Here is a 72,089-nt window from a genome sequence, read left to right as displayed (position 1 = left end):
AAGAAAGGCATATATTGATGTAAAAAAAAATATGCCCTGAGACATTTTTCAGTTTAACTCAAAAACAAACAACTCCTTTCTTGGTTTAGGGAATGGTTACCTGGCAAAATAAAATCAAGTAAAATGGATGTGAGAGACATAAAAAGATTAGTGGAGATATATATATATAAGACTTGTCTCTTTACTATAAAATAACTTCATGTGGTGAAATGACAAGTTCACAGCTGAAGTGTTCCACCAGTTATGACATCTACTATAAAGTTAATGAATGATCCTTAGGTGATGAGAAATATCACAGAAGTGTACCCATGAGAGGAAAGATGATCTTGTGATTAAGGTATTGGATTAAGAATTAGAAAACCTTGATTTGATCCTTCACAGCCTCTCAGTGCTTCACATCCCTACCTCTGAAATGAGGATAATAGTATCTCCTTACTTCACAGAGGTATTTTGAGGGAAACTCATTTGTGATTGTGATAGATTACATTTTTCAATGTGGGGTTTGTTATATTTCCTAATCAAAATAAACCAATCATTGTAAGTTTAAATAAGAACAGTGACTTTAACTGCTGGAGAGTAAGAAGAAAAAAATTAAGCTGGTACAGTAAGTAGTTCCTTCTTTATACTTTAAATCCACTCCTTTCCATTCCCATGTAATCTCTAACTCTGCACTTCCCTTGAGTTCAATTAATATTGGATCAGATCCCTAAATTCTGCCTCAGAAGTTTAAAACAGATATTGTCTTTGTGCCACCAGAAAAAAAAAGTTTATTGCCACCCAAATCACAGGCAAACAGATGTCAATACCCTTTGTACCACATATGTAGTGCAGATATAGTTAGGGATCTTCTGGAAGGGCTGGACATTTTTAAATCTGCAGGTCCAGATGCCCTCCACCCAAGGGTGTTGAGGGAGCTGGCAGGGGTCATCGCGGAGCCCTTGGCCTGGCTGTATGAGCATTCATGGTCATCTGGCCAGGTGCCAAGGGATTGGAAACTAACTAATGTGGTCCCCATTTTTAAGAAAGGGAGGAAGAAGGACCCAAGTAACTATAGGCCCATAAGCCTCACCTCAGTCCTCGGGAAGATCTTGGAGAAAATCATCAAGGAGCACATCTGTGGGGAGCCAGCAGGGGAGATCATGCTCAAGGGCAAACAGCATGGGTACATCAAAGACAGCTCCTGCCTGACCATCCTGGTTGCCTTTTATGACCAAGTAACTCAATCCTTGGATGATGGTGTCACCACGGACATAGTTTTTATAGACTTTAGGAAGGCCTTTGACATTGTCTCTCACCCCATTCTCGTTAATAAATTAAGTGACTGGCATTGATGCCTACACAGTTGGATGGGTAAAATGCTGGCTGATGGGGCTCACCCAGAGAGTAGTGGTGGATGGGTCATACTCAACCTGGTGAGATGTGAGCAGTGGGGTCCCCCAGGGCTCAGTCCTTGGGCCTGCACTGTTTAACATCTGCATCAGCGACCTGGATGAGGGGATGGAAAGCACATTGTCCAAGTTTGCTGATGACACTAAGATGTGGAGTGAGGTGGGCACACTTGAAGGGAGAGAGAGGCTGCAAGTAGATTTAGGCAGACTACAAAAGTGGGAAGATGAAAATAGGATGGGGTTCAATGTAGACAAATGCAGGGTGCTGTACCTTGGGAGAAGGAATCCATAGCATACATACAGGATGGGGAGTTCCCCCCTTGAAAGCACAGAGGCAGAAAGGGATCTTAGAGTCATTATTGACTCCAAGATGAACATGAGCCACCAATGCCAGCCCGCAGCCCGCAAGGCCAGCCATACCTTGTCATGCATCCAAAGATGCCTCACAAGCTGGTCCAGAGAGGTGATACTCCCCCTCTGTGTGACTTTGGTTAGGCTGCAATTGGAGTACTGTGTCCAGTACTGGGCACCACACTTTAAAAAGGATGGGCCAGCCTGAAGAGAGTTCAGAGGATGGCTCCCCATTTGGTGAGAAGGCAGCAGGACAGGCCCTATGAGGAAAGACTGAGGGATCTAAGCCTGTTCAGCCTCGGCAAGAGGAGGCTGAATGGGGACCTGGTGGCTGTCTACAAACTCATAAGGGGGATCAACAACAAATAGGAAGAGTCTTATTCTCCCCAGCACCACCTGGGATGACAAAGAACAATGGTAATAAGCTGATGGAGAATAGGTTTAGGTTAGAGATAAGGAGGCAACATTTTACAGTTAGGGAGGCTAGAATCTGAAACCAACTTCAGGGAAGCCGTCCTCGCCCCTACCTTGGGTAAATTAAAAAAGAGGTTAGATGATCACCTGTCGGGGGCTTGTGAATCCAGCATTCATTCCTGCCTGTGGCAGGGAGTCAGGCTAGGCGATCTGTTTGGGTACCTCCTGGCCCTAGCTACTAGAAAACTATGAAACACTAGGTGGTATAAACTTGTGCCATTTTTTTGCTACTGACATTTGTTTTCTTTATGGTGGGAGAGCACAGAGAGCCCAGAGCTGCCAGCACTTCCCAACCACCCCAGGGGGTTGCTTCTGGGGCTTCAAGAGACTAATCCAGCATGCCTCAGGAGTTCCCCTGCAAGTTCAAGTTCCTGAAGCCCCAGGATTACCTGCCTGGTAGGCCTGTATGAAGCAGCTAGTATTCACTTTGGATTTGGTTTCGGCTGATGCAGAGGACAGTGATTCAATTCAGTCATTTGAATAGATTCAGCTGTATCTCCAAATCACAAAGGCCCATCCCCCACCTGCTCTCCCAGCTCTGGCAATGGTTGCCCCTCCTATCCCAGCTCCCGGCACTTTGAAAAAAAAAGCCCCAACTCACTGGATGCTGCTGGGCAGGGGGTGATCCCTGCTTCCCCTTCCACCTTTTCTGTCTGGGAGGATCCCTCTGGCCCCCCCGTTCTGTCCCAGCCCCCTGCTCATGGCTGCCTCAGCTCCGGCCCTTTAAGAAAACAAACCCTGAACTCACCAGTTCTTGCCCAGGGGCCAATTACTGCTGCCGCCCATGGCCCTGCGTCATGTGGGGGGCTCTTCCACAAGCCCCCCAAAGCCCAGAGGCTGCTGCAGGACCTAGTGAGTCCAGGGGTTTTGAGGGAGGGGTTCTTAAAGGGCCAGAGCTGGGGTGGGTGGGGCAGTCATGGGGGGAGCTGGGGGGGTTGGGGAGCTCATGGCAGAGCCCCCTCATGCAGCATGGGGTAGTGGGGGGCAGCAGGGATCACCCCCTGCCAGGCAGAGGCTGGTGAGTTGTGGCTTTTTTTAAAGCACCGGGAGCTGGGGCAGTCAGGGTAACCATGGGCAGGGGTCAGAGGGAGATGGGGTGTGACGGGGACCATGGTCCCCTCCCCCTCCTTCAGCCCCCCTTCCCCTGGCCCCTATGTACCAGCTCTGAGTCCAACTCTAGCTCCCTGGTGCAGTGAGCAGGGACTGCCTGGATCATTGAAGCTTTCCAAATTTTTTCCGAATCAATTCGGAGAGCTTCAAATCAATTCAGACCTTTCTATTGGTCCCCTGATTTGATTCAGATTTGGAGATTTGACCACCAAATTGGGCCGAATCTACTCCAAATCTAATCAGCACCCAAAGCTTTGCACTGCCTGGGTTACCCTGCTTGCTGAGTCGAATCTCATGGGATTTCCTCAGTGCTTTTAACTGTGCTGCCATGCCCCAACTCCGGACACATCAGTAAATGGGTGAACCCTGGAGAACCACATTAACAGGTGCTCCCATAGTCTTCAGGGGCCCAGTTCTACATGTCCTGGGGAGATTCGCAGGACACATGAATTATACTGCTATATTCCGACTCAGGATGTGGTCTCAAGTACAGACAGAGGAATCCTCATGAGAGTTTCCCCTCCATGTTTGTCAATATGCACTGAGGGAATCCTGCAAGGGGATTCCTGGGATATGTATTTCCCACTGCTATACTCCATGTTGGGGGGTTCCTCTCTCCACGCTTGCAGACATGCACTTTGGGTTGGGACACATCAATGGGATAGACAAGCTCCAGGAATCTCTTGCAGGGGATTCCCAGGTCACAGCATGCACGATCAGGCCATGAAGCTGCAGGACTGGCAGGGGCCTGACCCTGCAGAACAACAGTGACTCCTGTTTTTTTAATCAGTTGGATTACCTGTACTATGCATGTAAAATGCATCCCAGGACAGATGTAAAATGCATCCCAGAGCAGCTGATGCTGCAACAAAAATGACATCTGGTTTTAGCCAGAGAATGTTCTTGAACGTCTGTGTGGTATAAACAAGCATATATTATCTGGAGAATACATTAGAGTAACAATAAATGGCAGTGTATAAACTATATCAGTGTTAGTGCATTGTAGATTGATTCCAAGGTCTACCAAAGTTAATAGCTTCTCCAAAACTGCTCACTCACGAATCATAATTATTCCCAAGTTGAACATAAGATACCTTTGTAAGGAAGCCATAACTGGAAGGAAAATTTCAACCTAGAATTCCATTTCTCCAGGAAATGAGGAAATAACATGCATGCATATATATATGTATAGCGAGGAAGCCTGATGGATATTTACTGAACCCTTGTGGTGGTATTCTGTGACTATAAACAATATTTGTTTTCCTTGAATTGTCATGTCTAGTTATTGCTCCTATTCTACTTCAAATCATTTTTTACCCACAGTTCCTTATGACAATCTTGAATTTACTAAACAAATATTCAGGACTGAGCTTATTTTATGAGCAAGATAAACAATAAGAAAAAATAATACTTCCCACCATTCTTCAGATTTTTATACTCAGGCATTGACCGAAATAAAACACACAATCCAGCTACACAGTGGGTGAATTTGGCCAAGAATTAATATATCCGTATGTTTTCTAATTTCTTATCTCCTCCATTTCTCTCATACTTTAATTATAAAATATCAATGTATACATTTTTCATGAAATACAAAGCGAAGAGATGTAGAAGACAGACCACATATAGTTATAACAGTTGGTATGCTCCCTCAGTGAAGAGAATCAAATTAATTGCACACTTACTACTTGGGGGCTGGGAAAACACAGAGCTATTAGAATATGATACTAATACTTATATTGCAGTTTGTTCAACTTTCACCAGTATTCATTTTACAAACATAAATATATTTTGAGCTCTTTGATAGATATGTGAATGAAGAATTCATAAGAAATGTTCTTATCCACAGTTACCCATAAATGGAGGAACTCCTATTCCTATGTAGTGTCTTGCTGATGGCAGTAGAGTCTTTGAAATATTCCTTTGAATTCACTGGGACACCATGAAGACACAAGTGTTTGCTTCTGCAGAGCCCACTGCAGATTTGGGATCTTCTGTGTTGAACATAGACTATAAAAAGAGGCATAGTTGTCATGACCTAAGCAGGCTTAGTACAGATGCAGAGTTTCACTCAAATAGTCACTAGAGGTATTTGGACCTATGTACTTTCGTTCTACAGTCCAAAAAATGGATTTAAAAAGAACCCACATAAGACCATTCATAGTTACAAAGTTACACCTCACTAGGAAAAAATATGTTTGAGCAGTCTTTCAGAGTGAGGAATACTTTTTTTTATTATGTAATATTTCAAAGACCTTTCAAGGCCAGAAAAAATTTGTTTTTATAGCCATTGTAGATCTGAGTGAACAAAGAAGAAAATAATACTTTAAAATCTTTTGAAAGAACTGGAAAAGAAACCATTTTTTTCATATTAATGTTTTACATTCATATAAAAAGATTAATGCTACCTGAACCCATGCCATACTTCCAGTAACAACAACAAAACATGGTCTTTGTGGTATTTCAAAATTTTGTAGCAGGACACTCAAAACGTGTATTATGCGCATATCTATGGTAGAGGAACTTTATATATAATTTACAATGCAGACACGCTATGTTCTATCTATACTAAAGCATACATTAGAGGAATTTTATATATATTTCCTTTACTGTATGAGACACACACACACACATGCACACACGTGGGTGTATATAAAATGACTCTAAGGTATGCAGTAGACCTACTCTGTTTGCTATGTTTTAATCAGCATATGCATACCAATACACATGCCCCTCTACCTTACAGATTCATATCAATATTAATCCCTTAAAGGGAAAAGAAATAACAAAAGAAAAACATATGTCATTATAATAAATAACTATAAAAAAAATATTTTGTGGAGTCACATATAAATTAATTCCCCACTTGTAAGCTGTAGCAGGATCAGAGGAAAAGTCCTCTCCCTGGCTGAAAGTGGATGAATTTATAGTAAACAGGGTAGGACTAAGTTCATTTTTAAAACTTGAAGAAGGTAAACAGTGATCTATTTGGGGACCTGTGTTCTTCAACGTCTTAATAAATGATATGGAAACAAAGTAAGTAAAATTATGAAGCAGCACATTTTGTAGATGATACAAGTTTATTTCTGGTAATCAAATCCAAAGTTGATTATAAAGAGTTTTGTAAGAAAGATTTCATAAAACTGAATAAGAGGACAACAAACTGGGTGATTAAATCTAATGTTTAACCATATCATGCACATAGGAAAACATAATCTAACTATAGATATTCCATTTGAGGCTCTGAATTAGCCATTAACACTCAGGAAAAGTTTTCAGGCATTGTGGAAAGTTTGCCAAAAAATGTAGCTCAATATTCAGCAGCGGCCAAAAAAAAAGTGAATTAAATAGTAAGAATCATTAGGAAGGGAAACATAAATAAAACAGAAAGACATAATTATGCCATTAAATATATCCATACTGTTTCTGCATTTTGAGTACTATGAGATGTGGTCACCCAAAAAAAGGATATACTAGAACTAGGAAAGAGACAGAGAAGGGCAAAGATAATCAATAGCATGAAATGATCAGAGGCTGGAAGGAGTGGGACTCTTTATCTTGGAAAAGAGACAGATGACAGGACAGATACAAAAGAGGTCTATAAAATCCAGAAAGGTATGGAAGATAAAAGAATCCTGAATAATCCTGAAAAAATAATCCAGAGAAAAGAGACATGGCAGCTTATGCTATAGCTCTTCCCAATTCACCCCTTTAACTGGGCCCACACCCCCATCCTCCACCCCCTTCCTGGAAACAGAGCCACACAGGGCAGTTCCATCTGATGCCTTGCAGGATAGGACCATCCAGGAGATGCCATGCAGGATAGGACCAGAAAGGGCAAGCTTTCAGGCATTGCCCAACTGAGAACTACTGAGGTAAACTGAGTGCTGGTTTCGAACGGGGGCTGCCACCACATTCATAATAGTTGTGGAAGGGTGTCCCTACTCTGAAGAGGTTAAGAGTCACTGTTCTAAACCACTATCAAAGCTGAGATGCTAAACTAAATAGCCCTTTGATCTGAACCAATACATCAATTCTTATGTCTGTATTTTTATTTTCAATATCTTGCTAATGCCTTCCTAGAACCTGAGCGTTTGCAGCATAAGCCACTTAGGTATCCTTATGCCTATGTTAAGTCTCATCAGCATCCCATAAACCAGACTACGGAATCAGGACTGTGACAGGCTTAGGCAATCTTCCTGGCATCTGATGCCCCATAGTGGTCAGACCTGCCTACCCACAATCCCTGGCCTCCCGTTACCTCCTATCTCTCACCTGCCACAATTTGATTTTAGGGTCTTTTAACTGGGCAGACTACCTCCAGAGGATGCGGTAGCTTCTTCCCTGGTGCCTTTTGTCAGTGTAGAGTCCTCAGGGCCTCTGCTCCAAACCTCAGGACTACTCTGCCCCAAACTCTAAGGAGTGGATTTCCTTTTTAAGACAACTCCACTTGTGTCTTAGGGGTAATAATCATGACTGCTAGCCACCCCCAGAGTCACACTCATGCCTTGCAGATGTCAGTCACTGTTTGGGGAGGTGGGGCTTGGCCCTGACTCCAGACTTGGTCCCTCAAGTCTCAAACGTTTGTTGGCCTCAGCCCCCTTCCTCTAGCAGGGGCCCCTAGTCCAAGGTCCAGTGTCCCTCCCCTCACCCTCCTTAGGGAGCTCTCTACTGGTTCTCTCTCTTTGACCTCCAAACACTACTGGCTGCATCTACATAAGATGTTGACTATGCAGTAGCTCGTTACTACTGCAGAATAGCATTGCATGGCATGAAGCATGATGCAACACTACACTGCAGTAGTAATGAGCTGTTGCGCACTCAGCTTCACCTGAAAGCTGTTCAGTGATGCTACTGCACGGTAACTCTCATTATTACGCATTTTAGTACTTGTGTATACAAGTACTTCTGCGAAGTCAACGCAGTCAGTGACTCATGTAGACAGAGCCACTGTAGCCAAAATCTGGTCCTCTGGTTCCTATACAAACATAAGCACAAGCATAATTGAAACATAAGCAAACTGCATCCACAAAAGTCCTTCCCTGCTCTGGGTCAATACCCTACAATAAGCTATAGTTCCCCTTAGCTGTCCCAATTCCAGTCTCATAGCTTGAGTGGCTGTGGGCCTGTTTCTTGCAACTAGCCTCCCTGGGAGTTCCTCTCCCTCCAGCATGCAGGGCCATACTGCCCCCTCTGACTCAGGCCCTGGGCTTATATCCCCCTGAAGCTCCACCCTCTTCCTATTGTGTGGCTCCCCAGCCACACACAGGAGTTTCCCCTTTAATTAAGGAGTAGCCTTTACTCCTCAGGTGCAGCCCCCTTAAACAGCTCAGCCTGCTCCCCTATCTTAAAGCGACAGGAGCCCCTGGCTCTCTGTTATATATTTCCCCTCCTTCTTCCAGGACTCCCAGTTGCCCTGTGGGGAAGGGGTAAGGAATGGTGCCCCACCACTTTCAGTCCCTCTCATCTCCCATACCAACATGCCCAGCAGGAGCTGTCATACTTTGAGCCCTGGTAGAATTGATTCCTACCTGGTCTGTCCAGCTCCTTATGGAAATACCTGATATTCAGTCTTCAGCTGAATGCCACCAGTGTTCATTGTATTCTCCTCTCTTTTGTTACCATCTGTCGGGTCTTCTGCCTTCATGTGGACTGCTTAGGTACAGGCCTGGGATATGCCAGTTGGGTTTTCCCCCATCCCAGCCCTACCTCAGTAGTTCTTAAATCATGGGCCCCTTGTACATCTGGGTGGGTTGCCACATGGAATTGCTCATGAGAAGTGGGTCTACCATGTATCCTTGTTGTCCTGCAGGGTCAGGTCAACTCCCAGGATCTCAAAATTGCACTGTTAGATGGGAGTGTGACACAATTGCACATGCACACACTCAAAAATAAATTAAGTGCATACACACACACACAGACTACCAACTCAGGCACATACACATCCAAGATTACTAGCCTAGGCACATGCATACCTATCACCAATTCAAGTACATACACACATCAAAAATTAGACAACAATCAGTACACACTCAGTACACATACATGGATCACTGATTCATATATCACACATGCAATGACATATATATATAAAATTCAGCAGTTCACACACATAACTCCCACTTACACACAGGTGAGTTCCTAACTTAGATGGTACAGTGTGTGTATGTGGGATACCTGGGTGGGGGGGAGGAAGATGGTGAGAGAGTGAAAGCTGCTGGGACTGGGATTAGAACCAGTAGACTAGAGAGAAGCTGGGCTGAGGAACTGAGGCTTGGGGTTACTTACAGTCAAGTGGCTCCAGGGTTACTCAAGGTCACTGGTGCTGGGGTGGAAGCAAGGAAAAAAGCCTGGTGGAAAGGAGGAGACAGCCAAGAAAGAAAGAGGCAGAAGGCTGGGAGATTGGGGCTGGAAACTGAGGCTGAAAGCTGGGAAATCAGGGGTCAGATAAGTTGTGGCAAGGAGGAAACAGTCAGGAAACTGACAAAAACCCAACTCAGGGTTTCACAATAACAGGTTAACACACACACACACACAGAGGCACTCACAATGGTAGCAGGATAAAGAGACTCAGTGGAAGGGTTGGAGTCCAGGTAGGGAACAGAAACAGAGTCCAAGTCCTTTGCTTAGGGAAGGAAGGTGGGTGATAGCTACCTATCCTGGGCTGTGAGGTGATCCTTGATGGCCAGTCGGGGTCTTCTCCAGCAAGGTGTTGTCCAGAGGGGGGTCACCAGCAGGGCCTCTTAGTGGATAGGTGGTGTGGCATGGTGCTGATCCATATGGAGAGGGTGTCCCACTGGGTTTGTCTTCACTGCCCCCTCTTATAGGGGCAGAATTCGTATGACCCTAGTGGCAGGCAAGAGTCAGCCCCTGGTGTACTGAGCATGTGCACTCCTAGGTAAGTACAGGCAGTTTCAGGTGTCTGTAATGGTGGGCTGACTGATTTCCACAGCAGTCTTTGTCTTCTAAATCTTGAGCCATGGAGGGTCAATGCCGGGTGATGGTTGGGTCATCAAGTTGATGGTTTGGTCATTCAGAGGGAGCTATTTTTAGACCTACTACCATTGTCTCTCAAACACCCTCTTTCATCCCCATTCATTCAGGAACCAATTTATGTAGAAGGGCTAGGTGTGAGTCACACAGTTACAACTGAGTTACAATAGGGTATGCCCAGGCAGAGGACACAAGATAGAGCCTTGTCAAACAAAATGGAAACTTGACATGACTTATGCTACCTTACATATGTAGGCCTAAATCATATAGCATTAGTAAAACAGTAATATAGAACAGTAAAAATCAATGTAAACATAATAATTATACAATATAAAACAGTGGATATCCATAACAGGGCACTTATTTGAAAAGAAGGAAAAAAAATAAAACAAAAACAACTTGCTACCAAAATAAAATACTGAAGCTTATCCTAGGTCTTATTTCACTTATACTTATTTATAGGGAATAGAGAAGAAGTGAAAAAGTCAGAAATGGTTAGGGGAAGGGGAGGGAATGTATTTTTAAATAATAAAAAAAGAGAACAACTGGGAGTTTTGCTACATCCTGATGTGTATCCATCTTCCAAATAGATATTGTCCATTATACACTGAAGCTGCCGGATGACCTCTATTAGTTACTCAAACATAACCAGGCCTCAACCTTGGGTCTTGCCAACTTTATCCACTTGGATATCTGCCACCTTCACCACTTCCACCATACTGAATAACTCCTTGAGCTCTTCCTTGCTGACCTTCGGGCTCAGATTATCAACCAATATTATAATCCAGCTCCAGCCTACTTTTGGGTTTCTTTTACCTTGGGATAGACTGTTTTACTCTGAAACAATTCATGGTAACTCTGGTAATCCTGGCAGCACCCTAAGTTGCCTGGTCCTCAGAGCTTGTTCCTGGATTAACCAAGATCCCCTTCTAACCCACTGTCCCCTTGGGCCAGCCTTAAGGCTCAAAGTTCTGACCCCAAGATCATATTGATGTGACAGGCTAGCTGCTAGTGACTTAGCCCAAGGGTTTTGAAAGGGCAAAAGATGATTGGAGGACTTGGGATTCCCTTTCCTCACCAATCAGGCCCCAGAGACTCACACTTCCTGTCTCCTGATCGGTCCCTTGGGTCACCTGGGGGGAGATAAAAGGGGCAGCGTGGCTGACTCAGGAGAGACCAGTAAGGGACCACAAGGAAGGAGCTTCAAAGAGCTGGCAAGAGCTGCCAGCTAGCAGGGTGGGAGCAGTTGCCCCAGAAAAGCCTGAAGGAGCAGGACCTGCAGGCAGCAGTGGGACCCTCAGTAGCGCAGCATGTGGCTGTCAGGAGAGGCTCCCCACTGGGCTCCACAATCCCCTATGAGAGGCTGTAGTCAGCAGGAGAGACTCCCCAGCTCCAGCAAGGAGCTGAGCAGCAACTGAGAGGTTCCCAGCTCTGCTTCCAGCTCCTCCAATCAGAGGCCAGGCAGCTCAACATGAGGCTAGGGATCCAGGAAGGCTAGAGCAGTGCCACTAGTGGTGGTTGGGTTGGCATGTTCCTGCCTACCGTGTGGGAGACCTGAGTTCAAGTCCCAGCTGATGTAACTTGGAGTGAGTGAACAAACAAGAAGCCAATCTTCTTGCAGTGAAAAGAGGTCATTGTGCTTTCTCCCCCTACAGGTAGGTACCTAGGCCCTATATTTCCTTGACATTTTGTATTTTGTGCCTTTTATATTTCACCAGTATTGTTTGCTTTGCTGTTTGTGTTTTATATTTTGTTAACCCTGTCTTTTGTCAATGATTGTAACTGTCTAACCTTTGTTGAATCCTGCCCCCTTGGGGCATTGTAGTGTCCACTATACCCTCTGATTTAGGCCTGTTATGTTCCCAGTATTGTTCCCTCATTAAAAGACATATGGTTAAGTCCCCATTGGTAGTCTGGCTCTGCTCTATAGAGGGAGGAGAGTCCCTACACCTCCCACAGTGCTTGTGCACCTGCTTTGATCCCTTCATTTGGAGAGGGGGTACCTCTTGGAGCAACACCCAAGTTACATTGGTTCAGAGTCTCTAGCACTTTTTGTTCATAGTCTTTATTCCTAAACTTGACTATACCACAGTCATTGGGCTTTCCTTCTGCATTTCTGAAAAGTTTCACAAATGTAACTCCTCCAATTTCCTTTCTTAACAGTCTTTTTACAGTCTACCAATTCACATTATATGGGAGGTTACATATAAATGCTGTTTCCCTGCTCTCTGTCTTCTTAATTCCAGCTCCTGCCTACCAAACTTGTGACTCAACATGGGATTCCATTAACTCAGAGGCAGGCAATTATTTCAGGAGGAGGGCCACTTACCAGGTTTTGGCAAGCTATCAAGGGCTGCATTGGTATCCCCACCCATTGACAGGTCACCATCTTGTGATCGCAAGTCCTCTCTCCTAACCCCCAACCTTTGCCAGCAGAAGTTCCTCCCCTTACCCCTAGAAATACTCCTTTAAGCAAGGGGTTTTGCCATCTCAGAACCAGAAAAATACCAAATTATATTCTAAAAATGGAACATCTACAACATTCATTAATTTGATTTCAAAAAATATTTTTGTCCTGATTTACATGTGTTTGTATAGTGTACACAAAGTGATAGCACATTGAACCAGAGATGAGAATGCCCATATGGTCTTCCTCCTGCAAGGAGTTCTCTATACAAGAGATCCTTGGGTATATGACCAAGGAGTGATATTAAATATGCCATAATTTATAGCAGAATCAGTGCTATAGTCAGGTCAACCTGGAGAGTCTAAAATGTTAACATTATCATTTTAAAGGACTAAGTAGAAAAAACTACAACTAAAAAAAATTACACATAGGAATCAGCTAATTTTTTTTCTCATTGGAATCCATTTGAAAAAGAACTTTCACAAAGGGGCAGACTTTTAGATTTTAAAAAAAGCTATTTTAAAAAGCCTTACATTAACAGTGAATTTTCACATACTCTAGATTCTACTCAAAGTAATTTCAACTTCACAGCATGATTTTTATTTTTCTCTTGGTTTATCATGTAATTATATCATTATCCTATGTTACTAGAAATAAACCTTGTTTCCATGAAAGTACAATATAACCTCATAAATCTGGCATGCTCAGGACTGAGCACATGCCAGAAATGTGAAAATTCTGGATTTTTTAAACTGAAGCAGTGGCCAATCATGAAGCTGGGTTTGGAGAAGTAGTAGTGGCCAGTCCTGGAGCAGCAGTGACACAGGATGGTGGATGGTGGCAGCAGTTACCATGTGCAAGCTTCCCCCTCTGCTGCTTTGGGACTAGCCACCACTACTCCCCAATCTAATGTATTTCTAAAAAGTGCTGGATTTTTGAGAATACCACATCTTTGATATCTGGATTTATAAGGTTATACTGTATTCTGATGTTCCTAGCATACTTAGAGATCAATACTTCAATGGGCTCTGTGGAGCCAGGGTCATTTGTTTGTGCCAGATAATAATGAATTGATTTCATATTTACAATTTTCCAAGATAGTTAAAAATATATTGTCCATGATATTTACAATAAATAATGTTGTTGATTAAACCAGAGTGACAGCAGCAAACATCAAAGTAATTTCATAATTTTATTTCTGTTCTGTGTTTTGGGTGGATTTACTTGGGGAAGGTAAAAGCTAAATGGGAAAAAACGAAGATAACAAATGTGAGGATTGGAATAAAGAAACAATCAGCACAGGGCAGAGAAATTCTAGTCAAAACCATAGGGTTGCTGGTTGTAGCCATGTTGGTCTAAGGACATAGGCAGACAAGATTCTTTGAGTAGATGTCAAAACCGTAGAAAATTTCCTACTCTAACTACTTCTGCAGCTGCTCCTTTGGGCTGGAGCTTCTGCCTGGTCCCTTTGAATTTTTTCAGGTATGGAGAGAAGAAGCCCTTACTTCCAAGTTGTTTATGCATTTAATATTATATAGTCAATGGAAAATCTATAAAGCAATAGCAGCACAGAGTAAGCTTCCTTACATAGTGCTTCAGCTACTTAAAACTCCCTCCTAGTGTGGCTGGAATAGATGACGGTCCTTATACTATTTGAAATTCTTTCCAGGGGGAGTTCATTTAAATGCTTACTCATTAAAAGAATGGGAGACATTTGTAATGCTTCAGGGCAAAGCAGAATGCATCTTCAGGAACACAACAGGTCCTCACTGAAAATATAGGAAAAGTATACCTCCACAGGGTAAACTGCTTTCTTGTGCCTGGTTGCATTAGGTTCGATGAAGTAAAGATGACACAGAGATGTTTTAGCAGCAATATAGAATTTAGCTTTAAATCTTCAGAGGGCATCTAGTCCAAATCTATGCCAGAGGCAGGATCATTCCCATCTATATACAATTCACATACAATCTATTGTCTAGCCTATTAGTAAAACTACACAGTCAATCCTGACACAATCATAAGGCATAACACCCTAGGCTGCCATAGTGGACAGATGGACAATGGCAGCCAATGTTCTGCTGCTGTGAGTATTGTTATTATTTCACTCTTCTCAGGTCCTTAAGAAACTCTTCACTTCTTCGGGGGAAGGAGAGAGGGGGGGATACACCTTATTTACGTGCCCCAGCCACAAAAACTGAGGAATTAGATGACCCACCCTGCTCTTGCCCAATAAATTAGTGGTTAGCCCAGTGACACTTGGCCTTCCTAGGAAAATGCTCTGACTACAGAACTTCAGCTGGTGGTTTATAATTTATACTCATCATATAAAATGCATAAACAGCACTGGAAGAGGGGCCTCTCACTAGGCTACTGGCTTGTTCTCCCTCTTTTTCTGGCCCTTAAATTCCTTTTTTGCCCAGTGGCTCAGCTTTAACAGAATAGATAGGGGATGATTTCAGCAATGCCTAGGACACAGATGGGTGGTTGGGTAAGCTAAGCAGGACCTAAAAATCAGATGTCCTACTTCCTGGATCCTCCTCCTGGATGCATATAAAAAAACTCCCTGTTCACTGCTCATGTGTTCTGGAGGCACATAAAGCTGACTGCTGAGAAATTGGAGAAAAGATCAGCACCTCTACAGTGGAAAAAGATTACTCCCCTAGGGCAAGAAGCATATTTTTTTCTCAGTAAGTGGCTTTGAGGTGTAGGAGCTTGTCTATACCACTGCAATAGTGGCAACAATGAAGCTGATGCATTCCAAACATAGATGACTGATAGGGGGTGCACGTGCCCCCCTGATGGGGCTGGTGCACCCCTGATGGCTGACACTGATGCTGTTGGTAGGGCTGGTGCCCTCCTCCCGACAGGGCCATCACTAGCAGTGGCTTCTGCAGGTGTCATCCCCCCCCCGCCCTGACTCAGGAGGCACTAGTCACTCATGATTCCAAACCTTGAAGTACACTACAAAGGTTGATGAAGCGCCATCCCTGCAGCCATTTGGGGCAGACTGAGGCTAAATACAGACATTCAAAAACCCAGAGCCTGAATTAGTTCAATTGTTGCAGGTTAGTCTAACCTGCATAGATAAAACTGAGAAGCAAGTGAATAGACATTCACTTTTGATTCTGGAAATGCAGGCACGTGTCTGCAGTGGCTCGGGCTAGAAGCTGGAAGGTGCTAAAAAGATTCCTCCCTTTCCTTCAGCAGTGATGGAAGGCTAGAGGAAAGCTAAGCTGGGGGGAAGGGGGGCATGGCCAGGCTCTGGCAGGCTGCTGAGTATGATTGGAGAGGGGTTAAAAACCTCATCCTGGCCTGTAGGAATCCCAGCTGGGCTGTGTCTGGAGAGGGAGGGGGGGAAGCAGCCCTTTCCAGGTTTGTCCCTGAGCAGTGGAGGCACAGCTAGTCAGTGTCCTGGGCAGTGCCTCAGGTGAAGGGGAGGAACGACAGGGATTAAACCCCCATGCTTCCTCTCTCCCACCAGCATGGGACCCCAACCAGGGTCATCCCCAGCTTTTTCTCCCTGCTCACCACTTTCCCCCCACCCATGCTCACACCCCCAGTCAGGTTTCCAGCCCCCACCCTCTTGTCAGCCAGCCCTCACTGCTCCAGCTAGAAAGCAGAGGGGTGAAGCCAGCCCTACTCTGCTCAGGCAGACAGCAAAGCCCAGCCAAGGTGTGGAAAGCATGTTGGGATGCTGGGGGACTGTGATATAACTTGAACCAGGAAAGGGTCTGGGACAGAAGTTCCATAAACCAGTTTGACCCAAATCACTTAAGTCTGATAGTACATTCAACCAGGTTTATCTTAAACTCATTTCATCCATTTTCTAATTGGTTTATGTGCACTGAACTTCTGTTCTGCTATAGGTTTAAACCAGTTTCTGATCACTTAAACTGGTTGATGTGTAATTTCTGTCCTTAGTCCAAGGGTTTAAGAGCTGGTGCTGGGGATGAGGTCAGAGTGTACTTTTAAGTCTGAAGCATGTCTGAAAACCAAGGTGGGTGGAGTGTCCTCTCTCTGTCCTTACTGGAAACCACCTTATTCAGCAGTGTAGACTATCCCCAGTGTGCAGAATAGGATCAGGGCTCATCTGCAGTTATGCATCTTTGTTGAATTTCAGGGGGAAAAATACTGTGGGGAAGTCGCATTTTCTTTTTGTGAAATCATAGTTGGGAAAAAAATCACAAAAATAAGGTTTCAAAAATATATTTTCAGTCAAACAAGCAACAAAAGCAACCCCCTTAAAAATAGGGAAGTAAAATTCATAGATATATTTCAGGTTAGGCAGAGGTGTTTTTAAAGACTGGTCTTGCTCACCTGAGCTATGTGCTATAGTCATTTTAAACTATTATCTCTTCCTAACAAGTGCTTTCTTTCATTCTAATGATTTTTTATTGAATGGTTAGATTGATAAAAAAGTTTCTTCTCACCCTCTTCAACACATCAGCATATTCCAATATAAAAACAAAATAAAACATTTTTAAAAAAAGTCTCAGCTGTCTCTGGCTCCAGCTTGGCATGTTCAGTTTTATTTTTTTATTTTATTTCTTCCCTACCATCTTTTTCATTGGGAAGGGGCAGGTATTCCTTGGAAAGCCTATTATATTACAGCGGTAAAACTCTGTAGGACCATTTCCCTCTTTTTATCTACTTCAAAAAAGAAGCACCCTGAATAGTATTAGACAGTATCAGGTATAAGCAAAGGAATCTATTGTAAGGACTATTAATGGAACATAATTATTTTTGACCTATTGTTATAGAATGCACTCTATTCATTTATGGAAGACAGAGGAACAATTTATAAAGTACAGTTTGCTGAAGCTGCCAAATGGTCTGTCTGCAGAGGGAAATGTGTCTTATTTTATAGTGATAGATTAAGATTTGAGAAGAAACATTTTGGATAGGCTGCTTTACATAATTCTAATATTAGGCCCTTGCATTTACTAATAATACTACATGTTTTAAATCACCCTATCAATGCTTTAGACACCCAGTTAATCGTGGATTGCAAGCCTTATGTTTCACCATTTTTACTGGGTTTTCTTTAAATGTTTGGCTATATTTAGAAGTTATATTAATGTCCATCTTTCCTACCCAACATGCTGATATTTCTCCTGTGTTTCATGCTAGGATATTGATAATGTTTTCTCATTACTGCCTTTGTGAGATTCATGTGTAGTGAACACAATCCATCCTGAGCTATGAATGCTTGAAAGAGATGTTGTTTTTTCTCTTTTTTAAGTCTACTGAATTTTGTACTCTTTTGATTGGTATTTCCAGCATTCTGACTCTCCCCACATATGTGGAGATGTTTTATTTGCTGTATATAAGAGCTGAATGTAGAAACTGGAATATCAAATAACTCAGTTTATGAGGACATATGGTTCTGTTTCCAAACAACAACAACACAAAATCAGCGCTATTTAAAGAGGGGAAAAAGTGTTTTGTTCTCTTTTTTTTGCCTGCTGTGTGATGTCATTTCCATTAAAAAGAAGGGTCCAAAAAATAAAGAGTAATAGATGCCAGAGATTCAGGAAGGTTTAGGAAATAATCTTCCTGGGAATCCTCCTGCAGGATAAATTATGGAAGAATAATATATCCTGAAGGAGAAATCCATAACACAAGCCATATGTCTAGAACGATATTATCTAGCTTAGAGCTATATTATAACCAAAGCTACAATACACAATTCAGAAACTACCATGCATATGGTTATTGTAGTTTATATTCTTGGGAGAGAACTATACACCAGTAACTTAGGGAATATACATGCTGTAATGTATAGCTTCTTTATCTGATATTACTGCTTTTAAATATTAAGCAGATTTGAAAGATATTTCAGCCAAGAAACAATTTATATTTACATAACACCTGTCATTCAGAAGGACCCTTAAATATTTTTATAAACCATCAGTGAAATGGTATGTTTATTCATAAATTAAAGGGTGTTTTGCTATTAACTACAATGGGTCTAAGATTTTTATAAAAATCACTTGCCTATCATTGAAATATAGGTAGGTACTTCTGCCTGAAATGCAGCCATTATCCTGTGTCAGGATAAAAAGTGAGAGAGAGAGAGAGAGAGAGAGAGAAGGCAAATTTTAAATAGGACCACCTATGGAGGAATTAGCTCAAGACATTAGCATTAAAAGGATTATTTTTATAACAGATAATTTTTCAAACTTTAAATTGGTATTAGCAGTCACAGTATGAAAGATACTCCTACCAGATGGACTCCTGTAACCATTTTGGAACTCTAAACATGGGTAAATCAGGAAAAAAACAATAATCACCACTATCAAAACTACTTCCTGAAGCACATATGTTTGACTTGGCAAATATTAGTTCCAGTCACTGAAGACATTTTACTTATTACTATGTACAAATAAGAGTGTTTATGAACATGAAGCAATGTCCTGTAATTCTTTCTAATTCCATGGGGAAAAATACATTAGCAGGATGCTTTAGGCCATGTTACACAGTCATTTTTGGCAACTCCTGGAGCTCTTAACACAAAGATGAGCAAAGTCTGGCCCATGGGCTGGATTGGGTCCACAGCATACTCCATTTCCCAGCAGCCCAGCAGCAGCAGCTCTTTCTGGCTGCCACTACCAGCCCCAGCCCCTCTGCCTGATAACCCCAGCCCATCTGCCCCACACCTATCATGGGGGACAGGCCCCATGTGTGCAGGGTGCATGGTGGGAGGCTGGGATGAGGCTGAGGGTGGGAGCTGCATGGGTGAGGCGGGCCACGGACACCCTGAGATCTTGGGGCAGTGATGGTGCAGGGCCGGGGCAGAGCTGCGATCCACTGCCTGCATGCCTCTATGATGAGTTCCACAGACAAGGGTGTGCAAGGAGCAGGTCACGGGTCTGCCACAGCCCAGCTCTGTCACTGACCCAAGATCTTGGGCACAGAGTATCTCCCTGCGTAGCTGTGTGCCCTGCCTTCAGGGTTCCTGGCCAGTGTGTGTCTGCGTTCATAGGGTGCATCCACATACACCCCCCACCACCATACACATGCATCCACACCCCCCTCACACTGCCATACATGCAGACCCCCACACCCACACCCCCTCACATACCTCAGCCACCCTTCCCACACACAACCCCCCACCAACCTACCCACACCGCACACACACACCCACATACAGAGATGCCCCAAGCAGTGTGCTGAGCCTGAGGCAAATCAGCCTGTGTGGGGCCCTGCCCCTGCATGTCCTGGATGCAAAGAAGCCAGAAGCAGCTTTGGTGGCTGGGAGGGGTGTGGGGGTGGTGAGCGACTGAATGTGAAGCTGATGGTGGTGGTGGTGCTAAGTCACTGCAGCTGCTCCACCTGGCTCCACGGGACCCTGCAAAGTGCAGGGCCCAGGGTGGTTGCCCCAATTCATGCCCCCTAAGGATGGCCCTGCCCACATGCTCCCTCACCCCACATACCCACACACCCACAGCCCCCCCAAAAACATATACCTACCCCACCACAATATACAAGTGTTAGACTTCATTTAAAGCTATTGGGCAATCACCTCTATGTATACTACACAAACACATGAAACCAGGGCAAAAAATATTTTTTGAAATCAAATTAATGAATGTTTTAGATGTTCAATTTTTAGAATACAATTTACTATTTTTCTGGTTCAGAAATGCCAAACCCCTTGCTGAAAGAAGTACTTCTGGGGACAAGGGGAGGGACTTCTGGTGGCAAAGGTCAGGAGTTAGGGGGCGGGACATCTGGTACTAAGATGGCAACCAGGGGGCGGGGCACCTGTTATGGGGCAGGGCTACCCATGCAGCCCTTAACAGCTTGCCAAAACTTGGTAAGCGGCCCTGCTCCGGAAATAATTGTCCGCTTCTGCCATATTGCCAGCCCATCCTCCATTCATTGTTATGTATTTGTGAATATGCATATACATTTACACATATGTACAAATGAATACATTTTAGCTGGTCAAAAATGAATGCTTTATGTTAAAGAAATTAACTTATCCATTAATGTTTTTAATGTAGTTCTCAGTTCATTGATCCTAATTAGCTTATTTAAATAGATTTTCTGAAACAAAAAAATAACTTAGCTGCACATGTGTTTTAGATGGTAAAAAGTTGATTAGCCACACATATCTTCATCATATGATTAATGTGATATTCCTTTGTTCTCCATGTTTTCTATGCTTTTATACCACAAAATATTTTTTTTCCTAAGTGAAGTACATGAAGATTATCTGCACCCTCACACATAAAGAGTTATGGCATCCTAGATATTCAAATGGCAAAATAATTCACTCTTTTTAGAATAAAAAAAAATAGAAGTTAAATTATTACATGGGTCAGGATTTTGCAATAATAAACTGAAAAATATAGGTAATACGTTGGAATCAATGAACTAAATATCACAGGCCACTTCTTCATGTTTCTTAGGAGGTTTATTGTAAGAAATCCTTCTTTTATTCATATTCTCTTTGCAGCTCCTGGCATATTTCTGAGCCAAACTGTCATTTGTGAATCTTAGGGCAGGAATACACGTTACAGTTAGCTATTGTTAAGGGTGCTTTAAACATGAACACTCACAGCTTAAGCTCATTAACAAGTGCTATGTGCCTCTAGATATCTCAAAATTATGTGACCTGTGGTAGGCAGCTCATTTTAGTTCTTCTAAACGTTCCACAGAGATAAAACAACCAATTCGTGGTCTTCTATCATACCAGGAGGCACCAGTCCCAGGGGGATTAGCTGTCCTCCTGGACACATGTCCTCATAATGACGGTGCACATCAGAGCACTGGCTGGTGAGTAAGGAAAGATCGGAGAGGAAGAAAGGCAGGGTGGGGGGGTTGAATTCCAGCAGAGGTAAAATGGAACAGAGAACAGGGAGCATCTGGGTTGCAAGAGAGCACACACACGCATACTAGGCACGTACACACACACACACCCCTCCAGCATGCATCCCACCTGCACAGTTCCAGATTACATGCTCCCACTGCTTCACCACACACCCTACAGTCAACCCACACACACTCATTCATTCCATCCCAAGACTTGCCTTTAGTTGTCATTGCCACCAAGCAGCACACCTGGTAATGGAGGCAGCGGTGGCAGCGGGGGGCATGCCTGCATGGGACCATTAGAGCCCGGAAGTAAACAGGAAACAACCATTGTTGCTGCAGGAGTGATGGTGGTAGCCAAAGGCAATCTGGGGATGCGGTGTGTATGTGTGTGTGCTGGGGTTGGGAATGGAGGGGGCTGTGCATATACATGCTGGGGCTGGGGGCAGGGAGAGGTATTGCTGCTAGAGAATCAGGGAGCAGGACAGACAAGAAGCAGACTTGTCAGCTCCTCACTATGCCCCTGATTGCAAGTCCTCTAGCAGCAGATCAGACCTATGCACTTTACAGATGGTTTTAACACCAAATGTAGAACTGCTCACAGCACTTTCTAATTTTACCTAACAATCCATAAAGTTAACTTGTGCTGTTTGTAATGTTTAAGGATACCCCTAGTGCATAGGAAGACTTCTTCTACCTTAAAAATCCTAAAAGGATAAAATCTAGAAGAATTTTGGCTGGACATTTGCCTCAAATTAGGAACCCCTTTAATACTTTCTTATGCAGCTAAATTTACTAACTGTAGATCTACAGTCTTGTTTAGCAGTGTCTATATGTAGAAGACAATTCTTAAGGTCTCCAAAAAGGCCTAGTCTTTGACTAGAATTCAAAGTCATTCCTATTGTTGACTATTTGGCAAATTTCAGCTTTCTACTCCAAGTAATTTTCATTGTACAAGTGTGGAAATTCATGTTCAAATTCATATTTACAATATGAAATTATTTTTCATGCAGTTTTTACTGAAAAGCAGTTGAACTATTTGTACTCAAACTTTCTTGAGCTAGAATGAACCTCTTCACTTTTAGAGAAAGATGAGACCTACAAATTCCCAGCCTCAAAGATAGAAGTTATTATTGATTGAAGACATGGGTCCGGGAAGGAAGCTCATGGGCGACATTAACAAAACAGCTCTGGCTATAATTATAGCATATCCATTGATTATATTCAAAGTTTTATTGGATAAATTATAACATGTACTGTAGAGTCTGTTTGATGGCAGGTGTGTACTCTACCTAAAATCATACTCCACTTGATTCATATTAAATAGAGGGAGATCTATTTGTTGTAAGAAAGAATCATCTACATAGTTATGCAATATTTCAGTTTAATCTTCAATGGTACTGATTATTGTAGGATAAATTTCTGACTCAAGATGAAATATTCTACTCAAGGTCAGAGAGAGAGAAAGTTTTTCCTGTAGTCTGACACTTCTCCTAATGATTTTTTTTTTTATAGAGGTCACATGAAAAGGTTTTGTCCTTGAAAAGTTAGCTAAGCCAATATTTTTTTCCTTATTTAAAAATTGATTGTGCTTTCTAGCATTTTAGCTACTAGTGCTTTTTTATTCCACATTAAAGGACTTTTATGGAAATTATAATCCATCTAGCACAGTATTACATACAAATAGTATATAAGCTATTATTTTCTGCCAAAGGATATTTTGATTATGTTGAATTATTATGTTAGTCTTTTAAGCATTTAGCAACTTACCATCTTCTTGAAGATAATATGCTATACCATAGATGATAAATAAAAACTATCTTTTAAAAATAGTACATGGAAAAGGTGGCAAAAAAGGTGAATCTGTTACATTATTTCCAGAATACTAGGGAAATCTAAAAGCTTTCTGTGTTTATGTTGCTTCATAAAATATCAGAAAATGGCAGAAAATCACATAGCCCCACTGGAGATTCAGAATAATAGGTGTCTGAACAAGAAAAGAAGAGTAGAAGAAATAATTTAGAAAGGCACAGGACTCCAGATAACGATCATGGGATGGGGAATGTTGGAGAACTGTGAACCCCTGTTTCAGGTTTTAGAATAATTGAAAGCAGTGACTGTTGTCTCTCTACTAAAGGCACATCTGCAGATAGCCTGTTGAGGGGCAAAAAACAGCAGAAAGTTATTAGTTCCTCACTTAGCTGCCGTATAGCAGAGCAACTGGTTCTTTGGTGGCTTACCAATCAGAATGGCATTGCTGGAAGGTATTCCAGTATAACAAGATAGTCGCTGCATGAGGAAACATAATCAGAAACTTATTTAACTCAGTGAACCAAAATCACACCTGGTCTTTTCATACCAACCTGATAAGATACTAGCCAAATATAAACAGACTCAAAGATAATGTAAAAAATGCATTCTATCCAGTCACTTTTTGGATTATTAATCCCTAAGTAAAACTAAATGTAATGAAACAGTAGGCACCCTTAGCACATGACTTGTCCCCTATTAGGGATGAGATTCTAACTGATATCTGAAAGGTAATTAAGTACGTGCCTCATACCATAATAGCATATTAGTTAATCTCTTCTTTCTAGCAGATGATGGTAACAAATCTATCCAGCCTTATTTATGACTGTACACAGAAGAAAAAGATACAAAATCCTGCTTAGATAAATGGCACATGAAAGTATTTTGGCTACGTACAGAGAGGCAAAAAAATTGAGGCTGAATCAGTTCAATCTCTGCAGGTTAGTTTAAGCAAGTGAAGATACATTCACTTTTGATCCTGAAAGTGCAGAGGCATGCCTGCAGTGGTCCAGGCCAGAAGCCATATTGTGCTAAAGACTGCCTCCCTGCTCAGCTGGAGCAGACAGCTTGGGCCAATGCTAGCCCACCTACCTTGTGGGAGAGGTGCAAAGTATCCTGGGATGCTGGGGGACTGAGATAATTTTGAAACTGGAAGGGACGTGGAACAGAACTTCAATAAACCAATTTAACTTAAATCAGTTAAATCGGATACTACCTCCATCTAGGTTTATCTTAAACCAATTTCAGCCATCTTGAAAATGGTTATTGTGCACTGAACTTCTGTTGTGTTACAGATTAGAACCATGTAATTCCTGCCCCAAGACTTTGTGTCCATTTTTATTAAGTCTGATTCAAGAATGTATTAAGCTCTCAAAGTATTGGAATAGTCCTGTTATCACCTAAAGTACAAGGTGCACAAAGAGCTACATGTAAATTTCAGTTCTTTGCAATGTTTGGATTTAAGGATGCACTTAAATTAAACCTAGGTTTAAATGCACTTCACATTTGGGAGTTTTGTGATGTGTTGCATGCTTCCCACAAGATTGTGGTATATGAATCTATGTGCTAGACAATTATTCAAGTGTTGTAAAACATATATAGTGTATAACAATGTAAAAATCATCTAGACCCAAGTCTTTCCATTAGAACACTAGCATGATAGAAGAAAAAAAATGTGATAAAACAACACAGAGAATTTTTGTGTGTAACAAATTATATATGTATATAAAAACATATATATATTAAACACATTTGCCATCTATGGTATGGAAAAAAACAACCATCACAGGACAGTTTTGTTTTGTTTTATATTTAAAAAAGAAAACCCAAAAATTGTCCTATGTGATTATTTTTTCCATGTGCAAAAAAGGGAAGGTTAATGGTGGTGTCTTTATGCAGAGACAGAGTACTGGTAATTTGATTAACTTAAAAGTCAACATCGATGGTTGCAAAATGCTTTGGTTTGCTTTCTCATAACATTGACTCCGAACCTATTGCCTTTTAATAGTGCTTTTAAAAATAATATCCAGTGATCTTGATAGTAGGTTTTCTGTCCTTACAGTACTGAATTGTACTTTTAGTCTTATTTTTTCTTTTATGGTATAGCATAATCTTTGTACGAATAGGAGTGATTGCAGAGAATATCACAGCTGAATCTTTCTTCTCTTGCTGAGTAATTTGTTTGGCACTGAATACAAGAAGCACTTGACAAAACGAATAATACATTCAAAATATAGAAGCAACAAATATTATTCTTAGTGCTGGATCTAACTAAGCTAGTATTTCTTGTTTCAAAGCATTATTGACCTACAGAGAAAAAATAGTTGGAATAGAAATTATTAACTAATAATAATATTATGCCCTGAGATGACAAATATTAATGAGCTAGTAATCTCCATTACAATTTAACTCACTCCTAACTCAAATCATTGTGATAAATCATACAAAAATGCAGAAAACTTCTCCACCAGTTCATGACTTCTTAATAAACGTATGCAAAAGTTCTTAATCATTCTACTATAACCCAAATTGTTCTGTACACTGTATATGCCTTGTATGGAGAATGTTATAATTTATTAAATTTCCAAGGTGCTTATGGAAATCAGATATTTACATCATGCTGTTTTTCAGGCAGATTTGTAATCTAAATAAATATGGATATGAATATCAAAATGATTCTTGGGATAACTTATACAAGCATTGTTATTTATTGGGATAGAAACTTGAATTTCTCAATATCTTCTATAGGCTATATTAAGTCCAAGCCAAGTAGACATTTAAACTTAAAAACATGCTTAATTAGAGACTTGTAAAGTTGTTTGCATGGAACTTTCTTTTTTTCTGTATATGCTCTTCATTTTTAAAAACCCTCCAATTCCACAATTTCCTTATGGTACATTAGGGTACCCTGCGACAGCACAACTAGGCATCTGAAATATTTTGGTCCTATTCTTATAGTTTCAAAGAACCAGAAGCACAAAAGCACTTCAATAGCAGTCCTTATATTGTAATTTACAATATGCATTAGAAGGGAGAAGAGCTAGACCGGGAATTCTCAGGCTAGCTCATGGAGGCAATTAAATCAAAGGTTGTGGTCATCATGGGTTACCTAAACTACCCAGACATTTGCTGGGAAAAGCAGTCAGCCAGGTCTGATGGCTCCCGTAGGTTCCTAGCCATGTTACAGGACCTCCATCTAACCCAGGAGGTGCACAGTCCCACCAGGGGAAATGCCTTGTTAGACCTGGTCCTGGCCACAAGCAATGACCTGGTGAGGGGACTACAGGTGCTCAATCACCTGGCCGATAGCGATCATCACCTATTGGAATTCACCATCCAGCACAGGGTGGCAAAGGCCTGCAGCAAGACAGCAGCCCTGGACTTCGGGAGGGTGGATTTCTTTGAGCTAAGGAGACTAGTCAGGAAGGCACTGAGGTCTCGGAGGGGAGGGGAGTTGGGAGTCCAAGAAGCGTGGTCATTCCTGAAGGAGATGATCCTCCAAGCCCAAAGGGCAGCAATCCCAACACGGATCAAAGGGGACAAGAGTGCTCAAAAGCCCCCATGGCTCACCAAAAGCATACAGGAACATCTCAAAGCTAAGGAGGCATACACCCAGTGGAAGGGAGGGGCATCATCTCCATTTCTTGGGATTTTAGGGGGTTGGTCAGGAAGGCCGAGGTGGAGATGGAACTTTGACTAGCAACCCGGATCAAGGATAACAAGAAACTTTTTTAAATACATAGTGGGTAAAAAGAAGGTTCTGGGTAACGTGGGGCCTCTGAAGGACATGCTTGGAAATCTGGTGGTTTCACCAGATGACAAAGCTAAGATATTTAACAATTTAATTGCCTCCATTTTTCTGAGCATGGACCAGGTCATGCCACCACACTGGGATCCCCGATGGTCCCAGGGGAGGCACAGCCAAACTCAGGTAAGAGAGGACCCAGTCAGGGAACTTCTGGTGGGACTGGATGTGTTCAAATCAGCAGGAACTGATGATCTCCACCCCAGAGCACTGAGGGAATTAGCAGAGGATATTGCGGGACCTCTGGCACAGCTTTACAAGCACACATGGTGCTCTGGCAAGGTGTCAGAGGACTGGAAAAGGGCCAATATGACCCCCATTTTCAAAAAAGGGAGAAAGGAAGACGCAGGAAATTATAGCCCTGTTAGTCTTACCTTGGTCCTGGGGAAGCTCTTTGAGAAAATTATCCAGGTGCACATCTGCGAGGGGCCAGCAGGGGAATGTATGCTTAGTGGCAACTAACATGGGTTCATTAGAGGCAGGTCCTGTCAGACCAACCTGGTGGCCTTCTATGATCAGGTAACAGTCTTTGGACACAGGTGTTGCAGTGGATGTAGTCTTTCTGGACTTTAGGAAGGCCTTCGACACTGTCTCTCACCCCATTTTCGTTAAAAAATAGGAGATTGTGGTTTCGATGCCTACACAGTCAAATGGGTCACCAATTGGCTGGAGGGCCACACCCAGAGAGTGGTGCTGGACAGGTCATTTTTGACCTGGAGGGATGTGAGCAGTGGGGTCCCACAGGGCTCAGTTCTCAGGCCCGCACTATTCAACATCTTCATCAGTGACTTGGATGAGGTGGTGAAAAGCTTTTTGTTTAAATTCACAGATGACACTAAGATGTGGGGAGAAGTGGGCATGCTAGAAGGGAGGGACAGGCTGCAATTGGATCTGGACAGGTTACAGGGGTGGGCAGATGAGAATAAGATGGGATTCAATACTGACAAGATGGGAGAAAGAACCAGCATCATACCTACAGGCTGGGGAACTCCCTTCTCATCAGTGCAGAGGCAGAAAAGGATTTTGGAGTCATTAGAGACTCCAAGAGGAACATGGGCCACCAATGTGGGGACACAGTCAGGGAAGCTAATCTCACCTTGTCACGCATCCACAGATGCATCACAAGCAGATCCAAGGAAGTGATTCTCCCCCTCTAATGGCGACATTGGTCAGGCCATAGTTGGAGTACCACGTCCAGTTCTGGGCACCGCACTTCAGGAGGGTTGTGGACAACATCGAGAGGGTCCAGAGGAGGGCCACTCGCATGATCAGAGGACAGCAGGGCAAGCCCTACAATAAGAGACTACGACCTGTTCAGCCTCCACAAGAGAAGGCTGAGAGGGGATCTGGTGGCTATCTATAAACTGGCCAAGGGAGGCCAGCAGGCAGTGGGAAAGTCTTCCCCCGAGCACTACTGGGATAACAAGGAATAACAGCCATACGTTGACAGAGAGTAAATTCAGGCTAGATATTAGGAAGTGCTACTTCACAGTCAAGGCAGCTAGGATCTGGAACCAACTTCCAAGGGAAGTCGTGCTCACTCTTACCCTGGGAGTCTTCTCAAGGAGGCTAGATAGACACCTTGCTGGGGTCGTTTGACCCCAGCATTCTTTCCTGCCCATGGCAGGTGGTCAGACTTGATGATCTGCTCAGGTCCCTTCCAACCCCACTTACTATGAAACTATGAAACTAATTCTGGAAACATAGAAATACAGTTTGTTTAAAGCACCGAAAACACAATGTTTTGAAAAAGCATCTCAAATAGCTTGTCTTCTGATTTTGTATTATGTTATCCCCATGATGGACATATCCTGGCTGACCTTTATAAGAGATCTTTCTTTAGGTATCATAATGCCTAAAATTTAGGAGCCTTGGCAACTAAGAAAAAAAGATATGAGACCAGCACAGTAAGGAAGATGGTTTATGCCTCACAGAAACAGCAACTGACCTACACAAGTAGGCCCCTAGCTTCTGTCCCCTGCTCTTGCCTCTTGTACAGTCTATTCATTATCCAATAATTACTAGGCAAAATGGAGAAATGACAATAGGAGTAAGTGTCTTGATAATGAGGTTATTGAGATTAAAAAAAACCAAAACTCTTCCTTCTCATTGTAATACCCACTAGTCATTGTTTTCCTGCATCTAGAGTTTAGGGACTTCCATTAAGTTATGCAATTTCCTGAGCAGAGTAAGGCCACATACCAGCATTCAGTTTCTTCTAGGAAAGTTGCTGATCTCCCAGGAGAAACCACAAGTGTACAGATGTTAAGGATTTTTCTCCAAGAGCAAAATTGGCCATTCTAGAAAGAGAATAACCAGAGAACAATCAGTGTTAAATTGCTCTTCTCCTGGGAGAGCTAACATTCCCTTCTGAGCCAAAGCTAGCCTTAGGGGAACAAAGCTGATTACTTCCCAGGGCACAGTGGTCGAGGGGGGGTGCCAGACATACATATAAATGAGCAGCCTGCACTTACAGCAGGACTCTCCTCCCACCGCTCCTGGCTGATACCCACCCCAGTCAGGAGGAGTGGTGCCCAGCCCACCCACTACTTCCAGCCACTACTCAGGACAAGCCAGACCAGACCTGTGCATGCAAAGTGATGCCTACTGCAGTCCACTCACCTTGCTCCCACACAGCCACAGAAGTGCCTGCCACCCACCTCTGTGCCAGACTGTGCCCCACACCCCTGCCCATCAGCCTTTGACTTTTGTCTGAAGCAGCACTACTGACTTGTTGGGGGAGGGTTCACCCAGGGAACCATTTTCCCTAAGACTACGTCTGCTTCTGAAAAGACACAGCTGAGTCCTGCAGCATCCCAGGGTGCTTTACTTCTGTTCCCCTCTCCCCTGCCCACTGGGAGAGAGCATATCACTCAATGTACTTGACCATTCTGGCCAAGCAGGGAGCAGAACATGCCCCTTCAAAATGCATACATTGTGCTACAGGGAGACACAGGCTGATCCTGAGTAGTTTGGGACAGCCAATCAGGACTGCCTTGTACATTGCTACCATCTGTCTCCAAGAAGACTGACGGAACCTACAGAGCACACTGAGATGTATGAACAATGGCACCCTGGCTGTGCAGCATCAGCCCGGCATCTTTGGGTAATTTTGTCTACAAGAAAACAAGCTAAGGGAACTGTCATATATCATCTACATGTGTGTACACAGCCTATAACACCAATAGAGCTTAAATGGCCAGAGTGGAGTATGCTCAGTTGTGTGTAAGAAGTTACCTAGATAAGGGGGCTTGAGTTTGGGCATTAGTGTTTCTAGTTTTAATCCAGCGGCTCACATGCAAAATACTTCTATCAGGACACCTCAGCTATGAAACCCATTTCCTACTTTTTTCAATACTCCAGATTGAATAGTGCTACCAGGTGATAATGAGCCAGGGTTAACCTCTGACCCCTAGTAATCCCTTCCAGTATAGAGTTTGTCCTTGTTATAACAAATAATAAACACAAAGTTAACAATGGAGTTTTAAGCACAATATTCCATCAGCTGTATTTAAGTTCTTAAAACAAACAAAAAAAATAGCAGTAGAATAATTAAGCAAGAAGAGCAAAGTTTTTTGAATCTCACTGAGCACATCTACATGTGTCTCTATTGTGTCCCTATCATATCATTGTTACTGTGCTTCCAAGAGGAACTACTAAATGACAGTGCAGTAACAGCCCATACTGCACCATGCTGGTGGTGCATGGTTATTTTTAGTTGTAACAACATGCTATACCAAGGGAGCACATTGCTACAGAAACATAGTTGTGGCATCACGGTTTGTGCTGGCCAATGCTATGTCACTACAGTGCATTGCTGTGGCAACATAGCCTGATGTGTAGACATGCCCTCTAATGCCTAAATTACTGTATGTCTTGCTCCTGCCGTTTTAATACAGATTCCATTCCTTTGTCATTTTGACTTTCCTCTGTGTGTGATTGGTCAAATAAGTTGCATAGTATTCTTTCTTCTTTCTGATCCAATGACAGAAATCTATGAAAAATAAAGACTAATGTAGGTAGAATGACAAATATTCATATTAATTTATAGACCAATATAACAATTTGAATAAGGAATGTTTATTCCTCAAATTGCCATATAGAGAAAAACCTGTTCACATAAATATTTTTTGACAGCAGACACCAAGTGGACATGGTCAAATTGAACAACAGCATAAAATTTAAACAATGCTTTATAATATTCAGAAAGATCTGCCAACTACTTTAAAAAAGCTTTATATCCCTTCTTTTTTTAACAGTAACAGTATATAAAGTATGACAAATATTTTGAGAGAAAAAATAAATACAACACTGAGTATTGAAAATGGAGTTAGAATAATACTGATGTTCAATGCTTCAGCTATATTCATTTAAGAAGCCAGAAAAAAGAATTTGGATGTTGTAAATAAGTTATTTTGTCTTCATCTAAAATTTGTGACTTCTCCCATAGAGTTAGATTAGTTTTTCTTTCAGTATTTAAATTAGTAAATGCTTTTTCTGTTCTCATTACTAGAATGTTTTACAGGTAATTCACTTAAGAAAACTTTTGTACTTCTGATTAGAGTGGAAAGTGATGCAAAGCTATAATAAGCTTTTAATCTTTAATGAGATTATCGAGGTCCAAGGTCATAAAAAGTTTAAACAGAAATGCAAGCAAATATGAAATATAAACAACAATAAAATATCTAGTTCAGAACACTAGTGACAGCGCCGTAAATATGACCAGAGCAAAATAATATTTGGCAGAGTGCATTTGAAAAACATCCCAGTGTGAAGGAGTGAGACTCACAAAATGAAGGGCCGGCAGAGCTGCAGCTGGAGACGGAAAGGAAGGAAAATACCCACCCAACTTCCGGAGCAGCATCTTGCAAAGGTTTGGAGGAGGGAGGCCGCTCAAAGGTATTTCCGGCCTAGGAGAGGGGCAGAGCAGGGTCAGTTCCCTGCAGGCCTCAGGGAGAGAGGAGTGGCTGAGCCTCTCTACAGGCAGAAACTGTGGAAGGTGCCTGAAGAACACCGTGGGAGTGACCCTGAGGCAGGTGGAGACCTGCAAATACCAGGCTAGTGGTTTACCTCCAAAGCAGAGCTGCAGCTGAGGATCTGGAGTGAGGAAGTCCACAAGGCCTGAGAGAATCTCTGGAGTGCAGTTTTCCAACAGAGGATCTGGAGGAGGGCCTGAAGGAAAAACTCCAGCTACGGGTAGAGTCTCCCTGCACATGGGGGACACCCCAAAGAGACTGTGAATGTTCATAGGAGTGCAAGGCAGGCTAGCACATAGCCAAAAATGGACTAAGGGATTTTTGTCTGGATTATGGTGATTGGGATGTTGATCACCTGATCACAAGTAAAAGGGACATTGCCAGAGTCTGACAAGAAGGCTGAGAAGCAGCCGGGATTTTCTGTGGGTTTTTTTGCTGTTTCTTTTGATTTTCTTGAGCACAGACTAAGACCAGCCCCTGGAAAGATGCACCCAAAAGAGGCCCAAGAACACCCTTGTCCCAGTGATTTTCTACTATTTGGTCTGTTGTGGCCAAATAAGACCACAACAGGCAGCACTGTGACCTAGCTGTGGAAGAATATCATCAACACCATCTGGAGAGGCTAGCCTAGGATAAAGGGGAGGTTTTGGAGCCCCACAGAAGAAACAGGGATCGAGACCAGGCAGGATCACCGTGGGCAGTGCCTCCCGGGAATATATATGTCATCAAAATTGTGGCAGGTGAGAAAACATAAGATCCACTTCCTAGCAGACCAGGTGATCCAGAGCCGAGGTCCACCCTGTTACCACCTGTAGGCAGACGAGCTCAGGGCAGTGCTAGCAAACCCTATAATACCTACTGTCATCACACCCAGTAGTATTTTTTATTTTCTTTCACAACTCTAAGTAAGGTGTAGCATATTAAATAACACAAAGATACATGAAAATGAATGAGATTTGTTTCCTAAAAAGGAAGTTAGCTAAGATATTTATTGAATTTAAGTTTCCAAGGCTTTGGTGTAAATGGTTCAACTGCTTGCTAAGTTGCCAATCCACAAATATGTCTTCTTTTACTGGGTCAGACCATAGGTCCATCTTGCCCAGTATCCTGTATCACACAGTGGCAGAAAGTGGGTGCTGAAAGGAAGAGTAAACTGGGTGTGTCCAGGGTCCAGGGTTTTTTCTTCGGTTCCCCTCTCACTTGCAGCCTCCAGCATTTAAGGTCTAGGAGCCTGTGATTTAGAGGCTGTATCCCTGACTTCCATGCTCAATAGATACTGACCCTCTTTCCCTCCAAGAATTTGTCCTGTCCCTTTATGAATCTCACTGTCAGCTTCCACCACATCTGATGGCAATGAGTTCCATATTTTAATTACATATTGGGTGCATCTACACGTATGCTTTACTGCAAAATAGACTAATTCGCTCAGCAGTAAAGCATCACCATCTACATGTGTGCTGGTATTAGGGTACAGTAAAATTAATTAACTCCACCATAAGATAGTACTGTCAGGGATTATTTACATGAACTGAAAGTACTGCCAGGGAGTACTTATGTGGAATATTTATGTGCACTGAAATGCACATGTAGATGGTGACAGGTGCTGGCTGGAACACAAGGGTGCTAAAGTGCTGGGGGTGTCTGCCACCTAGCCCTACACTTTAGTACTGTCATGCCCTAGCCAGACCCTTGTCAGCAGTGAGCTGGCCTGTGGCCTGGCTGCAGGCACAGCCCATGGTGACGCACACCCTGGTGGGGAGGGTTGGTCAGGGGGCATGGGTCCCCCGTGGGGCACACAGTCCCATCGCCCCTCTACCCCCACAAAACCCACAGCTCACCTCTGCGCTCAGGGCCCGCTGCTGGCAAAGTCTGCCATGGCGTGGCTCAGCACTGGTTGCCTCAGACCTGGTGCTGCCTGTGCCACTTGTCATGGGCTTGGCCCGGCAAGGCACAGTGCAGCACCATGCACCTTCAGGCAGGTCTGGGCCACTTAGACTGTCACCTAGGGCCTGGACCCACTCACAGAGACGACATGTTGTACCGCACTGGGTCCTTCCTCCATAAAGCCAGCTCGGCTTAATGGTGCATGAAGCCCATGGAGGTAGGACCCAGCCTGGTGTGACACATGATCCCTGTGAGTGATGCTGGGCTCCAGGTGATAGCAAAGGCAAAGGGGGGGCGGGGGACAGATGTAGAGGGCCTTTTTTATATAGAGATTTTAATACATGAGAATCACACTGGCAACCCTCCAGTACTTTGATACTGAGGCTGGTTTTAGTGATAGGTTGCATGTTACAGTTAGGAGTCCAGCAGCTTCTAAACTGAGCTCCTTCAGAACCCTGGAGTGAATGCCATCAGGTCCTAGTGATTTTCTACTATTTAGTTCATCAATTTCCTCTACAACTTCATCTACAGTTAAGATAGTTAATTGATATCATGGATCTGCCCACAGGTAACTTGTTTTGAAATACTTAGTAGACTATTACCCTGTAGATTTTTAGTGAAGAAAGGAGTAGTGTGCTTTTCTCTGTAAAAATGTGTAGCCATTTTTTGTCCTTGAATTTTATATCAAACTTCAGCCAGCCTTCAAACTTTGCTATTTTAATGCAGAACTGTTTAAGATTTTCTATCCTCTTTTATCCATTCTTTATGATATTCTTTGATTTTTATTAGTGGATTTTTACAGCTACATTGAGGACTATGACATACCCTGTAAAATTAAATTTTCAGTCTGCCGAAAAGGACATATTATGAAAAAGCAAAGATCAGGAACATGCATCTGTATCATTTTATCCAAACAAAACTGCTATAAAAATTAATAGTAATGACTTTGCAGAACACAGCAGTCTTATGCCAGAAACAGAATTTTTAGAAACAAGTCACAAACTTTTTCATATCCAGCAGAATATAAGTAATGAATGAATGGCTGAGGAGTTATGTTAGAGGTTTCCAAGCTTCCTCCCAGTATGAATCGTAATGTAACAAACTATCTTCTAAGCCCTCTGTTCTCTCGTTCACAACTGCATGGACCACCTCTTTTCAGCTAAGAATCAGATAATATCCCTGTGGCAACTGCAGTAGTTGCCTATGTGGAAAAGTAATAACAGCAAAGTAATTTATTTTTAACTGTTGTTTAATGCAATTTAGCAGTTGGAAACAAGGAGAAGAGCCAGCATCATATGATAAGCAAGTTTTCTAAGGACCACAGACAACAGTTTGGGAACCACTGAGTTATATAATTACACATCTGTCATTTAAATACATAAGTAATTCATAAAAACATAAAATTGGAATTACTACTACATCCCAATTTAGGGCTAAATTATGTCTATTTTTCTTCAGGTATGCAAAGCTTTGATTAGACGTATTACTCTAATATAAGAGCTAGGCATGATCTCAGTCCTCATCCTCCAAGCATAAAGGAATATCTCATCATGGCAAGAGTAGAATCTACCCCTTGTCAATTGGAATGGACTGTTACTCCATGTTTCTCCAAGGTCTTAGAGTCATAGACAGATAGGGCTGGAAGGGACCCCAAGAGGTCATCTAGGCCAACCCCCCCACCTCAGGTAAGAAACATTTCGTGTCCCATAGGGGGATCAAAGCTATGACCTCGGTATTATTAGCACCACACTCTAACCAACTGAGCATCACTTTAGATCCAATGCTTATAAGGACTCCCATAGGCATGTGTAGAGAAAAGATTTATTGCAGTTGACTAATTAGCTCCGCAGTAAACATCTCAGTCTCTACACATGTACCTTATTAGAGCAGAGGAAACTAATAAATTTACAAGTACTACCCAGCTGCAGAGATTTTTCATGTGCAGCAGTGCATGTGTAGAGACTAGCCTGGGTTGCTGGGGGCAAAGATGCTTTAGTGCCTGATGGCTAGCCCCATGCTGAAGCATCTTTGTGGCCCAGCTGGCCCCTTGTGACAGGGGGAAAACTCAAGGCCAGATCATAAGTTGGCCCTCCCACCTGCCTAGGGCAGTCCACCCTAACTTTCCTTCCATGACTTGAATTTAATATGATATAATAAGCAGGAGGCTTCCCTTACATTGCCCTGATGCCATGGAGCACTATCCACAGCCCTGTACCTTCCCTACACCATGGCCCATGCCTCACAAATGGCATTCACATTATTATTGTTTCCCGGTCTGAGGCCTGAGCAAATTCCATCTATTCTTGGCCTCTTGCTCACACTCATTCATGCTGTCCCCCTCTCACAGAAGCCATATACACTCTGCCCCCTTTCACAGGGGCCACTTGCATACATCCTGTCACTAGGTCACACTCCACTGCCCTTGCTTCCCTTGAGCAACCCCTTTAGGCCTCCAGGCTTTGCTACTCCAGCCCTGCCACACAACTACTTCAGTTCACTCATGCTCCCCTACTGTATGTGGTGGCACCTTATGCTTTTGCTGGGCTGCTTTTGTCCTAGACCCTCACTGGACAACTTGTCTCACATGGGGCTGGCCCATGTATCACCCTTCACGCCGCCATGGCAGCTCTATTCGATACTCCTCTGATGCAGCCTTTCTTCAAGCCACCCTCTGCAGCCCTACTCTGCACCCCAAACTGTCCTTCAGGCACTCTGCTGCACCCTACTCTGAGCAGGCTGTCAGCATAACCCTGTGCCCAGTGGGGCCTCTCAACATCACACTACACCCCTTGGGCCCTCCTATCATAATATCACACCCCTTAGGTCATCCCCTTAGTTCCTATGTACCCAGTAAATAGTGGGGGCTGGGGTTAAGGCACCTTTCACTGGGGAGGTGATTGGCCCTGGCACTTAAGTAGGGCTGCCACACCACTGGCAGTCCCCCCAGGCCTCCCTACTCCAGCAGGATACAGTTTTAGGTCATGCCCAGGACCAGAAAACTCTAAACCATACCAAATGCTCCAGCCCTTACCTCCAAGATGCTCTTGAGCCATAGTTCAGCTACCTGATGTTTCTCTCTTGGCAGCTGGCAGCAAACTACTGCCTCACACTATATAAACTGGTATTAAAATGACCACCCTCATATGCCTGCTGACAATTGTTTAAGTCCACAGTGTGGGGGCAATGGCACAAACCAAATGAAAGAAAACAGTTATAGTAAGAAAAAGAAGATCACTTGAGATGGTAGGTCAGATGTGCTGAAAGAATGTAAAAGAATAAGGGAAAGAGGAAGATGAGAAGGATGAAGTTGATAAAAGGCATCTGAGAGCAGGATAAAATTTAAGTCTCAAATTGTTCTAGGATGAATCCAAAATACGGGGCTGAAGTACATTGTAATGTCTCAATTTATGCTTTACCTGGTGTTCTCACTGCTGCTACTTAAGAAGAGGACACTGCAGAAAAGGAGACATGCCACCAAACAACTATCAAGTAATGTATCTGAGAACTATCCACCTGGAACTTCTATATTGCAGATCAACTTTCATATAACCCATTCAACCTGGAGAGGAGCTCCAACAAGGGAAGGATCTGTGGGGTGACAGCACAGTCTTATACCCCCTTTGGCTGTACTCCACATGCACAGTGAGCTTTCTGAGCTCACTGGCATGTCAGCACAGTTCCTTTTGGGAGCTTTGCATATGCTGTGAACTCTGAGCTCGCCAGCTAATTGGCATGGCATCACATAGCTCTGGAGCCCAAGGGGTGAATGGAACTGCTCTTTGCCTTTCATTTCCGTTTTTCAACCCCCGCCCTCCCCGCAACTGAACACTGCAGCAGCAACAAGTTGGTGAGCTCAGAATTCATGGTACATGTGTACTTCTGGATGAAGCAGCGTTGAGATGTGAGTGAGCTCAGGGTGCTCATTGGAATCCAGGATCATAATGAGGGGGGCATGGTCATTTCCTACATAGTGAGCTGTCTTCATTGCACATGCCCCACGCTGCTGAAGGGGGCGCAGCCTCAGCCTCCTCACTGCAATCCTGGATCTGCCCATGGCTCTACCCCAGTAACCTTGTACAGTAATAGACCCATTCTTGAGATGCCACCAAATACCTTTGCCCAAAGGCTCCAAGGTGTGGGATAGAATCAGAGAAAATCTTTCAGACAATTTTCCAGATTTGATAACCCTGCTGTGTCACAAATTTGGTATTGCTACGTTGTTCAACAAAGGAAAAATATCTAGAATTATCAAAAAAGAAACAATTTAATTAAAAAGAGCTCATTTCATTTCAGTTTCCTTCAGTTTTGTTTTTTTTAATTAAAAACTACTCAAAATCAAGCTGAAGCATATCATATAATGAAATATTTCATTCAATCTATTGTTTTACTGTGTGATTTGCTGAATATTTTTGTGAAATAAACATTTTGGATTAATTTGAAACCTTATTTCTTAATTTTTCAGGATTATTAGTCAACCAGAATAAATCATTTATTCACATATATCTCACACATTTTGAATGGGAAATAGTAGGTGCCTTCTTGTGAACAGGTTCGTAGAGGACCAAGTCCATTTGCTACCTTTTTTTAAAATGAAGGCCTCCCCAATCCCCTGGAAAGAGTACACATACCCACTCAGTTATTATAATTACCAATTCTCATCTCAAGCCTGAGGAGAGATTTTTATAGATAGTGTACAGTCACAAAATACCCTGACTGCGCACCATATAAACAAAGCCAGTTCTTCATCTTATTGTGCCACTAGTAGAATGGTAGGGGCTTGAAACTAAGTATCAAGATTTGAAAAGGACCTTTGACCATATGTAATTGCAACACAATCAGCAGATGTTTCCTTGAATTTTTTCTTCCCATAAAGGATGCTATTTCCCTAAACCTCTAATAAACCCTTCCATTAAGTACATGGTATTCCATAAGCTTTGCTACCTTCTGTATTATTAAGCAACCAAAGGCATTTTCCACCCATCTCTCAAAACTGGGGAATGACTGGCTAGGTTGCAATGCTAGAAAGAAGGACCAGAAGTTTACAGTGGACCATAAGCTGTATATGAACCAGTAGTATATTCTCATTGCAGAAAAAGCAAAGATCACACTGGGTTGTACTAGCAGGGGTGTTTCTCGCAAAGCAAGAGAAATGATTCTTTTACTCTGTTCAGCACTGGTGAGGCTTCAACTGGAGTATTGCGTTCAGTTTTGGGTTCCACACTTCAAGAAATATGTGGACAGATTGGAAAGAGTCCAGCAGAGAGAAACAAAAAATGGTTAGAGGCCTAGGAAGCATGACTTATGAGAAAAGGTTGAAAAATCTAGGATTATTTAGTCTGGAGAAGAGAAGACTAAGGGGGGTGTGGGGGATTTAATAACAGTATTCAAATATCAGAAAATCTATATAAAGACAAGAGAGATGTGCCCGAAAGCCCACCTGGCTCACCAATGGCGTCTGGGAATGCCTGATTGCCAAAAAGGCGGCGTACAACCGGTGGAAGGGGGGTGTTATCTCCAAAGAGGAGTATACTTCCTCTGCTCGGGTCTGTAGGGGGGCTGTCAGGAAAGCTAAGGCAGACATAGAGCTAGGACTAGCATCCAAGATCAAAGATAATAAGTCCTTTTTCAAATATATAGGGAAGATGAAGAAAGCACTGGGAAATGTGAGGCCCCTGCAAGATTCTCTGGGCAATCTGGTGGTTGTGCCAGAGGAGAAAGCGGACCTCTTTAACCAATTCTTCACCTCCATTTTCTTGAGCAGGGACCAGGACTTCCCCACCGTGATGCAAGACAGACTCGAGGGGAACACCTCCAGACCTCAGGTTGGGGAGGACCGGGTTAGAGAGCTTCTGGAGGGGCTGGACGTGTTCAAATCAGTGGGTCCAGATGCTCTCCACCCCAGGGTGTTGAGGGAGCTAGCTGGGGTTATTGCAGGGCCCTTGGCACGGCTTTACAAGCGCTTGTGGTGCTTGGGCCAGGTGCCAGACGATTGGAACATAGCCAACATGGTCCCCATCTTTAAAAAAGGGAGGAGGGAGGACCCTGGCAACTATAGGCCTGTCAGTCTTACCTCAATCCTAGGGAAACTCTTTGAGAAGATCCTCAAGGAGCACATCTGCGATGGGCTGGCTTCAGGGATGATTCTCAAGGGCAACCAGCATGGTTTCATTAGGGGCAGGTCATGTCAGACCAACCTGATTGCCTTTTATGATCAGGTCACAAAAGCTTTGGATGCAGGTGTTGCCGTGGACGTAGTCTTTCTGGACTTCAGCAAGGCCTTTAACACCATCTCCCACCCCATCCTCATTAAAAATTGGGTGACTGTGGCATTGATGCCTACACAGGCAAATGGATTGCAGATTGGCTGAAGGGTCGCACTCAGAGGGTGGTGGTGGACGGGTCATATTTGACCTGGGGGGAAGTGGGCAGTGGAGTCCCCCAGGGCTTGGTCCTTGGGCAATCGCTGTTCAATTTCTTTATCAGCGATTTGGATGGTGGGGTGAAAAGCAACCTGTTTAAATTTGCTGATGATACCAAAATTTGGGGTGAGGTGAGCACGCTAGTAGGGAGGGAAAGACTGCAGCAAGACCTGGATAGGTTACAGGGGTGGGCTAACAAAAACAGGATGCATTTCAATACTGACAAGTGCAGGGTGCTGCACTTGGGCAGTAATAACCAGCAGCACACTTATAAGATGGGAAACTCCCTTCTTGAGAGCATGGAGGCAGAAAGGGATCTTGGGGTCATTATCAACTCCAAGATGAACATGGGCCAACAATGCGAGGTCACGTTTGGCAGGGCAAACTGGACCTTGTCGTGCATCCACAGTGCATCTCAAGTAGGGTCAAGGAGGTGATCCTCCCCCTCTACACGACACTGCTCAGGCCACAGCTGGAGTACTGTGTCCAGTTCTGTGAGCCCCACTTCACTCTTTAAGAAGAGGCTTGATGCCTACCTGGCTGCAGTCATTCGAGCCCAGTTTTTCTCCTGCCCAGGCAGGGGGTCGGACTTGAAGATCTACAAGGTCCCTTCTGACCCTACTTCTATGATTTTATGATTCTATGTGCCTTTCTTTGTAGGTGTAGGGGACTGGACTGGGAACAGTTGCCTCAAGCTGCAGCAGAGGAAATTTAGATTGGAGATTTCTGACTATGAGGGTGGCAATTAAGCATTTGAACAAGCTGCCTAGAGAAGTTGTGGACTCTCCATCCCTGGACAATTTGAAGAGCATATTAGATACTTGGCTGGGGTGGTTTAGTCAGGATAATTCTGCCTGGAGCAGATGACCTTGCAAGGTCCCTTCCAGCCCTATGTTCCTATAATCATATCTTAAAGTACAAGGGAACTGAATGCCAATATGGAATAAACAGGCAGATCTTGACCAGGCAAATCTCAAGACTACAGAAGGAATTTTGGAGTCTAAATAATTAAGTAATTTTGCTCTAAATATCAAGCCAGATACCAGTCAGAAATCTAATAAGGAAACAAATCTTTATCTGTATACATTCAGGTTATGGTTACTGGCATATGTATGCAAAAACATAAATGGCTAACTGCTTTTTCACTTAATTTTTAGTTGAAACCTCTAAGACTTTATGTAAAAGATCAAAGGCTCTCCTGAGCCTTGCAGTTCCCACAGCTGGCACATTTATGGCATACCAGTTTCAATAGCTAATGGTGAACATGAGACTGGTATGGCTAGCATTGTGTTTGGCCACCTTTGACACCAGCCAACATGACTAGGTACTCATTTACAGCCATAGAAATCTTGGCACAAGTTTAGGGCATAGCTCAAACTCAGGGGCAAAACCACACCCAGGAGTGCCTGGGGCAGCAGAGGTGTGCAGGGATGCAGCTGTGGTTACACTGCTGGTGCTAGGCTGGTAGCACAGTGCTGCTATTTTTCTTCATCCCAATCCAGGGTTGGCACCTGGCTCTGGTGCCTGGTCACCCTCCCCTTTTCCTCCCCACCGCACTTCATCACCCTACTTCTCAAACGCATGCCTTTAAAGGTACAGAAATATGCTTACTGCCACTCTCCTTCTGGGGGATCCTAAACCTCCTTACAATACTTTATCTGTCACATCAGTTTAAAAATTAATGGCTGAGAAAGTCAAATTTTACTGCATGGAGCTAACAATTGTATTATTTTCGTCAGCATTTTATTGTACTGTGGTTCTTAGTAGTGAGAAGTTTCTAAAAGCACGCTTTACTAAAAAAGCGAGGAATGCTTCCTTTATTGTGAAAATAGCATGATCTATAAGATAATAACAGTTACAATATACTTAAATCTAGTGTATTTCATCCTCATGGACCAGTATGAATAAATTACTTGATACCAACTATAGTGATCTTGATGTCAAAGAGTATGAGGATTGTAAAACAAACAGACATTCGTCATATGAACAAAATATAAATGAATTACTTTCATCCATTAACAGCAAAAAATGTCTTTGTTCCTACTAGTTTAAAATAATTGGAACTAGTCATAAAAGTAAAAAGTACAGGATTTCATTTAAAAAAGGTAAGTTTTATAGATATTAGATTAAAATTGTTGCTTTACCTAAGCATCTTTCATTCTTTATATAGAAGGAAAGCACATCAAGTCAAATGCTAATCAGGCACTAGATATCTAGTCTATTGCTTCTGGCAAAGTGATGATGCAGGCAACCAAAATCAGAGTAGAATTCTACTCCATATATTTAGATGTCATTTTGCTATACTTTCAAGGCAGTGCCAGCATGTAGTTTGTATGCCCCTGGAGCTGAATCCTCCTTTGCTCTCCAGAGAAACAGATCTCCCATTCAATCAACCCTACCTAGATGACTCCAGAAACAAATCCTCACTCACACAGGATGCTTATAGCCCTCCTTTAATTTCAGTTAGAAATTTTAACTTGTGATAAGATGAATTCAAATACTCAGAATCTTAATTCCCCTAAAGCATGGTTTTTTGACCTAAGCAGCATCATGATTTACAAAAGCATAAAAATCCTCCTCCTTCATCATAAACAGGTTAGTGGTTAGTATGCTTGTCCAGGACATGAGAGAAATGGGGTCTAAGTACCCCTCAGCCACAGGGGATTTTAACAGGGAAATAAGGCTGGAGAATGATGAATACTGTACTGTACTTGTGTGAGTGTTATCCTTCTGAAAGGAAAGATCTTAGCCCTTGAAATTTCGGGCAAGTTAGCCACCAAATTGTCCAAACACAGGTATACCCTCCTTCCTGTAAAGGATTCTGTGTCCTATCTTACAAGAGGCTTTCCTGCCTGAAGATGTACTTTAATGAGGACTCCCATTAGTAAGCTTTCCAAATGCATGATATGGGCATATATTTTGACTCCACTGGGAGGGAGTTTTATACAAGTGATGTGCCATGTGTAGAAGCCAGCTCTCTGCTCCCAACTCTGTTTATGCAGATTTTCCAATGACTATGGTGAAAACTGCACAATTTCTTTTGGAAGCAATGATTCTCCCTATGGGGATCTTCTGTGCAAGAGCCACAGATAACATCAGGTTATTTCTTAGCTTCCTCTCCTTCTAGACACATTCCCTCTAGACTGTAGCCTCAGAAGGTAGACATCCTCAGTACTGCCTAGTCTAGGGCATGGGTCCTGGGAAATCAGGATTAAAACATAATTGGGAGTGGGGGAGGGTGTAGGTAACAGGAGAATAGGGATGGAAGAGACCTCCTGAGGTTATCTATTTTAGTTCCCTTCTCAAGGCAAGATAAGCTCTGATTAGACCATCTCAGCCCATCTGTGTAACCTGCTGTTGAGCATTTTTATGGATGGAGATTCCACAACTTCTCTATGCAACACATTCCAAAGTTCAAGTACTCTCATAGTCAGAAAGTTCCTCCTATCTCTAGTGTAAACCTCCTCTGCTACAGTTTGAGGCTATTATTCCCTACAGCCACAGATAAAAGTGGCTCCATCTTCTTTATAATCGTCCTTCAGGTATTTGAAGAGTGCTATGAACCTCTTCTCCATCTCCCCTCCTCTCTTCTTCTGACTAAATGTCCAGGCTAATCTGGGCCTTGCAGGTCCATCTCTCTTCTAAGCATCTAAAAATTGTTTAAAAGTTTGACTCTTACACCAGACTGTTGCTAGTCATGGTTCTAAGACATTGACAATTTGGGAGGTTTGTATGGCATTTTTGTTCATCCACAGTTAACTTAAATCACAAAGTGTAAATAGAGATGGACTCCACTGTGACCATATGGAATCACTTCTGAGCACATGCAGTGAGACAAACTTAGTTACATAAGACAAAAATGTTGATGTGTAAGCAGTTGTGGTATGATATTAAATACTGTTTTGTAACACAGGTTCCTAAAACCTTTTTAAGTACTAGTGAATTTTACTTCAAGTGTTTTTTATTCCTTGGTGCTATTTGGGTTTTTGACTTCTAACAAGATGCTCCCTTTTTATCATCTTTCACTTGCAGTCTGAAGAAAGAGCCAATGCTTTATTAAAGGCGTTTCCACCCAAGTAATTCAAAAAGAATTAAACAAATTGCCCACTCATTCCAAAGACAGTGCCCCTCTTCCCTTAGTTTTGTCACTGTTGAATGAACTCCAGTTATTCCTTATATGTTCAAGCTTTCTCTGAAGATTACTGAAGTTTCACTTGAAAAACATTCTTTTTGAATTTCTCGAAAAAAATCATATTATTTCTGGGTGGAAGAAAGGGGGTGTTAATGCAAGTAAGACCAGAATAGCGACAGTGTCTGGATATAGCAAAACGTTTTAGTATGTATGTTAGTGTTTCGTGGTTGGTAAGGAAGTTAAGGAGCTTTTCAGGCCAGGCCTCTTTTGGTCTGCTATCTAGTACCATGTAAACCAGTACAGCTTGTTTCATGGTTGGGTTGTCAGCACCCCACCCCTTAGCTAGCCTGGGTGAGGAGGGTGTGTGTACACCCAGCAGGACTAAAAACATAACTGCTCAAAGGGTGGATGAGCTCCCCAGTAGCCAGCCATACCTGGAGAGGAGACAGGTGCTGCCAAGTCACTCTGCCCAAAGAATCACCAATGATGCAAAGTAACTCAAGTAAGGTAGGAGAGTTGTTACAGCATCTAAGGTGCTCCAGTAGTCACAGTGGCCTCGGGACTGACTTGACTTGAAGGAGGGTAACTAGGTTGGCAGGGAAAGTTTAAATCAGAACGTTGGTATTTGGGTACAAGAGAAAGTCACGTCTTTAAATGGACTAAGTATCAAAGTAAACTCTACTAAAACAGTACAAAGTTGTAAGAATACTTTTCATACTATTTGCATAGTACATTTTCTCACTTAAAATTATCTGGAATGACACACTTGAAAGCAGATAGGTCACTAAATGAACAACCTCTTTACAGTGTGATTTAGAGATCATAAATTGAATAGCAGTCTGGAGACATATTGTCTCAGCATGTGTCTACTACTTCAATGAAAATTGGTACAATATATTGCATGTTGCTATCCTTTCAAATCACAATATAGGTAGTTGTTTAAATAAGATAAAAACACTATTATATACTCATCTAATTTATTTTCCCCTCATTTTCTGAAGGTAATCCCTAATGAGTGCATCCAGACAAGCACACGTGTACAATATGTGACACTGCACACACAGGCATTGCCTTATGCTACTAATTTGCAATGTGATGGGGAGGGGGTTAACACTGGGAGAGCTCAGTGTCAAAAAACCCCGCACCTAAAAAAAGTGGGGCAGTGCATGTGGCAGCAGTTTGTGACACCTGAAACTGGAGCCTGACCAGCTGGAGCCACACTCTGGCTGCTGGCCAGGCTCCCAGCTGCAGGATCATTGTGGCTGTGGCCCCCAGGGACCCCCAGGACCTCAAGTAAGGCTTCTGGGGCCAGCCCAGATGCTGGTCCCAGATTCCCCTACCACACCGCGGGCAATGTGGTACACACCAAATCACACGTGCACTGGGATTACCTGGGGACAAATAGCAGCAGCACAATATGTGCTACTGCTGCTTGTCCCTGGGGAATGCATGTTCCTACTTGTGGGGACACACCCAATGTGGCCCATTACAATATGCCTTCAGTTGTGCTTTATTTCAAACTCTTCATGAGAAGTTTTCAATTTTGGCCATTACGAAAAAGCGCCAACTTGTTGCAGTGGAAACACAGGAGAAAGCTCAGGGCAGAAATAGAAAATTTCAATAAAACAAATAATACATTTGTAAGCAAGGTCAGATTTTAATAACCTGGGTTTCAGATTTGCAGCACCCACTAACTTCAGCTGGAGGTCTGGGTGTTCCATAATTTTGAAAATCAGACTCTAGAGAGGGGAGAAGCAACAGAAAGTAGGAAAGGAACAGAACATAAGAGGGAACCTTTCAAAAATACTGTTTGTTAAAGGACATGAGACAACAATCCCTGATTGATTGCAGAACAATATTTCAGGTTACTTGATAAGAGGTTAAAAATGGCAAACCTGGTATTAAAAATCTTTCCAATCTTAAGATGTTCTCTTTAGTGAATGACTCTAAAATTAGCAAAAAGCTTAAAACATAGGCTTAAAATATTAAAATACTGGCCTTAAAAACTTTTAAGGAACTGCTGATGACCTTTGAAAAAATTATAAATCTTTCTATAGAAAATCAGTTTTGTTTATGGATCACAGAGTACATATATTAAAATGTCTATTGTCTTTTCCTTATTAAGTGGTACACTTCACTGAAATTAGGACATGTGAATTTCCCTGCTACCTATCCCAAATCTGTGGTTCCTTGTTGCATCACAAGGTGCTGCTGGAAAGGAATTTGATGTCAGAGGTTGATAAAATAGGTAGAAGGCTACAGGGGCAGATGACATTAAAAGAAAACTCATTTCTCTGTAACATTCTCCACTTCTCCAGTCTTGCTTCATTTCCTATTTTATCACCCACCAGAAAGTGATTGTAGACTCCTCTGATGAGGCTGGCTTTGATGATTTGTTACTCCAAAGTACTTCTCAAGTTAACCCTCTCCATTGCTGATGAGACTGGATCTGTATCAGTTACTTGTTCCACACCCTAGCATATTTAAGTGAAGAAGTTCTTTTAAAAGAAAATGTATGCATTAATAAAGGAATTTATTGCATCATTTGATTATAGGAAAGTGTTTCTTCTCTCATCCTTCCCTCCTTACATATTATTTTTCTCTTCTCTATCTAGGATTTCTGGCAACGGGGTCTGTTTCTGTGTAATCCCAAGCTATCAAAATGTCTTGCCTTATTGTGTCAGAGTGGATGGTGCCATCTGTTTTCTACTCAGGATGGAACAATGCAGAAGAACAATAGCAAGCGCCTTAACCAGTGAGGACATTTTCCTTCTCAAGGAAAAACTGACAAGTAACAGAATATGGGTGTTCCTTATATAAATAGTTATAAAAAAATGCTGTCCAAGATTGGATCTGAAATCTTATTTTAAAAAAAGCTAAAAATACTTCAATTGAAGACTCTGGATAGCACTTTTACACTCCCCTTTTATACTCCCCGCCTCCCCCCCCCTCTCCCGCCGGCATTTTTAACCATTATTTTAACATAAAGCTTAACTAATGTATGTTACCTTTCTCATGCTTGGATTGGTACATAGAACTTTCAGGAGGCAGGCACCGTGCCTTGAAGGCAATATCCATGAATTTGAAAGATAGAACACAAATTACCCTGATATAAGGAAAAATAATGGTGTCTGACAATTTTTTTAACTGCATAACTTTTACTACTAGCATAACTTTAGCCACCTGGGTCAAGCTTGAGTTAGTTCCTGTATAATTTCTTAATTCACTGACACTGGGTCAGCTGGTAGCCATTCTGTGCTCCTAACAAGAATTATACAGAAGGGTGTCAATATATTGATTAAACCTGAGGCTGTGTTGACTCACAGTCTTCTCTACTGATCTAAAATATATTTTGAATAGGAGAACAAATAAGACTGAATCAATGCGTGGACATCAGGACAGTAGGCATAGTTGCCCATCACAATATTCTAAAATATCTCCAAAAGAAAAGGTGAAAACCATCTCGTAAATGTACCTCTCTGACCTATTATGTAGGGGGACAAGCAGTTCACATAAGTAAATCAGAAGCATTAGCACAGATGTATCCCATGGGCAATCTATGAGAATTTGACGTATTAATTACATGCCACATAATATCTGTTTCAATACTCTTTTTGTGGTCTGTGACCAGAAGAATCTTGAATCTGTCCAGCGTGTCAAGATAGTAGAATTAAGATTCCTTATCAGCTCAGTCACAACCTTAATATGTCACATTTTCAGATATATTTTTCCAGATACTTTGTACCAAATAGATTGTATTTTACCACATCTTTTGTGTAGATGATATCCATTAGGCCTGTGTGAAGTGGCTAGTATTCTGTTTGGATTCAGATTCAGTCAATTTGGGGGATAGTGATTCAATTCGATGATTCAAATCACTGTCCCAAATTGATTCCACTAAATCTGATTTGGAGATTTGGCCACTGCTGAATCGGCCAAAATTCCTAATCAAACAGGCCCCATCCCCCCACTCACTCTCCCAGCTCTGTCAATGGTTCCCCACCCAGCCCCAGCATCCTGGCTCTTAAAAAAACAACTACCCTGCACTCACTGGTTCCTGCTGGGGGGGAGGCATCCCTTCTGCCCTGCACTGCATGGGGGGCTTTGCCATGAACCCCCATCCCCCGCCCACTCTCCCAGCCCCATTAATGGCTGCCCTGCCTGGCCCCAGCATCCCAACTCTTTAAAAAATAATGCTGTCCCAGGGATACAACCACAGGGAAACTAGAAACTCTGCCCCCACAGGGGAACCCAGGACATCCAGAGTGATTGCCGCCCAGCTGGCATAAAAGCGAATACCTGGAGAGAAGCAGAGAGAGTGGGAAAGGCAGTAGAGGCTGCGGAAGCTCTCCACACCAGTGGCAGTCAGCACCAGCATGCAAAGGAAGATCCCACTTGAGGAGCAACGAATGCAGCACAATGCCATGCCAGTCACAGGCAACACCAGCATATGGGGGAAGACCTCATTCCAGAGATAGCCAGAGGAATGCAGGAGACCACAGAGACTTTCCACACTGAGATCCCACAGCTCCAAAGTGTAGGAGAGGGGCTGACTAGGGAAAAAACAGAGGACGCTCTCAACAGAGACAGAAAGTGGAGCAGCGTCAGGGGATGCAATCAGTGACACGCTTTAGGACAGAGAGAGAGCAGGGGCAGTTTACCCTGATCTCTTCTTTCCTATCCACCCTCCTTTTCTTTTTATCTTTTGTTTCCTCCTGCCTGTGTGTATTTCCTGTGTTGTTTCTTATGGTTTTGTCTTGTTCTGCTATTTAGTTGTTAAGCCCACATCAAGGGGGTCAGATTGACTCCCAAACACAGGGGATGCTCCTGAGATTTGATGAGTAGTTGGCAAACAGTGGGAGAGGTAACCAGAGGGGTGATAACCAGCAGATCCTTACCTTGTGGCAAGAAAAATGAGGATAATCAATACTGGTGAGGGCGCAAAGAACACAGATCTTCAAGACCAGAGGGCCAGCCATACCAAGATCAAGTAACCCCTCCAAGGTTGGCGTAAGGAAGGGGTGTAGGGGAGGTGGAGCCCCATGAACATCCACCAGGAGGAGCAACTGACCATAAGGGACCTTTGACAGGAGACCCCACCACTGAAGATACACTCAAAGTCATGGCAGGAGAGTTCAGGGGTCTTCTCCGGGGTGATCAAGGACCCTCTCTATGGTCACATGAAGCTTCACCATGCCCATCACCAGGAGCCCAAGCCAAGGCAGCACAGGAACAGATATTTGAAGCCAGGCAAGCACAAATGCCCCGCACTCGCTGGCTCCTACCAGGTGGGGTGGGGGGGCAATCCCCATTGCACCCTACTGGCCTGTGTTGCATGGAGGGCTCTGTCACGAGCCCCCAGAAGCCCCAACAGCCACTGCAGCAGCCAGTGAGTACAGGGCTTTTTCTTTTTTTTTTAAAGAGCCAGAATGCTGGGACCATGCAGGGCAGCCATTGACAGGGCTGGAATAATGGACAGGGGATGGGGGGTTATGGCAGAGCCCTCAACCCAGCACAGGGAAGTGGGGGGGCAGCAGGGATCACCCCTCCCACACCTGGCAGAAGCTGGTAAGTGAGGGGCTTTTTTTTTTTTTTTTTAAAGACCTGGAGTCAGGCAGAGCAGCCATTGATGGGGCTGGGAGAGGTGGCAGGGATCAGGGAGTCCTCACGGAGGCTGGGGAGCAGGCAGGGGATGGGGCCTGGTGGGGATCCCCCCATGGTGCCCTCCCCCTTCCTCTAGCCCCACCCTGATCCCTACTTATCAACACGGAGTCCAGATCCAGCTCCCTGCAGCAATGAGTTGGGACTGCCGGAATTGCCGATCTCCCCTGAATCTTTTTCTGAATAAATTCAGAGGCTTCACTTCGATTCGGATCTTGTTATTGTTCTCAATTTGATTTGGATTCAGAGATTCGGCCACCGAATCATGCCAAATCTCTTCCAAATTGAATCAGCACCTGAAGCTTCACACAGTCCTAATATCCATGATCTCTTTTGCGTAGCTGGCAACGTCCTACAAGTGGATACATGTATATGTCTGCTTTAGTGATGGCATACAATGTTGAGTTAGAACCTGATCAAATTTTCATTGAAATCAATTGCATGATGTAAATAGATTGGTGTCTTACAGTCCCACCAATATAAAGACCTGTAAATCACAGTAAGACTTTGTCTTTGCTCAAAGGGAACTTGTTCTTTCATTCAGATACAAATTAAGTCAGATTTCTGGAACTGTTAAAAGCTAATGGGTTTGAGTACCTTCATAGTCATCTTTGACATAACTGAAACAATATAGTAAATTGGAAAATCTTCACTTTAAATTTTAGAATCTTCATGTTTGTACGTTTGTAGACCCACTGATCTATGGAAAAAGCAGACGTGGTAGTTAACACATGTATTTCTTATAGCTGAACCAAAATTAGGTAGAAAAATATGTAAAAGTGATAAAATTTACTTCTCTTCATCACTTGCTGACATAAATGTTGTTAAGCAAGCTCATATATTTATCAATAAAAGGCATGACATTATATGCTTTGATTCTGAGTAAAATAGAGTACAGATATTTGCCAGAAAAAATGTGATCAGTGTTGCAATATCTTTTGTCCTCAGTTTCATGGTAGTCCATTAAAAATACTTGTTAAGCCACATTTTCCTGTAAATCATACACAATCCTTCATATTCAAGAACAGCCCTGCAAAAAAGATGCACGTGTGTCTGTATTTAAAAGACCTGATGGACTGAAGTAGAATGAGAAATCATATTTGTTCCACAAACGAGGATAATTCATGACCTAAGAAACCATTAGTGAGTTATAGCGGTCTTTAGTCATGAACAGACTAGCTTTACATTCTGTGTACTATTGCTGCTTTGAAATTATATGTATTTTGATGTGATTTTTATATAGTCAGCAGCCAGTTTGTATCTATTTTGTCATTTCCCCCTGAAATTGAACAAATTGATAAAGTTTTATACAGAACAGTGATTGCTTCTTTAATAACTCAAACAGTTATGTTATGATATCAAGCATTTATTTGTTTGAGAAATCTGTTTTTTTCCTCTCTTATAACTAAATATTACCATGAGATTTTCACAGAATAAAATGATGCTATTATATGTACGTGAGGACCACTTGCACCCTTTTTCATTCTCCTAAAGAGGGCTGTTCCCAGTTTTTGTAATTTTCCGCATTTGTCTTAACAATATCTCTAAAAAAGAAGTGGATTGACCAAGTGGGTTATATTTGCAAAAAAAGAAAACGTGTTAGCTAACAAAGATTGTTACCCTGATGTGTAACTATTTGCAGTATTTGGCTCTTTAGTATCTGGAATTTGGTATTTGGTATCTGGAAAATTATTTGGATTTGGATATACCTGGGAAGATTTTGGTGCCATAAACCAGTGAATAGAATCATAGAAAATTAGGGTTGGAAGGGACCTCAGGAAATCATCTAGTCCAACTCTCTGCTCAAAGCAGGACTATCACCAATTAGATCATCCCAGCCAATGCTTTGTTTAGCTGAGTCTTAAATAATCTCCAAGGATGGAGAATCCACAACCTTATTGGTAACCTGTTCCATTGTTTTACTACCCTCCTAGTGATAAATTCTTCCTAATATCTAATCTAAACTTCCCTTGCTGCAACTTGAGACCATTGCTCCTTGTTCTGTCATCTGCCACTACTGAGAATAGTGTAGCTCCATCCTCTTTGGAACCACCCTTTCAGGTAGTTAAAGGCTGCTATCATATCCCCTCTCAGTCTTCTTTTCTTCAGACTAAATAAACCCAGTTTCCCCAGCCTCTCCTCATAAGTCTTGTGCCCAACCCCCTCACCGATTTTTTGGCCTCCACTGGACTCTCTCCAATGTGTCCACATCCTTTCTGTAGCAGGGGACAGGGAGGCAAGAGCGGGGAGGGCAAAACTGAACACAATACTGCAGATGTGACCTCACCAGTGCTGAATAGAGGGGAATAATTATTTTCCTTGACCTGCTGGCAACACATCTGCCAATGAAGTCCAGTGTACTGTTAGCCTTCTTGGCAACAATAGCATACTATTAGCTCATATTCCGCTCATTGTCCACCCTGATCCCTAGGTCCCTTTCTATAGAACTTCTGCCCAGCCAGTCAGCACCTAGACTGTCCATGGAATTGCTCCATCCCAAGTGCAGGACTTTGCACTTGTGCTTGATGAACCTCATGAGATTTCTTTTGGCCCAATCCTCCACTTTGTGTAGATCACCAAATTCTAGCCCAAACTCCAGTGTATCTACTACTCCCCCCAGCTTGGTGTCATCTGAAAACTTGCTGAGGGTGCACTCTATGCCATCCTGCAGGTTGTTGATTAAATATTGACTAAAACCAGCCCCAGGACTGACCCTGGGGCATTCTAGTTAATACCAGCTGCCAACTAGACACTGAGCCATTGATTACTACCATCTGAGCCTGATGCTCCTGCCAGTTTTCTATCCACCTTACAGTCCATTCATCCAGCCATTAGCTTGCTGAAGGAATGTTGTGGAAGACTGTATCAAAAGCCTTGCTAAAATCAATGTATACCACATCGACTGGTCTCCCTGCCTCCACAGAGCCAGTCATCTCATCATAGAAGGCAGTCAGGTTGGTCAGGCATGACTTGTCCTTGGTAAATCAATGATGACTGTTCCTAATCACCTTCTTCTCCTCCCAGTTCTTAGAAATTGATTCCTTGAGGACCTGCTCCATGATTTTTCCAGGGGCTGAGGTAAGGCTGATTGTTTTGTAGTTCTCTGGAACCTTTTCCCCCCTTTATTAAATATGGGCACTATGTTTACCCTTTTCCAGTCATCTGGGACCTCTCCTGATCATAAGTTTTCAAAGATGTTGGCCAGCAGCTCTGCAATCACATCAACCAATTTCCTCAGCACCCTCAGGTGCATTCCTTCCAGCCCTACAGACTTGTACTTGTCCAGCTTTTCTAAATAGACTATGACCTGTTCTTTTGCCACTGTTGACTGCTCACCTCCTCTCCAAAATGTGCTGCCAGGTGCAGTAATCTGGGAGCTTAACTTGCCTGTGAAGACTGAGGAGAAAAAGGCATTGAGCACTTCAGCCTTTTTCTGAATCCTCTGTCACAAGGTCGCTTCCCACATTCAGCAAGGGACCCACACTTTCCCTGACCCTTCTCTTGCTATCGACATACTTGTAGAAACCCTTCTTGTTACCCTCCACCCTTCTTGTTACTCTTATTACCCTCCCTCCCTACAGGGGCCTCAATCCCCCTCTTCCCTCCCCCGACTTATCTGCAGGAGCTGCTCTCAGGCTGTGTGGGGCCATGTGCATTGTAGATGCGCATAGTGTCCTCTGTCTCATCACCCTCCTCCTGCTCCATCCCTGGAACCTGGAACTCTGCCAGCCTAAAGGGAGCTGATAGCCAAACTAGAAAATCCATGGGTTTCTCTGGCAAAACAATGAATCTGCATTTGCCTCCAGCTGTTTAATCTGTTTTTCCATGGGAAACAGAAAAGCTGGATCCCTGGTGATTACAGCAGCCAGCAGGATCCTGGGACACTGTTTGTTGCTGCCAGGGCCAGCAGCTGGGGCAGCCGTAGCACAGGGAGGCAGGGTGGGCACAGAAAGCTGCCACACTGTCTCTGCTCTTCTCACACTGCTCCTGAGCAAAGGAAGAGGCTGCCCAGAGAGCACACAGCAGAACTGTTTTTTAAAGAGGGCCACTAGGCTGCTGGCTGTTGCAGCTGGAGCCTGGAGCTCCCTCCAGTGGCCCCAGGGGCACATTGCAGGGCTGCCAAGACTAGGCAGCAAATTTTCTGCCTAGTCTTTGCACATGTAGACAGCTATCCAAAAATCCTTACTGTGCAGTAGCTTCCTGCGCAGGCTGGAATAAATGCACATGTAGATGCATCCACTGACATTTCAGATTTCAGAAGGGCAAAGTTTTAGGAACTAAGGAAATTAAGGAGATTGACTGGTCTGAAACTAAAAAACTTTTATAAGGAAGAGGCAAAATTATTTTAAGATAAATGTGCAAATGCTATTGGAAGCCTACATCCCAAACAAGAGGAAAAAATGGTAGGGAAGGTAGGGGACTACAGTTCTGCTTGGATAACAAGACTTTAGGACATTAAAAGGAAGGAGCGTATTACCAGTGGAAAGAAAATATGATTGATCAGTAAAGAGAGAGAGAGGTCATCCAGTGTTCAAAGAACTGCAGGAATAAAATAAGAATGGCCAAAGACTAAACTGAACTAGATTTTCCAAAAACCAAACAAACAAAGAAACAGCAAAATGTTCTTCCTTTTGATAAGTGAGGCAAGTGAGCTGAGAAATAGAAAAGAAGAAGTGGGCCTCTACATGCAAAAGATAAACTAATATAATTATGGCACATGTAATGAATAAATACTTTGCCTTAACTTATACTAAGGACATAGGTGGGATATGAAATGAGACTATGGATCTGATTATAGAAATCACCATACCTGAGTGGAAGCAAAATTAAATTGCTTATTCTGACAGCACTGGGGCTCTGGATACTTCCAGTTCAGATTACAGGTAGAACTGGAAAATGGAAGAGGAACTTCCTTACCATGGATTTTCAATTAATCTGTCAATAAAAAGAGAGAGGGAGAGAGAGAGAGAGAGACCTTCATAAATACCAACCCATTAATTTGACTTCAATATTTTTGGGGTCTTAGAGTAGATATGAAAAAAAAAGAATAAGCAAAAATAGTAAACAGACAAAATGCAGCAATCTAATATCCTTCTAGGACAGAATAACTGACCTCTTCACTGAGCAACATAGTATACCAAGTCTGTCTATATTCAAGCAAAGCATTTGATATTGGGCCTCACAGGAAATTGGAAAAATACTGGGTGCAGATAGAAGTGCAGCTCCCTGCTGTAACTAAAAAAGATTTGTAGGAAGTATTCTGAGTTACAATGATCCCCTGGACCAAACAGAAGTTTATTCCGGGGGGTGGGAGGGGAATCTATCTGTAAGCTACTAGCTGTGAGCCTGCAGCTAGTTTACCCTAGCAGCAGCACCTCTTCCCTACCAGTCAGTGCTGTTTTCAGAATAGGAGGGGAGAAACTTGTGCTGGAGGTTGGGGTGGGTAAATTGAAGCCACCTCCATCTGGGAGGACTCCACTACATTTTAATTAGTAACCTTGGTGCAAGAACTAAATGTATGTTTATGAAATCTGCAGATGACAAAGCTGAGGGTTAATGCCAATACAGAAGAGGATTGGATGTTTATACCAAAAGAAATGGTATGAAGCTTCAAAAGTATGAAGCAAAAATTTGTGTTTTTGAGAACTAATATCAATATGGGACTAGATGGAACATTCTGGGCCACTGGGTCCAGTCTCCTATATTTTCAGGGAAGCATTTACCAAAGGAAATCCCAAAATCACCACTTCAAGCTGATAAAAACTACTAGACACAGTATCAGAAACACTAAAAATCTTATAACGTGCCATAAGTAAAAGCAGGGGAAATTAATGCATTACCAATACCCTGTCATTGACATGATAGGTAAGTATTAGTTTAATATACACTTGCAGTATGCTAGGAAGAGGACCATGCTCCTTGGTACAGAAAACACAAAAACTCCCACAGTCCTTGCAAGTCCCATCTAAGGGAAAAATTCCTTCCTGATTGCACACGTGGTGACTGCTTCAACCCTGAACTGAAAAGCAAAAGCCTTAAAGGGCTTTTTTGCATGGGACACTTGTCACAGGCCAGCTGGACACTGTGAGTGTATCAGTTTGGTTGTAGGCTGACTGGGTGCTGCAACTGGATCAACCACTGGGCTGTTTGTTTTGGGATTGAGGAGGTGGAGTTGGGAGTAAAGCAAAGACAAGTTTCACTTATAACAGTAAAGATAAATTTTACTTATAGCAGCAAAATAGCAACAAAAATATGTTTAAGCAGCAAAATATGGTTTACATATGTAACAGTTAATAAAAAGGTTAAGCTAATAAACAGACAATATAGCAGTAAAAGTTAAAAATTGGCAGAGATAATAAAAACAGAGACAAATTGACAGAGTTCCCACTTGGTTAGCAACTTACCAATAGTCCCTCAGTGCCAGGTACATGTTAAGTTGATCCAGCAAAGTTAGGCATCCCTGACTGATGCTGTCGGAGGGAGCACTGGGGAAGGTCCCTCAATCAGGATCTGGTCCTTGCTCACACTGGGAGTCTGGAGGCTTGGAACAGCAATGTCCATTCTGTTCCATCCTTCCTACTGGTAACTAACACGCGTGTTCCTTTATAACTTGTCCTATGCTAATCTGTTGGCTTTAGAGTCACTCACAATCTTACCATAAAGCTGTTACCCTATGGGTTTAAAAGGCGTTAGAAACTATTATAATAGGTTACTGCCTAAACTTGGATTTACTCAATAGGCAAATCACACCACATCACTTTGGGGTCTGAGATTAGCATTTTTCCCTGCCTAAGTTCAACCCACTTGGAATTTTTTTAAATGTGTTAATTTTACCTTGGGGTCAGGTTTGTCAATGTTACTGACCTTTATGCAAAAATTGCTAGAACAGCTAAGTTTGCAGTTTTGTTTTCTAGTTCTGCTTCTTGGGGCCCCTGTTAGTCTTATGATTGGTACAGACAATTAATTTTAGCATTATGGTTATGCTTCTGACAGACAGGATATGTCTGTGGGAAACAATCTTGCAAGTTTTGCCTTAGTCAATATTAACTATATGCTATTACCAGATACTTTCAAGAAGAAGATCTCTTTTTTGCTATAAGTTGCTCATTAACCCCTTTGGTTCTGGCCATCTCAGACACTTGTTGTAATTTAAATTGTACTAAGCATTACTGTGTCATACTGAACATGTTCTGAACAGTCAGATGGTGTGCTTACTATGATCTCAGCCAGTTCGGGACAGTCTTGGAACTGGCTGTGCACCCTTCCACCCAGAACCTAACACTGATGCCAAAACCAGGTGTTGCAGCTTGTGTGTCTTCCCATGAGGACATGTAAGCCCCATGATCAGAGCCTGCATCTTGACCACTGTGTGCCCAGCATGGTCCAAAAGTGCCTGCCCCTCACACGCAGGTCTCTGCCACTGGTGGTGGTCAGAGGGAAGCTTGGGAATCTGAGCTGAGGAGAGGGTACTGGCCCTGTCACTGGATCCATACCTGCTGCAGGCTCTGCAGGGCAAGCCAGTTCTCTGCCACTGGCAGTCTTGAACCAACTCTGGTGTGGTGTTGGAGATTGTCCTAGCCCCAGGACTTCATAGAAGTCTTGAACCAACTATGGTGCTTTAACTTCCCTGATTTTCACCCTACATGCCCATGCATTACTCATCCCTAGTAACATGGCAATGTTTCCACTTTTTGTAAGACTCCTTTTTGAGCTTCAATTCACAAAAATCTCACTGTTTACCAAGCTGATCTCTTGTTCCATTTCTAATCCTTTTTCACATCAGATATCCTATTCTTGCTTACTTAATATAGTCTCTTTAAAGGTACCATCAGCTCTCTTGGACTCCTTTTACATAAAGACTTGCCTCACATGAAATCCTGCCCCCTAATTCCCTGAGTTGTGAGAGACTGCTTCTCTGAAGTCCACTGTCTATTGTGTGGGACTCCTTCTTTTCTTTTCTTAGCATCTGAACTCTCTCCTTTCATAACATGAGCAGCAAATGAGAGTTTCCCCTCTCTATCTGGCTTCAGGCATATTCAAGAGCTTGCTAGAGTTCCTGTGTATTACCCATGCAATAAATGGTATGGTAATTAAAATCTCCCATTAATATCAGGTCCTGCAATTTGGATACTTCAGTTAGTTTGAAAAAAGCCTCATTTCCCTCTTGCTCCTGGCTTGGTGGTCTATAGAAGACATGTACCGTGATAAGAGTCTTATTGTTGTCACCTTTAAACTTTACCCAGAGATTTTTAACAGACGTACTTCCCATTTCCAAGTGAACCACAAAAGATCTACAGATCACAGTTATTACACAGCCATTTTGTGGGAGATACCACATACTTTAAGGACTGTCTGATGAGCTAAGGAACACCTCTCACTCAGGTGAAGTTACATGTTATACTTAGACCACACTAGGGGTGCTTAAAATGTGAATGTCTACACGTTACATCTCATTAACCCTTGTTAAGTGTCCTCTGAGCATCTCAAAGTCATGGCACTTTAGGATTCAGGTGACTAATTCTGAGGTGTACTACCTAGTTCATTCTAGGGTAATTTCTGTTTGCTCCAAAGAGATAAAATGAGCAATTTGAAATCTTCCAGGATTTCAGGATGTATTGTTCCCACATGCCCCCCCCCACTCCCCACCACCTCGCCGAGTCAAGATAAGAGAAAGAAACTATGCAGACAGGGTAAAAGAACAATGGCACATGCTTCACTCTTAAAATAATTTGAAATACATGCAGCACAAACTCAAGGTGGAAATGAAAATTCATTTATGGTGATAGAATTTTTCACAGTTTAGGTCAAAAGGGCCATGTCTATAATAAGCCATTAAATTTCAACCAAATCTTTTGTGTTTGGCTATAATATAACATGCCTAATGAAGTAGCATATATTTGCCTATATCTTCCACATGGTATCCAAGTCTTGCCCTGAGAAGATGGAGAAATTTTTCTTAGATTGGTAGGTTGTTCTAGTGGTTATTCACTCACACTCTTTTGTTTATTTATTTGTTTTTGAACACACACACATTATTTCTAATTTCAATTGGCTTAAATTAATCTTCCAGTTACTGATCCTTGTTTTGCCTTTCTTTACCAGAGTAGTGAGCCTTTACTCCCAGATACTTTCTCTCCATGAAAGAATGTATGCATTATAATAAATTCACTCCTTGGTGTTTTTTTCAGAAATACAAATCAAGCGTTTCACATCTCTCTCTGTGAAATGTCTTCTCCAGAACTCACATATTTTTGTAGCTTTTTCCTGAATGCTTTCCAGTTTTTCAAAATCCTTTTTAACATGTGGATATTGTAAATGGATACAGCTAGCCAATAGCATTTCTATATTTTACTCACTAATTCCCTCTCTGTACGTCCACAGATTGTATTACTGCAGTGGTGGTAAATCAACCGAGTCCTCTTTGGCCAGATCCAGAATGCAAGACTCCCTGAAGACTGGATCCAGACCCAGAGGTGGCAGGGCCAGTGACAAGGCCAGCATAAATGGCTGGGCTAGCAGAAGCTGTAAGTGGTAGGTCAGCAGGTCATAAGGGAAATAGCAATGGGCCAAGCAACCACAGGATGAACAACCACAGGGTGAGTGGGACAGAAGTGCTTTATTACTGTTAGCACTTACCTCTCTGCCACAACCAGCCACATCCAATGGGGCCTCATAGCCCTGGATTCTTAATTAGGCTTTGCCCTTGAATTCCATGGCCCACCAGGCCCTGCCCTGCCCTGATGCCAGAAATAACAACTCCATGGACAGTATCCAGCCCATAGGCTGAATATTTGTTGCCTCTGCGTTAGGCTTCTCATCTACAGCACTGAAATGGAATCTCCTGTTCAGTTTGCCCACGGTGACCTGACAATTCTTTTCAAGAACCACTGCTTTCCAGAATACTATCTCCTCTCAGGTAGCATGTATTGCATTCCATATTCTTCTGGGTATTTAACTTGTCCCTTGACTTCATTAGATCATATTGACCTACCTTAGTCATGGTTACTCTGTCTCCAGATTTTGTGTCATCCATAAATTTTTATCAGCAGTGATTTGATATTTGATTCCAAATAAGCAGTGAATATTTTGATTAGTATTGGCCCTAATACTATTCCACGTGGAACTGCTCCAGAAACACTGCATTTAATAATGATTCCCCAATTACTTTTGAAATCTGTCACTTAACTATATCTTAGTCTATTTAACATGTGCTTTATTGATATTGTATGATCTTAAGTTGTTAATCAGAATGTTTTCTTACTACTGGTGTCAGCTGCTCCTGGGGCTGCTCCTGGGCAGCATGGGTTGCAACACTCACTGCAGCCTCAGCTGCAGCAGTCCTGGGTGCAGCTGACACCAGCTTCCTGCATCAGGGCTTGGTGCAGCCTAGCAGCTACAGGCAACTGGCATCAGCCACTCCTGGGGCTGCTGCAGCAGGAGCTGGGGTGAGTGGAATAAACTCTCTCCACAGGTGGTGCAATCACCTACCCTGGAGTCTTTTAAGATACTGGACAGTCATCTCCCTGGGATCAGTTGTCTTTCTGCCTAGAGCGAGGGGGCTGGACCCGATGATCTGTGAGGTCCCTTCTAGCCCCTAACAATGTATGAATCTCTGAATCTGAGTGGTGACAGGCAGAGCCCTGTGGGGTTCGGGGCATGGAGCAGCCCAGAGGCTACAGGCAGTTGGTTTCATAGATTTCATAGACATTAGGGTTGGAAGGGACCTTGGAAGATCAAGTCCAGCCCCCCACCCAAAGGGCAGGAAGTCAGCTGGGGTCATAGGATCCCAGCAAGATAAGCATCCAATTTGCTCTCGAAGGTGTTCAGAGTAGGTGCTTGAACCACCTCCGATGGCAGAATGTTTCAGATCTTGGGGGCTCAGACAGTAAAGAAATTCTTTGTTGTGTCCAGCCTGAAACGGTCTCGCAGTAGTAGTAGTTTATGACCGTTCGACTTCGTCATCCCTTGGGGCACTCTGGTGAACAAACGTTTCTCCAGATACTGGTGGTCACCCCTGATAAACTTATCAGGGCCAAGACCAATCAGATCACCCCTGAGTCTCCGCTTTTCCAGGTTAAAGAGCCCCATGGCTCTCAGCCTGTGGTCGTAAGGTCTGTTTTCCTGACCTCTGATCATGCTTTTCTTGAAGATAGGCACCACATTGGCCTTCTTCCAGTCTTCAGGCACTACATCAGAGTACCACAAGGTTTTAAAGATCCATGCCAGGGGCTGGGCTATGACGCTTGCCAGCTCCTTGAGTACCCTGGGGTGTAGATTGTCAGGGCCGGCTGACTTGAAGGTATCCAGCTTCTCAAGGTGTTCCTTCATGAAGTCAGCATGTATGGAGGGCAGGAGATCTCCCCCACCCGGACCTCCCTGTCCCATAGCGGGCATGGGCGGCCCATGGGACTGATGAAAGACCGACGCAAAGTACCCACTTAATAGGTTGGCTTTTTCCTGGGCGTCAGTTGTCAGTTGCCCCATCTGGTTCAGCAGGGGTCCAATATTGTCCTTGCTTTTCCTCCAGCTCCCCACATATCTGAAAAAGGACTTTTTATTGTCCTTGATGCTCAAAGCTAGTTCGAGTTCAGTTGCAGCTTTGGCTTTCCTCGTTTGCTCCCTGCAGGACTGGAACAGTGCAGAATAATCCTCCTTGGAGATTAATCCTATCCTCCATCCTTTTTAGGCTCTCCTTTTTAGCCTTAGGAGGTCTGTTAGATCCCTGGAGAGCCAGGGGGGCTGCTGTGCCCTCTTGCTGCCTTTCCTTCAAGATGGAATCGACTTAGCTTGTGCATTGAGGATCAATCCCTTACTACTGGTGTTGGCTGCTCCTGGGCAGCGTGGGTTATGACACCCACCGCAGCGCCAGCTGCAGCGGTCCTGGGAGCAGCCGACACCAGCTTCCTGCATCAGGGTACGGTGCAGCCTAGAGGCTACAGGCAGCTTGCATCAACCACTCCTGGTTGGCTACTTCCAGGGCCACTGCAGCCAGGGCTCCACTTGTTCACACTCACCCCAGCCTGTGCTGGAGTAGCCCCAGGAGTGGCTGATGCCAGCTGCCTGTAGCTGCTGGGCTGCACTGTGCCCTGGTGCAGGCAGATGGTGTCAGCTGCTCCTGGGGCCACTGAAGCTGGGTCTGGGGTGAGTGCTGTGCCTCATGCTGCCCAGGGCTTTGCTTGTTCACGCTCACCCCAGCCCATGCTGGAGCAGCTCCGTGAGCAGCTGACACCAGCTGCCTGCAGCAGGGCATGGAGAGGTGAGTGTGGACAAGTGGAGCCCAGGCATGCGGGGACAGGTGGAGCACAGTGCAGCCCAGTAGCCACAGGCAGCTGGTGCCAGCCACTCCCATGGCCGCTGCAGCTGGGACTGGGGTAAGTGCAACTTTGTACCCTCTGCTTTGCTGCCTTGTGCAGTCCTGGGAGCAGCATCCCTCCCCCCACCCCTTTCCTAGTCCCAGCCTCACTTCCTCCCTGCCTCCCTCACTGCCATGGGAACCTATCCCTATTTGTTACCTTGTAAAGTAGGTTCGCTTTATGTGAATTTGATTTATGCATGGTTCTCCGGGAATGCATGTACCACATAAATCAAGGGAAACATGTAAATGAAAACTCCTCACCAATGTCTATTTTCATGTACAAACTTACCTTTATCAACCAAACCCATCAAAGAATGAAGTCAGATTTGTTTGTCAGGATGACCTATTTTTCATAAAAACATTGCCTGGTTCCAATCCTTTAATTCTATTGATTCTTATATCAGATTTTCCGTTATACTGATATCTTCTCTCCCTTTTGCTAATATTCTGCTGGTATTCACTCTTTCCAAATGTTCTTTGAAAGAAAAATTAGCATGACATAGACAGCTTTAGCTGAGTTTTTAAGGATTTTAGGTTATCAGACAAGCCAAGGGCAGCTCTGGGTAGTCGATGGGGTGGCAGGGAGCGTGGTTAACTCATAACTGAAAGGAGGAAACCGCATGCCACCGCTGCTGTCCGCAGCCAAACCTGGCACTCAGTGTAACTGTTCCTCACAGCCCCTGACCGGAGCAGTTCCTGAGCAGCTCTCAGCCTCCTCTTCTGCCCTAGATCAGCTGGAGATGGTGGTAGTAGGGGTAGGTTCCCCCAAGTACATGTACCTGCTCCCTATCTGGCTCCCCATGGTCCCTGTTATCCCCCCACGGTCTGAGGGGTGGCATGCTGCACCCCACTTTAGGAAATCATGAATCTGCCCATGAGCCCAGCTGATTTTAAAATGCATAATTCTTTTAGATGATGTGCAGCTTCCTTTAGTGTGATAAAAGTGAAACATCCCACATCTCTGCAAACAAGGAAAATACTTACTGAACATTTGCCTATTTGTTGAATCATTATTACCTGTTCTACTTTCTCCTATTGCTAGTGGAACTATAGTTTATGTGGTTTCTTTTGTTTCTAATAAACTATAAAAACTTATTGTTTGTAGTTTTGCCAGCCTTATATTTTCCCCCCAAATATCTTTCACTTCCCATATTAATTTTTTGCACGTCATCATTTTCATAGCATGTCAATTGTTATATGTTCTGTCATTTCCATTTTAAACATTAGATTTTACTTATTTCATTTTTAATTGCTACCTTAGTATGGCCACTGAATCAACAAGAGTTTTTAACCAAGGATTCCTTCTTTCTTGATTGCATAATCATGCTTTTCAGAAATAATAATATAAAAATCATTTTAATGTCATTTGTCTGGGGGAAAAAATCAGTTTCATACATAGTATTTGTTGCTTTGGGAAATTAGCACTTTAAATACATCATTCTACATATTATTGGTAGAGAACGCCCTCTGTTATGCCATAAATTTGTAAATGAATCAAGGCATGATCACTATCCTTAAGTAACAAGAACCTCTCAGTACAATATTTAATTTATTTATTAAAAGGTCCAAAAACATTTTCTATATGTGGCTGCAGTGTTTGCTTTAGGAAATTATCCTGTATATTTTTTATAAAAGCTCTGAAGCTTTACTACTGGCTGCAAGACACTAGCATATGATTCCAAAACTGAACTCCCCACGCGTGACACACTTTTATTCAGAAAGATAAAAAGGATTTTTAAAGTGTGGGGGAGAGGATCTTAAGGTATAGTTATAGTCCATATTCTAGGGCCATGAACAGGCTTTTTTATACCAATTTCTGAGAAATTTCCTCTGATAGAAATCCTTCTGGAAGAGGGAAAAGTAGAGACATTCAGTCTGCAGCCATGCTCTCCCCTCTGCATTTCATACCTTCCTAAGATCCTGGTGATCCTGGTTTGGGGAAGGCAAGGGAAACAGTACCTGTGGCACTCCTTCTTGGTCCCTAGGGGAAGTAGAGCAGTCAGAAAAGACTTCCTAAACCTGCTTTGGTTGGGATTTGGTTGCCTCTTCCATTCCACTTCCAGTACCATTGTGGAACTGAGCGGGGAGAGGGGGAATGAGGCAGGGGCCATGGTGCAAAGGGAAGCTGGGTGGGGTTGGGAACCAGGCTGAGGAAAGCCTCTCCTACCCCAACATCCAGCCACACTAGCCTTTAAATTATGACCCCTAGTGCTTAGGTAAGCAGTGGTGGGGTGGCTAAGGGGAAGCTGGCAGGGGACAGCACTGCATGGCTCTTGGTGCTTAGTAGTTGAGTGGCAGAGAACAGTGCAGCAAAGCCACTGCCCACTTCTCCCACTGGGAATTCTCGTCCAGTGTTTCTTGGGACTTGAAGGTCGTGCAGGTGGGATTTCAGCTCATTGCCTGATTGAAAAAAATCAGTTGTTTGCACTTCAAACAGATGAATTAACAGATATCTCAAACAGTACAATTTTGTGGGGGTTTGCTTTTATCATGGAGGGACCAGGGTTTTTTTTGACAAAATGGTTAGTGGGACATAAGGTGTAAAAGGTTGAGAACCACTGCTCTAGCCTACTGGAGGGACAGAAGCAGATATGCCCCATGCCTTCTCTAAACCAGGGTAACCCTGGTCACAGGAAGGCACAGGATCCTTTCTTCTAGCTCCATTCCTTTTGGCCCCCAGGAGGAGGTAAGCCCAGGGAAAGTGCGCAGACACTGTCTCTTGGGAGGTATTCTCCCAGGAGTAATTTAACTGACTGTTCCCAGGTCTTACAGCCATTTTTACTACAGGAAAAAAAGCTTGAGTGCCTGCAGACTTATAATTTCTATCAGGACATGGTTATTCTCCTGACAGAAATTAAATGTCTGTATGTAGCCTATGACTATATGAGAACTAATCACCTTCACCCCTACTCTGACCCCCACAGTATAATCAAAGTATCTGGGGGGTAAAATGTAAAACTCTCATTAACAAAAATATTAAGCATATGCATAAATGCTTGCAGGTCATAGAATAAGGAAAAATAAATGCCTGAATGAATGTCACATTTGTTAGTAGGTACTGACAAAAAATTAGAATAGCAAGATAATTAACGTTTCAGAATGTAGATCTTTGTTGGTACAATCTACTTTTTTAAAGTATGCATTTTTTCTTCAGGTAGTTATTTATGCAGTTATTTGACTGAAGGACTGCAGACATTCACTTCTCGAAGCAGGAAGAGACTGTAAACCTGTCATATTTACTAGTTTCAGAGTCAGACTACTGGAAGATGTTGAAAAAAGTAGCAGAACTTAAATCCAGACAAAGTACACCACAAATCCCATAAATTTAGAACAAAAAAATGTAAACTCCAATGATAACACACACATGCTAAAATCTGATTTTTTTTAGCATTAGTGAAATAGTTTGTGAAATAATCCACTGATGAAAAGTAAGGTATCTTTAATAACATTAATCAGATCACATTTAGTATTTTCTATTCCCAATGCTCTTGTTATATATAAGCCTTCATATGCAGCAAGAGCAGCACTTGCTCTTGTTAAGGAAGCCAAACCAGTTTCAATTAAAAACTCCTGTTCTTATATATTCATAATTTTGAAAGTTTTGGAGCTCAGTTTTTTCTGGATTTAGGACTAGAATCCTATTCCACCCATTACCAATTTCATTGGTACTCATAACAATTAGGTATTTAGGTACAATCCTATTTCATTCTGCTCAAACCCCTGAAAGAATGTTAAACACACCTATTTTTGTAACAAGCCTTCATTTTAGCTTTAAGACTATGTTGTAAAAAACAGTAGAGGAAGATATGCAGGCAGTGAGAGATTCTCAAACTTCTCCTTTTTGAGATTAATAAAGCACTCTTTTGGCCCAGAAACCTACCTATCTGAAGTACAAACCTATGAACAATGAAAGGCCATTACGAGACTGATGCACTCAAATGCCACATACAGGTAGACCTGAATGCCATATACAAACAAGATATGTCTTTGTGGGAAGAATTAGATAAATTATTTAAATTATTTGTAGTCCTGCTCATTCTTTGAAGAAATAAGAGATAAATGAATTGCCTCAATTCAATTCAATGAATTGGTGAAAAAATTTAAATACTTTACTAATGAGAAAAAACAATTTGGCTCCTGACTTACGAGGAGAGGCTGAAGGAACTCAGTCTGTAGCATACCTACAGGCTGGGGAACTCCCTTCTCGTCAGTGCTGAGGCAGAAAAGGATCTCGGAGTCATCACTGACACCACAATGAACATGGGCCGACAATGTGGGGATCCAGTCAGGAAGGCCAACCATACCTTGTTGTGCATCTATAGATGTATCTCGAGCAGGTCCAAGGAGGTGATCCTCCCCCTCTGTGAGACACTGGTTAAGCTGCAGTTGGAGTACTGTGTTCAGTTCTGGGTGCCGCACTTCAAGAGGGATGTGGACAACGTGGAGAGGGTCCAAAGGAGGGCCACCTGCATGATCGGGGTCAGCAGGGCAGACCCTACGAAGAGAGGCTACGGGACCTGAACCTGTTCAGCCTCCACAAGAGAAAGCCGAGGGCAGGGAATCTAGTGGCCTGTTACAAACTAGTCAGAGGGGACCACCAGGCATTGGGGGAGTCCCTGTGCCCCCTTGCACTCCCAGGAGTGACTAGAAACAACAGACACAAGCTAGCAGAGGGTAGATTCAGGCTAGACATTAGGAGGTGCTACTTCACTGTCAGGGCAGCTAGGATCTGGAACCAACTTCCAAGAGAAATGGTGCTGGCTCCTACACTGGGGTCTTTAAAAGAAGGTTAGATAAACACCTGGCTGGGGTCATTTGACCCAGTACCCTTTCCTGCCACGGCAGGGGGTCAGACTTGATGATCTGCTCAGGTCCCTTCTGACCCTACCAACTATGAAGTGGGTTTATTTAGTTCAGAGAAGAGAAGACAGAGAGGGGATCTGATAACAGCCTTCAACTACCTGGAGGAGGGTTCCGAAGAAGATGGAGCTAGGCTATTCTCAGTGGTGACAGATGACAAAACAAAGAGCAATGGTCTCAAGCTGTAGGGAGGTTTAGGTTGGACATTAGGAAAAACTCTCTCACTAGAAGGGTGGTGAAGCGCTGGAACAGGATACCCAGAGAGGTGGTGGAGTCTCCATCCTTGGAGGTTTTTAAGACCCGCCCTGGTTGGAGTGATCTAGCTGGGGATGGTTTTGCTTTGAGCAGGGGGTTGGACTAGATGACCCTTCCAACCCTAAATTTATACAATTCCTTTCTAATAATTTACAGCCTATCCTATATTCCCTGGTTGTATTTGTATTACTTGCATAAAGAATAAGGTCCAAAATCAAATGCTAATATGGTACTATTTTATATACTACTATTATATTAGTTGAATTAGATCTATTTATTGTATCACTGTATATTATGTTCTATTATTATTTTGTGTCTATGTTACCTTATTGTACGATGTTACCAGTAATTACACATTACATAATTTTATTATTAATTTTCCTGTATTCTTGTAGTGAAAGTTGTAAATAAACTACTACTTCTACTTCAGCTACTGGTAAGGAAGAGCAGGAAGACCTTTTGTGTTGATAGGTTTTTTTTCCTCAGGGACTTTAGCAAAGTTGCATAAGATTGTACTTTACCTAATAGACAAACTACAAAGAATAATGCCTTGCCTTACTTTAAGAGAAACTTGTTCTGATATGACTGTCTTTGAATAAGCATCTGAAAACTGAATAGTTAGCGTAGGCTTTTCATTTTCTGCTAGCTCATTAGATGCACTCCTGAGTACAATGCACTGCAGAGCGTGAGTACCAGTATTAAATGTGCATTGTAACAGGTCTTACTGGACTCTTATGATAGACTTAAGGGGCTTTTAGTTTAGAGAGAAGCCTGAGAGTTGGAAACTGGCACAGTAAAGCTTATTGGGAGATGAAGCAATGGTATTAGCAACTTTGTATCCCTAATACAAAGAAGACCTACCTTGAGAAATTATGTAGATAAATGGGCCTTTCACGTAAGAAGGGGCCCAGAGAAAGCGGTGGCATTTTAGTAGATCGGTAAGAGCCAGCATAAAGAGATAGCCAGATGGCTATGTAAAGATAACTTCATTGTCTAAGGCTGGAACTGAAGATCTCAGAAGAGGGAAGTTTAAGTCCTTGTTTAGGGTTCTGTTGTACCCAGAGAGAGAGAAATGTTTGGATTTTCACTACTATGAAAAGGGCGTATTTTTGGTTTAGTAGGAAAGCTAAATTAGCATACCACTGAGGGCACCTGAAGCAACAGCCACATCGTCATGAGAATCTGGTAAAACTAAGATCCACGTACTAAGATTCAAAGTCCATTGAAGTCAACAGAAAGATTTAGTGCTTTCAGTGGGTTTAATATCATGCCGTAAACTTTCTCTTCTCCATAATGACTTTGAATTGATCAGGAAAACCCTCTCAATAATTTGGGAGTGCAGGGAAGAGAGAAGTAATATCTACTATATTTCCCAACAAAATGTCTACTTTGACTGAGGAGAATGTACCTAGAGCTGTGGGTCAGGAATTCACTATATTTATATATATATGTATATGTATACATGTATTTTAGGCATTTAATTAGCCAACATCAGCGCTGCATGAAGTCCTATATACTTATGTCTCAAACACACCTTTCCAGGGCTGCAAACAGACATTTACCTCAGAATAAACCATTTTACTTTGGAACAAAGTGCAATCATACAGGCATCTATGTCCATTGTCCCTGGATAAATCCTTAAGAAGTTTACCAGATAAGAAGTACTAACAGTTAATCCTGGGATATTGTAACGTACATCAGAACAGTTATCCCAGGATTGCCTCACTGAATCAATGGCAGAAAAACAGCACTGCATTCATCTGTTCACCAAACCCTGATTAGAAGGGAAGTTGTATATTTGCCACTCTCAGGATGTTTGTTCTGGGACAGACATGATTTATCCAGGTGGCATTTGAGAGGAAGCATGGTTCTGGAGATAATGCACTGAGGTGAGTCCCAGATAATTTTGCTCCCCTTGCTACCTTTGTAACTGACTCTTACTGGTCTTGGAAAAACCATTTTAACTCACCTCAGTTTTCCTAGCTGAACCATATGAACAAGGGGACCTTTGCAGCAAGCATTGAGATCTATGAGCAAGAAATGCTATATAAAAGGAACCTGGTAACAGATGCAGTAACAAAACAGAGAGACTGAATGACTATCCCTAGTACAAAGAAGACCTAGAGAGAAATTCTGTGGAGAAATTCTCCTGTACATTTGTAGCAGAACTGCTGCTAAAACCCTCTATAACCTATTGTATATCTTCAGAAAATTGCTTCAAATTTCTGCATTTAGCTAGGCCATCTGTAAAATAGGGAATTGGATGCCTGCATACCTTGATGATTGCTATTATTGGCTACATTAAACAGATGGTAAAACTCAAATACAGGACAATTGAATGCCTTGTTTGGGAGTGGGTTAGCCATACAGCCAGCCTTTCCTAGAAGTGGTGGTAAGGTGAATATTTTCTGTAGATATTCTGTAAATATTTGAGAATATTTTTTGTAAATAGAGAGGCTAATAAGGGTTTCTCTGGGAAAAAGTTTATAATATAATACAGTGAAGAGGTATCTTTTTCTAAACGAAAACAAATATTCTGCTAAATGAACACAGATAGCAAAATGTATTAAAACACATATCTTAGAAGGAAGCAAACTTTATAAGGCATCAGCAAAGGCCAGATTACATTATTATGATAATGGAACTAGAATAAATAGGCAACAATGAAACATTATAATGTGCAATGTGTGCATTCAAGTCCCTAGTCCCACAGTCAGATATGCGTATGGGAAATATACAGTCAAGGAGACTATACATATGCCCATATCTAATTGCTGGAGCAACACTTGAAGTTGTAATATGACATGCAATTATTTTATTTTAGTTTAAGTAGAATGAGTTCATATCATAAGACTACATGTATATGCACCAAAGGTCAGAATTAAGGTCACATATTCAACCTTAAGTTTGATATTCACTGAATGAATTTACTAGTCTTGCAAATACCTTAAATGGGTATAATTAAAAGATTAGAGAGGGTATTTTTTCTGCCTATTTTTTTTTGCATTTAACCCCAGGCACAGTAGTTTTACCCTTTCTCATACCGGGTGAATGGTTTTCCCTGCAACTTGGCATCTTTAACACATCAACAAGGAATAGGAAAATATACTTTAAACAAAAAGAAAAAAAAAGAAAACAAGGAAAATGTTACATATCAAACAAAAAAAAAAGTTAATGAAACTCAGAGGCAAATATAATACCCAGAGCATCCTCCAAACCTGTTTTTGTTTCCTTTTTTATAAATGATTGGAGGGACTGAATTACACTTGTTAGTCTTGTTAACAGTTCCCAAACATCAGGTTGGTTTTGTTGTGATTTTACATCTAATAAGCCTTTTTCTTCTTTCTTTCTTTTTTTAAAATGATGTATAACATGGTCAAATTAGTATTTTTGGAGAAACCTTACCTGTTGAAATTTCCTAATCTTTGGAGGTGAGTTTCTTCACAGTTTTCAAGCTATATGCATGTTATTTGTTGCATTATTATTATGATTATTATTATGCACTTACTTTACTAGAAAGTAGAGCATGGTGATCAAAATGATACAGTGAAACAGGCCAGCTGCAAGCAACACAGTAAAGCCCGACTCAGCAGTCTCAGAAATATTCTAATTTAGGCTTTCTTTCTCCTTGTCTCTTTCACTTACATTTATTCTCTTATCTTTTAAGTTTGAGTTCTTTGCCCTTTCTCTCTGTTGCCTTTACTGTAGCTATTAACTCTTTCATTCTTTCCATGTTCTTTAACCCTAACTCCTAAACACTCTGGAAGAAAATCTGCTTGCCCAACTCAGGTTAATAGACCACTGAATTAAGTATTGCATCATTAAGCAATGAGTATCTCACCCACAGTTAAAACAGTTCCTATACTTGGTTTGAATGGAAACGGGGTAATGCATCACATTCTTTAGGAGATGTGATGAGTCTTAAGGTTTGCAATATGGAGTTTAGAGTACATAAATCTGCAACATTTAGTTGCATCTGTTTTCCCTATATAAAAATGAAACAGGTGCCAGTTTAACCAACAGTAGTTTTACTTTGAGATAACAACTGTACCGAATCCTTGTGTGAGTTTGATCCAAAACTCACTGAACTCAATGTGAGTTTTTTTCATGGACTTCAGTAGGCTTTGAATGAGGTCCCTACTCAGTAGATTGTTATCTCTTGTTAACTGCTCATACTTTGAAAAGTTAAGTGCTTATCTCAACAGAATCTTTGTGTTTTTGCTAATAAATATGCTTAAATGCTCACTTAAGGCTAAAAAGTAAGAGATTAAAATGACAACCAGATAAAATGAGTGGTTAACTATTTAAACATTAGCTGCTTAATATATTATAAAAAGTAGGAGGCATTCCTTCCAACACAGCTCACATTTATCATGTTCATCTAATTGAC

At 42.6% G+C, this 72,089-nt stretch overlaps 1 protein-coding gene across 1 annotated transcript in view; it reads right to left on the bottom strand.

The window, feature by feature from the left end:
* Positions 1–70,703: 70,703 nt before the first annotated feature.
* LOC149870391 (uncharacterized) overlaps positions 70,704–72,089 on the bottom strand; it is a 5,486-nt gene continuing 4,100 nt past the window's right edge. The window contains exon 5 of the mRNA XM_090034509.1: positions 70,704–72,089. This exon is cut by the window's right edge and continues 553 nt beyond it. The gene's annotated coding sequence lies outside the window, so the exon portion shown is untranslated.

The sequence above is a fragment of the Crocodylus siamensis genome, chromosome 2 (assembly GCF_052110815.1).
Source record: "Crocodylus siamensis isolate JL-2025a chromosome 2, ASM5211081v1, whole genome shotgun sequence".
Lineage (NCBI taxonomy): Eukaryota > Metazoa > Chordata > Crocodylia > Crocodylidae > Crocodylus > Crocodylus siamensis.
Note: the sequence above shows the minus strand (reverse complement) of the source record. Positions and strands in the feature narration are given on the sequence as shown.